The sequence below is a fragment of the Leptodactylus fuscus genome, chromosome 2 (genome assembly GCF_031893055.1).
Source record: "Leptodactylus fuscus isolate aLepFus1 chromosome 2, aLepFus1.hap2, whole genome shotgun sequence".
NCBI lineage: Eukaryota > Metazoa > Chordata > Amphibia > Anura > Leptodactylidae > Leptodactylus > Leptodactylus fuscus.
In genome coordinates, this window is record NC_134266.1 from 110,062,581 (window position 1) to 110,134,669 (window position 72,089).

General features: G+C 42.9%; 2 protein-coding genes across 3 annotated transcripts in view; both read left to right on the forward strand.

Moving 5' to 3' along the window:
- The first annotated feature begins 7,948 nt into the window (after nucleotides 1-7,948).
- On the forward strand, nucleotides 7,949-53,119 carry CYB5R1 (cytochrome b5 reductase 1). The gene is made up of 9 exons (XM_075264400.1): nucleotides 7,949-7,963; nucleotides 12,648-12,794; nucleotides 15,164-15,236; nucleotides 21,235-21,338; nucleotides 34,916-35,045; nucleotides 37,491-37,574; nucleotides 38,613-38,698; nucleotides 52,141-52,240; nucleotides 52,947-53,119. The coding sequence occupies exons 1-9, from the start codon at nucleotides 7,949-7,951 to the stop codon at nucleotides 53,117-53,119; spliced, it is 912 nt and encodes a 303-aa protein (XP_075120501.1).
- Nucleotides 53,120-69,103: 15,984 nt separating this feature from the next.
- The window catches only part of ADIPOR1 (adiponectin receptor 1), a 22,828-nt gene continuing 19,842 nt past the window's right edge, over nucleotides 69,104-72,089 (forward strand). Inside the window, exon 1 of one of the 2 annotated variants that reach the window (XM_075264395.1) lies at nucleotides 69,104-69,193. The gene's annotated coding sequence lies outside the window, so the exon portion shown is untranslated. The remainder of the gene's footprint in view (nucleotides 69,194-72,089) is intronic. The other variant, XM_075264396.1, reaches the window with a different exon arrangement.

Genomic DNA, 72,089 nt, shown 5'->3' on the forward strand with positions numbered 1-72,089 from the left:
TGAAAAAATGGCACTTTTGACTATTTTTCCTGCTACGGCGTTCACCGAACAGGAAAAATATTTTTATAGATTTGTAGAGCGGGCGATTTCAGATGCGGGGATACCTAACATGTATATGTTTCACAGTTTTTAACTACTTTTATATGTGTTCTAGGGAAAGGGGGGTGATTTGAACTTTTAATTCTTTTTATATTTTTTTAACTTTTTTTTTATTTATTTTTTTGCATTTATTAGACCCCCTAGGGGTGTTGAACCCCAGGGGGTCTGATCACTAATGCAATGCATTACAATGCTAATGCATTGCAATGCATTGCAAAAAAGCATCCTTTCTTTTGCAGGCTGCATAGACCAGCCTGCAAAAGAGAGGATTTGCAGACAAGCCTGGGAGCCTGTACAAGGCTCCCGGCTGTCATGGCAACGGGACGTCAGCCCTGGAGCATGCTCCAGGAGCCGGCGATCCCGGCCAAAATGGCGGCGGCCTTTGACCGCGGCGCCGGAGGGGTTAATGCCTCCGATCGGTCCGGGGACCGATCGGAGGCATTAGAGCCGGTTGTCTACTGCTTAAAGCAGTAGACACCTGGCGGCTATGGCGGCCGCCCGGCTCCCGGGCGGTCGCCATAGTTACAGACCCGGCATGCGCCGTACTATTACGGCGCATGTCGGGAAGGAGTTAATTCCATGGTGCTTTATCATATGTCAAAGGATTAGATACGCGCATCTTCTTCACACAATACCACACACCAGAGGATTAGATACGAGCTACTGCACACAATACCACATGCCGGAGGATTGAATATGCGCCACTGCACACAATAACAAACGCTGGAGGATTAGATATGCGCCACTGCACACAATACCACATGCTGGAGAATTAGATATGCACATCTGCACACAGATCCACACGCCACAGGATTAGATATGCGCTACTCACACAATTACACACGCCGGAAGATTGGATACGCGCCAATGCACACAATTCCACATGCCGGGGGATTAGATACGCGAGTCTGCACACAGTTTCACACGCCAGAGGATTAGATATGCACCTCAACACATTGTACCACATGCCAGAGGACACACAGTTTTACACACCGGAGGATAATATACGTACGTCTATACACAGTTATACAAGCCGCAGGATTAGTTATGCACGTATTTACACAATACCACATGCTGCAGGATTTGATACACATGTCTGCATACAGTTCCACATGCCGTAGGATTAGATACGCCCGTCTGCGCACAGTTCCACACGCTGGAGGATTAGATACGCACATCTTTACACAGTACTACTCACTGGAGGATTAGATATGCCCTACTGTAAACAATACCACATGGTGGAGGATTAGATACGAACTACTGCACACAATACAACACAGGGAGGGTTAGATACGCATGTCAGCACACAGCACCACACGCCGGAGGTTTAGATACGTACGTCTATACACAATTACACATGCCGCAGGATTAGATACGCACATCTGTGCACACTTCCACACGCCGGAGGATTAGATACATACGTCTTTACACAATACCACATGATGAAAGATTAGATATGCGCCACTGCACACAATACCATACGCCAAAGGATTAGATACAAGCTATTGTGCACAATGCCACACAGGGAAGGTTAGATACATGTGTCTGCACACAGTACCACATGCCAAAGGATTAGATATGCGTGTCTGCACACAGTACTACTCACTGGAGGATTAGATACGCGTGTCTGCACACAATAACACACGCTGGAGGATTAGAAACACAAGTCAGCACACAGTATCACACGCCAGAGGATTAGATACACACATATGCAAACAATACCTCACACTGGAGGATTAGATACACAAGTCAGCACACAGTACCACAAGCCAGAGGATTAGATACGTGCGTATGCACAAAGTACCAAGCGCCAGAGGATTAGATACATGCGTCTTCACACAATTCCACATGCTAGAGGATTAGATACGTACCACTGCACACAATACCACACACCGGAAGATTAGATACATGGCTCTGCACAGAGTACCACATATTAGAGTTTTACTCCAGGTTTCCATAGCAATCCAGCCATTTTTCTTCACTGTTTTATGTCAGTATTAAAGGGGCAGGGCGCTGTGGATGACACTGTTACTAAAGGTCAAATACACACAGCTTTACTCCAGGTCTCAATAACAACTGATCGCAGGTTTTTCACTGATATCCGAAATAAGATGCTTATGGACACACACACAAACGATATGCAAAATACACAGTGCAAAACTGGACAATTCTTATGGGGCCACTACACAAACAAAAAATGTAATATACCCGTGCAAAGCCGGGTCCTCCTGCTAGTAATATTATATAATCAGAAATAAAGACATGACAACAGTTTCTTTGTGGAAATAATAAGCCGCAATGTTTTATTAAGGGTTAACAAAAATATAAGTAAATAAATTCAATAAATAACCAATTAAATATTAAAACCATTGGATATATAAACTTTTTAAAACTCCAGTCCTCCCAGCAATAGCTGGGAGACTAACACCCCACTAATAAACATTGCGACAAGTTCATAACTTTAAAAAATTAGGGAGGGAGGGCAGAACGTCCACTCGTCCAACTGATATAGGGAACTGCAACGGACTTCCTCAGCTGATGCTCTTATATATTCAAATTTTACGCCGTTTGAATCAGCTGGCCAATCAGTTGGCCACTCTTGCTGCTGGGCAGATTAGAGGAAACATCTGGAAGCTGCTCGTGCTGGGCACAGCTGACCTGAGCTTGACCTCCACCAGGTAATCGAAAGCAGGAGGAGGGACTTACATACAAGAAACAAGAGAGGAAGGCGTGAACAGAATATGACATGAAGGGTGCATGGGAACGCCCACAGTGCACGGAGTGCTCATTTACATATACGTTTAAAAGGTAATTCATTAACAAACAATTAGGACTTGAATAGCCTTTTTAAAGGCTATTCAGACATATGTTTATCTAAAATAGCGAAAATCCAGTGATAGAGCCCCTTTAAACCCCGGCACCAGGTTAGGTGAATGTTTAAAGCAATTAATATAAAAACATACCTTTTATTGCTTAATCTAAAATGTCATTGTGGCTAATAGACGCTGCACAATTCTGAGATTTTAGAATTATTCCATCAGTTATGTTGCCCAAAAATACAGCTTAAAAATAAAATGAATAATACAATTTAAATGCTTTATACAACGTGGGGAAAAAGAAATTATGAAAATACTGAATATTTGCCAAATGCTGAATCGCTAATTGCATCAAATGCAATCTGGTGATGATCATTATGTTGTTTCTCCATCTATCAATAAAATCAGGGTAATAAATTTGTTATACACTAAATATTGTAAAATATTTAACCCCCTTCCCGCTGGTGGCATTTTTTTATTTTGAATTTTAGTTTTTGACTGCCCACTTCCAAAAATCCTTTAACTTTTTTATTTTTCTGTTCACAAGGCCATATGATGGCTTAATGTTTGCAGAACAAATTGTTCTTCATCATGGTACCATGATCTTTACAATGTACTGGGAAGCTCAAAAAAAATTCAGAATGGGGCAGAATTGGAGAAAAAAATGTGCATGTCTGCGACTTTTTTACGGGCTATTTTTTATGGCAGCCAAAATGACATGTCACCTGTATTCCATTTTTTGTAAGATTCCAGGGATATAGTTATATTTATACTTAAACCCTTGAACAAAAGTCCAAAACTTTAAAAATATGTTTTTTTCTTAATCTAAACAAAATATTTTAAATCTTTCTCTGTGCAAGTGTTAAAATAGAGTCTCCATTTTTTCAGTGTTTTTTTTCTCTGTTCACCCAATATACAGTCTAGTCTATGCTAATCTGAAAAAAACCTACACTAATCTGAAACAAACATTGATATTTAATACAAGCTGATTTACACAGTTCTAGAGATAAAGTCTAATACCTACTGGTCAGAAGGTGACTTTTAGTAATTATTCTTAAAATATTTTTTTCATTACAAAAGTAACACAAAAAGAAAAATACCCAGTGTCAGAACTGTTGCCAAATCACTAAATAATGACTGAAAAATTAGGGCAGAGGACAAGCAAAAGGAGGGGGAGGAAGAAACACTTATTCAAGTACTACTAACCATAAGAATGTGGATGACAACAGCAACACTACTTCTAGTCTTGACAGCCCCACCGGTAGCTGTAATCTGTAAGCTTGTATTGTGATTTGCAGTTTCATTAATTTCATTGTGTTTAATAATTTTTGTATAAAAATATCTCATGTTCGATATTCTCCTCTCTATTTAACCCCTTCCTGATATCCCTCATAATAGTATGGTATATGTTGGGTATTTAATGTTAGGATTGTTGGGTGCTCAGGAGCTAAGTGTCCACTATAGCTGCTGGATCTTTGCTGTAGTGTTGCTGTTGTACCACCCCCAAATAGCAGGAATAATGGATGTTATTTTGTCTTAGAATATTTAAAAGTTATAGCTCACAAAATCAGAGACTCTATTTCTCCAATTTTTTGGTGCTGTCAATAGACACAAAACCATTAAAGCAGTGCAGTGCTTAGAAAGGCCACTTTATCCTCCATCCCCTTTTGATTTATTGCATACTAAATCTCATGGGTATGCTAAATGAGAAAAAACAGGAAATAAAATTTGCTTACTAAAATTTTCTTTTTGTGGAGTCTGAAGGTAGCTCAACTTCCCTCCCTTAATAAAGATATTTTTTTGTTATTGCTGCATACATTAGAGATGAGCGAACACTAAAATGTCCAAGGTTCGAAATCCGATTCGAACAGCCGCACACTGTGCGACTGTTCGAACGGATTTCGAACCTCATTATAGTCTATGGGGGGAAATGCTCGTTACAGGGGTAGGCAAAATTCGATAAAATTATACTTACCAAGTCCACGAGTGACGGTCGGGCAGGATTCTCCTTGAAGTCTTCTCCCGGCGCAGCGTTCCCACGTTTTCACTCTGCCTAGGCAACAGGGCCTAGGCAGAGCCGACTGCGCATGCGCAGTCGGCTCTGCCCGGCCCGACGCCTGAGCAGAGCCGACTGCGCATGCGAGGGCATGCCCGCGCATGCGCAGTCGGCTCTGCCTAGGCAGAGTGAATTCCAGCCGGAAGACACCGCGGGGACGCTGCACGGAGAAGACTTCTAAAGGTAAGAGAAGAACCAGCATTGATTGGCAGAATGTATAGCATTCTGCCAATCAACGCTGGTTCTGCATCGAACCTTAAACTTTGAACAGCTAGTAGTGTTCGATCGAGTACGAGTATTTCGAATACCGTAGTATTCGATCGAACACCTACTCGATCGAACACTACTCGCTCATCTCTAACATACATACAGTATATGGTGTAATATCTTTCACCATCATACCTAATTATTTAATCATTTATTGTATTGCTTATTGACCTGCCTCTTTTTGTTGTACCTTAGGAGTTTAACCTACTGGTGTGCATCTTGAGGACAACCAGGAAGTGAAAATTGCTGTTGCCACATAGAACTCATTGAAAGGAACCAAAGGATGGGAGTAGTGATAATAGTGTTGTCAACAGTAGACCAAAAACAATCAACTGTCTCCTCCAGACCTCCGACCCTGGAGCAATATTGAGGCGGGCAGGCAGTGTACCTGATGTTGGTGGCAGTTCTCCAGGGTACTTCCAGTTGTGAGGAGTCCTCTCTTGAGCTTGGTGATCATGATCAGAAGGGTCTTGTGAGTAAGCGCAGGAATGACTCAAAAGGCAGTAGTGCAGTTGAAACAAATGAGGAAACTTTACTGAGGCAAAAGTAACTAATGCAGTTTCTGGGAAGGGAGTAAGAGTAGGAGTTCTACTATGGGTGACAGTACTGAAGCTGGTAATGGTTTTTCACAGCAAGGAGATGCCCAATTATGGATGTTAAGTCCAGTGCTAGATAACTACTTTTTAAAGGAATTCTACCATTAAAATCAAATTTTTTTCTCATTGACACGTAGGAATAACCTTAAGAAAGGCTATTCTTCTCTTACCTTTAGATCTCTTCTCCGCGCCACCGTTCGGTATAAATCTCGGTATTCGTCAGTATGTAAATGAGTTCTCACGCAGCAATGAGGACGTCCCCAATGCTGCGAGAGAACTCTCCAGCACCGCCTCTATCTTCTTCAGGAACGGCCTCTTCACGTGTCTTCTTCCCGCGTGGGTGGTCAAACTTCTAGGCCTCAGGCAAAGCCAAAAGCCACAAGAAAAATGGCCGCTTACACAGCCCACGCCGGAAGAATACGTGTGAAGAGGCCGTTCCTGAAGAAGATGGAGGTGGCGCTGGAGAGTTCTCTCGTAACATTGAAGATGCCCCCAGTGCTGTTTCAGCGCTGGGGCCCACCCCCAGTCAACGAGAAAAAATTCGATTTTAATGGTAGAATCCCTTTAATATAACTATATTTTTGCCTTTTCCACTATAAGTCTGGGGCTGTTAATTTAAAAAAAAAAAATGCAACCAGTACTTTTAGGCTAAGCCCCAACATTGCAGAAATGCAGCTTTTTTCGCTGCAATTTTTTTTTTAGCCACAGACAAGAATGGTTATAAAAGAAATGGTATACTAATACCTTCTTCTCAATCCACTGCTGGCTTTGGTTTCAGAAAACCTCAGCAAAATCGGCAACAAAAAAAAGCTGCATTTCAACAACGTGGCCTAGTTCACATGGGGGCAAAGAGGCTGATTTTGATGGCGGATTTCACCTCAAAATCAGCCTCCATACAATGTTAGTCTATGTAGACTGCTAGCTTTTTTTTTCTGCTAGCAGAAAAAAAGAAGCGACATGACCTTTCTTCAGGCTTTTTCCGCCTGAAGAAAGCAATAGAAGTGAAAGGGAGGCGAAAAACACACGTTTTTTCCGCGAGGGTGTTTGCAAAAAAAGCGCCGCTTTTTTTCTGTGCGGAAAAAAATGTGACGCGTCCATTCACTTTACGGGAGGGGAAAAACCCCTGGCATTTTTTTAAGCGGTTATTACAAAAAAAAAGCTCCAAAAAAAGCTCCAAAAAGCGGGGCAAGGTCCGATAAACGCTTCCTAGGAAGCGTTTTTTTTCAGGACCAAAATAAGCCACACGTAATTTACGTGTGAACTAGCCCTGAAGATAGGTCATGTCGCTTCTTTTTCTGCTAGCAGAAAAAACCTGCTAGCAGAAAAAAAAAAAGCTAGCAGTCTCCATAGACCACCATTGTATGAAGGCAGATTTTGAGGCGAAATCTGCTGTCAATATCTGCCTCATTGCCCCGTGTGAACTAGCTGGCAGAAGCCACGTTGCAGAAATGCAGCTTTTTTGTTGCAGATTTTGTTGTGGCTTTTTAAGCCAAAGCCAAGAATGGCTTCTAAATTAATGAGCAATATATAGGAGGCTTTTATACTTCTATCTTTTGCTCAATCCACTCCTGGGTTTGGCTCAAAAAACTGCAACAAAAAAAGCTGCGTTTATGGGGGGGCCTAAGGCTAAAGATTTTGAAATCGCCGCATTTCCACTTCAGCAAAGATGCAGTATTTTTACAACAGGGGTCCGGTTTAAGACACAGAATTACACTTGTTCGTGTGCATAAAAAGCAAAATTATTACATTAAGTTATTGTGCATTGGCAACTCATAACCACAGACATTCTGCTACTTCTGATATCATTATACATTTTATAGTAATAAACATAAAAAGAATACTTGACTTAATATGTCATAGAGCTATTAAACATATTCCCAATATAGGCATAATATGAGATAGTAAAAGGAGGGGCATTGGCTGTGCCAAGCTGCCTCCCATAATGATAGACAATCGTTTTATGCTACCATTAAATCGCATCTCCTTCCTGAGAGCACAAGCTGTACCTTGTACACTGCCTAGCTAGATCTGGCACTTGCAAGAACATAATGCACTTTCTTTCATAGCTTCTTCAAAACTCAGTTCACTGCTGATTTATTCTTTCATGTCATAATATGGGATTTCTCCAGGTAAGTGAATCTGATTATAAACTATTTTGCATGTACTTGTGTAATGTACTTCACTTTTACAATTCTAAATGGATATTTGAAATAGATTTCTTTAGAGTATATTCAGACTAGGTTATTTTGTGCTCAAAAATTTCACTGCAAAACTAAACTGCTAAACTGCAGGCTGAAAGCGCTAAAGGTTTAAGTTTTAAAACATCTAAGTGGTTTAGTATATATTAACATGCGGCTTTGGTTTTTGTTATTTTTTTCTAAGAATAATTTCATTCTTCATTTTATTTAAAAAAAAAAAAAAAAAAAAAAAAACTTAAAATTACACCCTAATAAGGGAATAATGGAAGATTTGTTACAGAAATTGCTGTGACTGAGCCATTGATTGAAACAGAGCTTACAAGTTGCATATGCTGCAAGAATAACCCTATTCGGTTGTATGGAACATATTTTCATTCACACAGAAATTTCTGCAATATGTATGTCATTCCTATATATTCTTATGTCTCCCAAGCATATCAATTGGTTTGCTGTCAACACATCGAAGCATACACCAATGTTCACCCCTCCAAGTGCCTTATTCATTTTTAAAACATTCCACATGGATCTATGTTTGCTGATCTTTTTTACCACCAGATAGAAAACCCCTTGTATTTAAGGAAATTCTATGTACAATAGAGATATCTGTCAAATAAATAATTACAAAATATATTTCATATATTTAATAAAGGCAGAATAATGATGATATTAACATATTCAAAAGGGCTTCAAAGTTGGTCTACAATGTGTAAAAAGGGTCAGCAAAATGTCTAGAAACTTCTGTTCGGCTAAGGCCTCGGGTAGCAAAGCACAGGTAGAAAACATAGCTGACAGTATCAGGTGGAGGGGCAACTCTCCTCCTTCCCGCTGAGAGTGCTCATCTCTCCTGATTCATAGTCTCAGTGCTGTGCAAGCGGTGACCATCTTTCCTCTGTTAGAGAAGTTAGTTGTTAGGGTTTTAGGGCGTTAAGCTGTGAAGCCAGAAGTAAATTTACTGCAGACTTGCACCCAGGCAGCAGAGAACACTAGAATTGTGTCCCCCAGTTGCCTTTTCCACGGCAGATGACTGGACCAAGTTTCATCCCAGTGACAGGGAATAGCAGAGTCATCTCAGGCGTGTGTGCTCCTTACACCCCGGCCAGTAAAGCAGCTACCAAAATCTCACCCTGCTGACAATGTACCCCGAAACAGTTATCACTCAACAATACTGGAGAAAGAGAACACCCCATCAGAGACAGTTAACCCTGCCAAGACCTCACTGTTTTGCCACTGTACCCCAACACCCTCACTGTTCTTGAAGTGTACGAAATACAAACCTTTAAAGGGGCTCTATGAGCAAAATCATGCTGCTAGAGCCCCACATATGCGTGCATAGCCCATTTTAAAATAATAACCTAAAAAAGAATGTGCTCTACTTACCGAACGTGCACCCTGGGCGGGCATTCAGGGTGTGTCTTCATCTTCATCCCCGCCTCTTCTTCCACCGATGTCCTCCGGTCCCGTCTTCCTCCAGCGCTCACGAACGGACAGTGATAGCTGGAGCGCATGCGCAGTAGCCGTAGTAGAAGCCGCATGCTACTGCGCATGCGCCCAGGCCGTGTTTTCATATCATCGGAGGAAGAAGAGGCATGGAAAAAGATGAAGACACACCCTGAATGCCCGCCCAGCGTGCACGATCCGTAAGTAGAGAACATTCTTTTTTAGGTTATTTTTTTAAAACGGGGGGGGGTAGTTTAATATAACATTTACGGTGCCTGAATAGCCTTTTTAAAGGCTATGCACGCATATGTGGGGCTCTAGCAGCATGATTTTGCTCATAGAGCCCCTTTAAACGGGCTCTATCACTGGGAAAAGTCATTTTTAACTAATCACATGCTTGCATAGGCTTTAGAAAGTCTATTCCACACCTACCTATAGTATGTAGATTGCCTCAGTGGTCTCTGAATAAGTCAGTTTTTATTCATATGCTAATGAGCTTCCAGCCAGCTCAGGAAGTTTCCAGCAACACTCGTCTCTGCTATTATCTTCTATGTGTGTGAAGCAACCAGGAAGCTGAGTCAGCAGCAGCAGTTTCCCATAGAAAACAATAGGAGAGGTGTGCACGATCTATCGTGCACCAGTCTAATTAGCATATGAATAAAAACAGACTTATTCAGAAACCACTGAGGCAATCTACATACTATAGGTAAGTGTGAAATAGACTTTCTAAAGGCTATGCAAAGGTGTGATTAGTTAAAAATGACTTTTCCTAGTGATAGAGCCCCTTTAATTGAAGATTTAGCAAATTAAATTCTATAAATTTCTCTGTAACACCTAATTTCTCAGTGGAAGTTATTTATAAATGATCCTGTGTCTAGAAATTGCAGTAAAATACTTGTTATGGTGTTCTTTTTTTTCTTTTCACAGGGTTCAAGTTAATGGTTACAAATAGTACGTAACTGCAGAATTTAGACAAAGAAGAATTTTTTAAGTTCTAAATTTAAAGAGGACCTTTCACCACTTTTGGGCACATGCAGTGTTATATACTGCCAGAAAGCCGACAGTGCGCTGATTTCAGCGCACTGTCGGCTTTCCCGATCTGTGCCGGGTGTAAAGAGCTTACGGTGCTGGTACCGTAGTGCTCTATGGTCAGAAGGGCGTTTCTGACCATTAGCCAGACACATCCTTCTGCCTCGCGGCGCCTATCGCGCAGTGCTGTGGAGCCGGGAGGAACGCCCCCTCCCTCCCTGATAATACTCGTCTATGGACGAGCGCTGTGAGCAGAGGGAGGGGGCGTTCCTCCCCGCTCCACAGCACAGCATGATTGGCGCCGCGAGGCAGAAGGACGTCTCTGGCTAATGGTCAGAAACGCCATTCTGACCATAGAGCACTACGGTACCGGCACCGTAAGCTCTTTACACCGGGCACAGATCGGGAAAGCCGACAGTGCGCTGAAATCAGCGCACTGTCGGCTTTCTGGCAGTATATAACACTGCATGTGCCCAAAAGTGGTGAAAGGTCCTCTTTAAAAAGTTCTATATATTCTAATGTTTGTTCTAAAGCTTTTAACATTTTAAAAAAGTTTTACAAATATAAAGAAATTAAAAAAAAAAAAAAATCAAATCCCCCTATTTTCCATAAAATAAAGGTAAATAATTAAACAAAAGTAAAAAAAAAAAAAAAACAACAACAAAAAACACATTAGCTATCTGATCTAAAATTTCCTAGACTATAAAAATATTAAATTATTTATCCCATATGGTGGACACCGTTGTTTTTCACCCTTATTCTCTCAAAGAAGTGATTTAACCTTAACACACTGCCCAAAATGGTATCATAAAAGCTATACCTTGTCCCATAAAAAAGATGCCTTACACAGCTGTGTGTAGAAATACCGGTATATTAGCGGTATGAATGCCAGAATATCACAACGCAAAGGAATTTATTTTTCATGGCTTTAGATTTTTGGAAAACTATCAAAAAACATGAACATAAAAATAGTTTGGTATCACCATGATCATGTTAATCCACAGAATACAGATAATGTCTCATTTTCTTCTACTCAGTGATTGCCATAAAAATGAGAACTCCTGAAATTTTCCAACATTTTGTGTCTATGGTTCCAATGCTTACTATGCATCCTGGTATGCACATGGTATTACCTTTAGCTCCTTAGGGTGCTTTCACATGGAGAAAGTTGGCACTGATTCTGGCACAGACCCTGCGTCAAAATCAGCACTAAAAACAAAGTCTCCTATTGACTTCAATGGGTTCCATTTTCCGCGTGGAACCCACTGAAATCAATGGGAGGCTTTTTTCCCTTTGATTTTGCTGCGTTTTTTAAGCCAAAGCCAAAAATGGCTACAAAAGGAATTGGAAATACATTGGAAGCTCTTATACTTCTACCTTCTGCACAATCCATTTCTGGCTTTGGCTCCACAAAAAACACAGTAAAATAGGCAAAAAAAGCTATATTTCTGCAATGTGGGGCCTCTGCACTGACCTATTCTTTTCTATGGGCCGGTACACACGATCGTGAATTTCACGGTCCCGTGTATGGGCCGACATTCCATATAGAAAAGGTTCTATTCCAGTCCTATTTTGCAGCCCCTGCTGTTGTGGCTCCTATTCATTTAACCCCTTCCCGACATGCGCCATAATAGTACGGCGCATGTCGGGTCTGTAACTATGGCAACCGCCCGGGAGCCAGGCGGCCGCCATAGCCGCCGGGTGTCTACTGCTTTAAGCGGTAGACAACCGGATCTAATGCCTCCGATCAGTCCCCGGACCGAGCATGCTCCAGGGCCGACGTCACGTTGCCATGACAGCCAGGAGCCTTGTTAAGGGCTCCCAGGCTTGTCTGAAAATTCTCTCTTTTGTTTTTTTTTAAACCGGACACAAAGTACTGCATGTCCGGCTTTGTGTCCGGTTAAAAAAAAAAAAAACGGTTTCGCTGCATAGAGCAAAAAACGCTCACCGGCGCTCATGGCCGGACACTTTTCAAACTCATTCAATTAAATGGGTTTGAAAAATGCCTGCAGGTTTCCGTCTCCTGCCCAGTTTCGGGCAGGAAGCGGAAACCTGAAAGCGGAGACTCCGGGCGCAGATAAGAACGAGCCCTTACATGACATATCACAGTATGAGTAGATTTATGTATCTATCTGGATTTCTTTTACAGATAAAAGGGGCGTTTTTTGCCATTGGCATGGTCTTATTAACTATGTTTGGTGTGGCTGCTGGGAATTACATGATGAATAAGAAAAGGAACTGTGTGACCCTTCGGGATCCAAACAAAAAATACAGGCTACGGCTCATTCACAAGAAAGTAAGTATTCTTAGTCACTGTTTTTTTTTTTCAAGCAGATCCAATATATTTGCATAAAAAGGGATACTATGCTCCTGGTGGTTTATTTAAATGGTTAACTGCAAAGTTTCCCAAAAGTGCTTGCAATGTTTTGTGAAATTTGCAGTCAACAATTCATTGCCATACAGAGATGGGCAAACCGATTCATCACAAACCAGGTTTGACACAATTATTCCAAATTGTTTGGTTTATAATAAAATTGAACAAATACCGATTTGTCTCAGATGAACAAAAGTTGCCATCTATTGAGCAGCCCTGCTAGTGAAAAATCTTTTGTTAATTTTTTTTAGTTTAAATTTTTTTAATCCTACTAATATTATATTTGTGAGTTTTGATGTTTATTCCTCAATCCCGCAAAAACGGCTGAATGGATTTGCATGAAATTTGCCACATACATAGATAGGAACCACAATTAATACATAGGCTACTTAGTATGCGGCTAAATGCCCGTACTTCGCTACCGGAGCCGCCAAATTCATGACCATGCTGAGCTAAAGGACCTAAGATGACATCATCTTAGGCCCTTCAGCCATTCGCCCATAGGATCGCACAACTGGGTGGGAGGCGCTATATAGCCGCCGCCATGCAGCCTTGGTGTGGGACTCCGTGGTGTGTGTCTGCTGTGCCGCCTGTGTGCGCACGGCGTGCCTCCTCACTATTCAGCCTCTGCCGGCGGTGACTGACAGTAGCGGAAATGCAGGCAGCATGTCTCCACTCCACATACTGAGTGAGTACGGCCGGGGGGCAATCGGCTCTGCAACCGACAGCACGGGAGTGGGGAGGGGGCCAGGAGCCTGCTAAGGGAGCAGGGGATTATGGCCGGGACACTGCTGGAGGGAGGGGTTGATGCCGGGAGACTCCTGGAGGGGAGGGGGGGGTTGGTGCTGGGAGCTGGCTGTAGATGGGAGGGGGGAAGGGGTCCAGGAGCCTGCTGGAGAGGGGGTCAGGAGCCTGCTGGCGGCGGAAGCAGCGCCTCGGCCAGTGGGTTGTTGCGCGCTGGAGAGCGGGGGACGCAGTAGGGTGGTTGTGGGGTCCCTGAAAGGGCCGGGGGCCACCTACAACGTGCAAGAGGTGGGTGCTCGCAAATACGGCGCATATACATACATGTCGCAAAACCAAGACGCCAACCCAGGCGGATTATTGCCAGCGCCTATTGCATACGTATCCGCGGGTCAGCGCCAACAAACAACCCGCGGACAAAGTCGCGGGCAGATGCTAGTTAAATATATACAAACTTCTGATCTAACAGCAAAGCGCTAATTCCACCAGTGCAAATCTTAACAAATATGTTATTTAAGATTTTTATTTGTCTAACAGCCTGCACAAATCTGCACTAGTCTGCACCCAGATCATACAGTATATGCACTTATCCTCAATGGACACCACCTCTCAACATGATTCTGGTATCTGAATGTTTACTTTACTAAAAGGCTCAGTCTTTTTATGGTATTTCATTAAGTGTGTATGGTCTTGTAGATCAGAAAATTTACAAATTTATTGCTTTGCAGGAACTCCTTTACCGGCTGTTTTTGGTGCACTGATAGTGATAGTAAACTACAGTATATTTACAAGAGGTATTGCGGCTGTCAATGATTCTCTGTCTTTCCTGGGCTTGATCTGGTTAATATAGTAAATCTGAAAAGGCTTCCTCTCTTCACTGGTATGATTCACTTCATCCACCTTTTCCACAATCTCATAAGGACCCAGCCATTTGGAACAATCAGTGGACAAAATCATTGACCAAACACTGATTGTGTGAAAGCAGCCTGAGGGTAAGTTCAGACAGGGTTTTGTGGACCAGATTTTGAGGCAGATGCTGCCTCAGAATTTGGTCCAAAAAACAGCTAGCCACGACTGGATGCCGATGCAGTACATAAAGTGCACCGGCATCCAGTTGCGGAACAAACTGCTCATGGAAAAAGGAACCCATTGAATTCAATGGGATGCGGATTTTTGAGCTGGATTTTGACACGGATTCCGCGTCAAAATCCGGTCCGAAAAAGCCCGTCTGAACTTACCCTTAGGTCTGCGCGTCATCTAGCCCCATGAAGGTGGATGTGATGATGTCATTGTGTCGTCTGTATGTATCTTCACTAGAACAGTAATTTAAATGATCTCTTTTCCCTAAGTAAACTGGGCAGGGGAAAGCATTCAAAACCAGGTCAGGGAGCTTCATCCCAGTCCTGCAAACTTTTGACAAGATCAATAGAATCAGGGAGATCCAACTGCATCTCATCCATATATAAATGTAATAATCTAATTATAATATCCTATTTATTATCTGAGCAGCTTCTGTTCTCCTTCTCATACTGAGTTCATTTAATTTGCAGGTTATAAATCATAATACACGTAAATTTCGATTTGCTCTTCCATCCTCAAGTCAAACATTGGGACTTCCACCAGGTAAGTTACACATTCAATATCTGGATCAGAAGGGGTAAAGTGTCATTAGAGAGACGGTACAGTGACTTATTAGACCATGCATACCCTTCTAAGAAGAGAAGGTTCCTTTTTTCCACTAATATTCCTTGTCCATTAAATTTGTGAGGATTTTTTTGTTGCTAAGTTATAGATGAGTTTATCAATAAAACTGCAGATTGAAATGCAAAGTGTAACCTTACTTATTAATACCTTTTATAGTTCCAATATGGATATATTATGAATATATATGTTTAAGTAAAATGAGGCATGTTAAAGGGATTGATAAATAACCATGGACAGGATCAGGATTCACCTGGAATCTTCCCAAGGACCATGCTTTCACAGAGTTAGTTAAAGGAAGGTCTTTATTGAAGACACAAAAACACGACGTACATTTCGGGGTCATACCCCTTTTTCAAGTGTAATAGGACTGACACTTACAGACATATACAACTCCAGAGTATGAGTAAAAGTGTCCCTTTGGGAACTCCCAGCTAGGTCCCAGGGAGGGAGTGGCCAAAGTAAAAGGGTATAGTAACTTGGTATGGTACATATTTATTAGGGTACAAATCAAAATGCCTGGCCCGCTGGAACAGATGTGATTACAGGCCAAAAAAAGAAACATAAAGAACATTATAATGAATAGAATTTGTTGGGAATTGATCCCGCGTCGAGCAGCACTTCTGCGCATGCCCATAAACTTTCCTGAGCATGTGGCTAATCTTATGGTGGGTTTTAACTTTAGTGCATATGCGTCGGGTGGCCGTAATCAGAGAGAGCACCATCTCTATCTCTGTCAGGAGCCCGCGCATGCAAAGTAGTTCTGGCTTCTTAGATTAGAAGCTCGGCGCTTAGAGACTGCCTAGAGCGTTCGGTTGGCTGGGAGCAGTGGTGCTCCTCATCAGTGTCACGGCGCATGTGTGGGATCGCTCATATCTATGTGCTAGAGGTCTAGTAGTTGCATCCATTTGGCAATAAAGATTTTTGACAGCAATTTGCAAGACTCATATTTGCCACACTGTAAGGTCATGGTTATATAAAGGATCAATTATTAGAAAAAAAAATCAGTTAATAAATACAAGTTGTAGAAACAATTCATAAATAAATAAATTATGGGTAACAAATAATAAAATGCCCCCACACAGTATAATGCTCCTACAGTCACCCTAACATTATATGCCCCCACCTTATAATGTATATAAACAGTGGGGGTAGTTGGAGGGGTACAATAAATTGATGGCAGCTGGAGTGGGACATTAAACTGGGGGCAACTAGAGTGGGACATTAAACTGGGGAAGCTTGAGGGGGACATTGAATCGTAGGGGTAGCTGGTGGGTGACATTAAGCTGGGGGCAACTAGAGGCGGACATGTTGTCCCCAGTTTAATGTCTCTTTCCAATTGTCCCCAGCTTAGTGTCTTTGTCCAGTGACCCCCATTTTTTTAATGTCCCCAGTTTATTGTCCCTCTTAATCACCCCCTACTTAATGTCCCCACCCCATTCCTTTTACCACCAGTTTAATACCCCCTTCATCTGCCACCAGTTTAATGTCCCTTCCTTCATCTGCCCCCAGATTAATACCCCCTTCATCTGTCCCCAGTTTAATAACCCCCTTCATCTGCCACTAGTTTAATGTTTTCCCTCCATCATTGCAACTAGTTTCATGCCTCCTACATCAGTCGCTAGTTTCATGTCCACTACCTCTGTCGCTAGTTTCATGTCCACTACCTCTGTCCCTAGTTTCATGCCCCCCTTCATCAGCCTCTAGTTTAATGTGCTCAGATAACCTCTATACCAGGGGATGTAAAATAGCCTAGGCCAGACTATATCCATCCAGGCCACAATGTTATCACTTCACTGGTTTTCTCACCCGGTCTCTAATTGGTTAAAAAGTGTGCAGATCTCAAATAAAATAAGATTTAAAAAAAAAAAAAAAGTGTGCAGATCTTTTGTTATCATACTCAGTTACACAGCTGCTTCCTCTTGTTGGAAAATGCAGTCCAGTGCTTACATTGAACTGACAGTAGATGGTGCTGTAACATCAGTGCATAGATATGAAACCAAAGGCGATGGGAACTGCTACCTCCAGGCCATCAGCTACAGCCTGACAGGAACAGAAGACAACCACTCCTTTCTCAGGGACAAAATCATCCACCACGTAAAACTGACTTAGGGCTCGTTCACATCTGCGCCCAGGTGTCCGTACTTCAGGTTTCCGTTTCCTGCATAAAACAGAGGCAGGAGACGGAAACCTGCAGGAGTCTCTCTCACCCATTCATTTGAATGGGTGAGAAAGCTGTCCGGCCGTGAGCGGCGGTGAGCGTTTTATGCTCTCCACCGCGAAACCGGGTTTTATAATCCAGACACAGAGTCGGACATGCAGTACTCTGTGTCCGGATTTTAAAAAACGGTTTCGCGGCGGAGAGCATAAAACGCTCACCGCCGCTCACAGCCGGACCCGGTCTGTGGTTTCAGTCTTCTGGCATGCAGAAGACGGAAACCACAGAACGGACAGCTGAACGCAGGTGTGAACCTAGCGTTAAAGAAACTACAGGACTAATTAAACCAAAATGTGAAAGAATATGTAAACATCTCTGCAATGTGTTGCGATGGAGTATGTGCAACTGATGCAGAGATTATGGTCACAGCAAATCTGTTGAGTTGCGATATCATGATCTACACAAAGGTTGGAGACTGCATTGATTAGTTGGCATATCCTGCAAGCTTCATTCTGTAGTCAGCAACAGAACATACACTTGATCTTTAAAATAAGCATCATCATAGTAATGATATCAGTGTTTACCTCTAGACGTTTATATTGTAGCAAGGACTTGCTAATGTACAGGTACCAACACATTGGATGACTATTGGGTGATTTGTTGTCTCAGATAGTTGTCCCTTGTATTCAGTGATAGATGAATTGTCACTTATGAGAAATCTCTGAGTAAAAAATACTACATTTCCTGGCCCTGCTCCATGTCTCCACCAGATGCCATTTTTCGCATCTCTGGCTGCAGCTTTTGATTCTTTTGTTTGAGTTTCAAGACGTTATAACTTTTCTCATATTATATTGCACTGTCTTAAACTACGAATCCCATTTGTAGTTTTAGACACATTTATGAATCTGTCATACAGACCTTCATAAGTATGGAGTGGTTATAGAAGCTCCAAAATTCTGTCTCACCATCAGACAAATATTTGGAGCAAAAATGGAGACAAATTTATTGTAAAAAAAAAAAAAAAAAAAAAAAAGTTACATGGTACTTGTGACCTTCCACCATACAAGTTTGTATTTTCTAGAGCTGTAGTGTTGCAGTAGCATTAGGTCGCATGTTACAATGTGACACAATGGAGATACATTGAAATTGTCAGCTGACACCTACTCAAGGCCTTTTTTTTTTTTTTTTAAATGTAGATTGTGAGCCCCACATAGAGCTCACAATGTACATTTTTCCCTATCAGTATGTTTTTTGAAATATGGGATGGAAATCCATGCAGACACGGGGAGAACATACAAACTCCTTGCAGATGGTTTTATGCCCTTGGCGGGATTTGAACACCAGGACTCCAGCGCTGCAAGGCTGCAGTGCTAACCACTGAGCCACCGTGTGGCTCCTTTACTCAAGGCCTTTTTTAACACATTGGTGGGCCCAGTGCAAAGGTCTCATTGGTGAAAAATATGTTCTGACTGATGGAACTTTTGCCCGTCAGAAATATTTTATATGTTCATCTCTAGTGATAATAGTTATTGCTATCATTGTAGACTGTAAAGGATATTGCAAGAGAGGTGATCGGCGTATTTTACTCTATAAAGATCAGTTATGGACAGTACAGGGACAGTGAAAAATGTAAAATGTATTGATTACTTTGTGTATGTGTTCTGTAAGTGTTTGGTGCAACTCTTGACGCTGCAACCTGGATGATGGTAAACATCTGGGTCACAGCATCAATAAACTTCCTAGTTATGTTCAGAGGGGTATTACATAAAAATACCCCTTTAATAAGTCTCAGAAGGGTATTATATTATCCCTCTATGTTACAATCAAAGCGCAATAGTATAGTATGCTCTCTGATTGATAGGAGAGGGGATAACATGAACAGAAGTCCTCTCTACCCTACCCTCCCGGAGTCACATACAGCTTATTTACAGATAATGATGATGTATCATTGTCTCTGCAGCTCTGCTCATACTCCTCCTTCCTCCTTCACACAGCTCTAAGGCCCGGTTCACACGGAGTTACGTGCCGCGAGATTTGGCACGTAGACGCCGCGTGACCCTTTGCGTGCCGTACACGCTCCCATTCATTTCAATGGGAGCGGGGAGCGTATGCGCCGCGCTAGTTTGCGGCCGTGAATAAATGCACGGCCGCAAACTAGCGCGGCGCATACGCTCCCCGCTCCCATTGAAATGAATGGGAGCGTGTACGGCACGCAAAGGGTCACGCGGCGTCTACGTGCCAAATCTCGCGGCACGTAACTCCGTGTGAACCCGGCCTAAGATGCTACCTGAGGCTGGAGAGAGGAATAGACGTTTGAGCTGCATATCTCAGGATCTGTTAGGGCTATGAACATGATACCAAGATCATTATGATAGCCCTTACAGATTCAGAGCAATTCACTGTTAAAAATACTGTCAGAAATTGAGATCTGTATTGGGATCTCAATGCTGAACATGGTTTTCACCAGTGAATCACTCTAGATCTGTAAGGGTCTAGATGATGATCCTGGGATGAGAATCTCATCTTTAAAATGATTCCAAGGCCATCTTCATAGCCCTGCAGTTGTCTCCACAGTTTAATATTCCTCTCCTACCACACCAAAAAATACTCACCTCTCCTAGCAACCCTGCTGTCTCGGCCTGTGATCTTCAGTAAGTTGTAGGCACGATGTAAGTAACATCATCGCATCGCACCTGCAGCTCCCAGAGAGAAGTGCAAAGCAGGAAACAGAAGTTTCCCTGCTTCATCATTGTATGCAACTGGGGCAGACCGTAACGTCGGTACAGCATGTGCAGGACTATCCAACTGTCCCAACAGGACCCTGTTGACTCTATGGTTAAAGAGGCCCTGCTCCAACCATTAATGAAGTAAATTGCTAACCTGCTGCAAGTTCATTCCAGTTGACCACAACTTAAGGCTTACTCACAGTGTTTTGGTCAGTAATTTGCATCAGTGATTGTTTGCCAAAATCTGCAGTGGGTTAAAAACATTGATCAGGTGCAAACTTTTTCAATCAGTGGATTACTACCTTAACACAATATATGTTTTGATCATATTGTCGTTTTTTTCTGAATTTGATTAGGGGTTATACTATCAAGGACATTTATCCCATATGCACAAGATAGGGAATAGTTTCAGATTGCTGGGGGAACAGGGGACAGAAAGTCACGCTAAAGTCTCCTTGTAAATGAAGTACCAGTGCACTTGAATGACTGCCACTCCATTCACCACTAAAGTGGGAATAAGTGTCCTTAAAGGAATTCTATCATTAAAATCACATTTTTTCTCGATCACACCTAGGGATAGCGCATCTTCTTCCGGAGCTGGGTTCAAACTTCTACGCATGTGCAGTCGGCTCTGTTATCGGGACTCGTGCAAAGCCGACTGCACATGCACGCGTCCATTTTTTTGTGACCGCTTACCCAAGCTTACTGTGTAAGCGTTCACAAGAAAATGGCTGCTTACACTAGGCGGGCATCCGCAGTCGGCTCTGCCCAAGGCCTGACAGCAGTGCTGACTGCGCATGCGTAGAAGTTTGAACCCTGCTTCGGAAGAAGATGCGCATAGAAGCCGTTTCTGAAGAAGATGGAGGCGGCACTGGAGAGTTCTCTCGCAGCATTGGGGATTCCCCCCCAGTGCTTTTTGAGCGCTGGGGACCACCCCCAGTGCTGTGAAAGAACTCATTTGCATACAGACGAGAACCCCTTTAATAGCACAACCCATGTAACTTTTATATATCTGTGTTCTCTGTGTTTTTCATAGGTAAATTTGTCTACCTATCATCTAGAATCAATGGCAATCTTGTGGTGAGACCTTATACTCCAGTATGCTGTAATGATAAAGGATATGTTGATCTTATAATAAAGGTAAAGTCATATAAGTGTATAGTAATGCTTATAGATGTCTTTTTTGTTTATAGTTGAGTCACTTACAACTGCCAATTGATATAAAATAAATACAGACTTGCAAGTCCTGCAGACATGGAATACTTACATATTCTTGTAAACCACTGAGTCTCATTTTTTTTTTAAATTATATCTTTATTAAAGATTTTACATAGTACAAGGAAATGTAAAAACAAGATACTAGTAAACAAAGTCTTGATGCAGCAGGAACAGTAGATTTCAAGAAACATACAACAGTAGTGAGACTATATGAACAGAGGTAATTGAGACTAGTATACGGGGGGAGGCAGAGAGAGTAAAGTGGGATGGGTGGAAGGAGGTAGTTGAGGGAGTCGAGGATGAGTTTACCTGCTAAGGTGTCATGTCACCAGGAGCAGGTGTGGTCAGGGAAGAAACAGTGGCTGGACCTCATAGAAAAACATTAAAGGCTGTGAAGTATTGGAATACATTCCATTAGTTTCCAAGTCTGTTGAGGGCGCATGGAATCTGGCTTAAGTTCAGACAGCATGAGTTCCATGCATCAGATACTGAGGATCCCTTAAATCCAGTCACGTAATATGAGAGCTGAGGTGCTTTTCCACAATCTAGGAATGACGGTGTGGGCCACAATTAGTATTAAACGAATCAGGGAGCTGTTTGTTGAGCTTATTGGGAAAGATGTAGAGCAATAAAATAGAAGTCACAGGAGTGAAGCTGACAACACGTTTGGAACTACCAAAGCCACCCTGAATTTTAGCTCTAAAAAGGGTTAGCTAGGCTATCTTAGGTGTTTTAGAGATCCATATGAATTTGGTGAAAATATCCTTAAGTGTCTTAAAGAATGATCTGGGGAGTTGAGTGGAAAAGGTCAGGAAAAGGTGAAGAAGACAGGGGAGGATAGTAATTCTTAAGGTATATACATGTTTGAACCATGAGAATCCTTTAGGGTCCCAGTGGTCTAAAACAGTTTGTATACTGTTGATTAGGGGGAGAAAGTTACGAGCGTACGACTTTGAAGGCTTCGCCAAGAAATGGATACCGAGGTAATTTTATAGATTTGGTGGACCTAGTGAATGGGTAGGCAGCAGGATAGTTCGTTGGTGCCAGTGTTCAGCGCTATATTCAGAGCTACACTCTTTGAGATGTTGAGTTTGTAGTTTCTAAAATGAGTACATCTTCTGCAAATAGTTTAAGGTAGATCTTACCTGAGTGGAATCCATGGATGCTGGGATTGTGCCACTGACAGGAGCGGTTCCAGCACTAGGGGATATAGGATAGCATTAATGAGCATCCCTGATGCATGCCATTACCTGTGGTGAGGGGAAGGGACAGTAAACAGTTTTCCTTGATCTGGGCTTGCAGAGAGTTATAAAGAGAGCGAATACGGTTCATCACATTTTGGCCTAGGCCAACATTGGAAAGGGTGACCTCCATGAAACCCCAAACCACCTTATCAAAGAGTCACTGACGGGTAATTTACTCAAGGTACTAAACTAGATCACTGTAGGAGTAAATACTAAAACATAACTTTTACTAATATTTGTTTAAAATTGGCCTAAATAAAATGATAACACAATTGCAGTATGACTTCACTATTATCAGGCAACAATTAGTATTTTTATTGCCTTTCCTATACAGTCATCTACAAATTAACTTTTTCCCATATGTAGCTCTCAGATAGTTTGTTGAGAACCACACAGTTTACCCCTTGATATCTGGGTACTAACAAATGCAGAGACCAGAGACCCAGTTGATCAGGTAGCAATCAACATCTCCCACCAGGTGAATGAAAGCTCTGTGGTCTATATACTACATATGCAAGGCTGGCTGTGGCACAACAGGTCCCAGCCAGACCTTAAATAGCTCCATTCATCACAACGTTTTGCAGTGATGTTCACATATGCTGCTAGGTATTTCTATATTGTGGAGCCTGTATTTAGCATTGCATCCACAGTATACCAATAATAAGGTCTGGAGCACTTCCTAGCACTGCAGCCTAGCCACAAGCCGTAATTTCATCTCTCCCTGTGTAGTGTTAGTCAAACTGTCTACCTTACAGCCTCATAGGAGCCCAGATGCGGCACGGCCCCAGAGTTATTTAGTCTCCAATTACTCTGCTATACTAAGTTACCAGGTCCTCCCCATTTGCTTTAGAGGTCCCTGGTTTCCCCTCTACACAGCGTTTCGCTAGGGTAACTAGCTCATCAGGAGGATATTGATATGGGAAACGATGTCTCTGCAGTTAAAACTGCAATTCCCGTGCCCCTGATGGTGGGACACGGTACCTCTGTACTGCCAGCGTGCGCGCCGACTAGCTCAAGGATTTAAGGCAAAGGCCCCACCTCCCGGTCCGCCCACCAAAGACGTGGCGTGTTCCTATTGGGCACGCCTTCTGTAACGTCTGGCTGCCTCCCAGGAGTGTCAATCATGTATTGAGTGCTCATAGGATCCATTGCAAGGCTGGCTGTGGCACAACAGGTCCCAGCCAGACCTTAAATAGCTCCATTCATCACAACGTTCTGCAGTGATGTTCACATGTATTGAGTGCTCATAGGATCCATTGCAAGGCTGGCTGTGGCACAACAGGTCCCAGCCAGACCTTAAATAGCTCCATTCATCACAACGTTCTGCAGTGATGTTCACATATGCTGCTTGGTATTTCTATATTGTGGAGCCTGTATTTATCATTGCATCCACAGTATACCAGGCTGCTAAAATGGTTTTCAACTTAACCTCAGACAGTAGTTAAAGGGGGGATATGTATATACATAACATTGTGTTAGATGCATGATAACTTATGACAACAGTATCATGCATCATGCAGGCATTATTTTAATATTGCCTATTACAGTCAACAATATATATAATATACAGATATCAACAGTCATTATGTATTCTATGCACGACCTATCATTAACCAAATGTCATGCATCATAAATGACATTTGCTCGGACTCGTCCATGTCTGACCCCTCATACATAATCTGCCATAGCCAGCCTTGCATATGTAGTATATAGACCACAGAGCTTTCATTCACCTGGTGGGAGATGTTGATTGCTACCTGATCAACTGGGTCTCTGGTCTCTGCATTCGTTAGTACCCAGATATCAAGGGGTAAACTGTGTGGTTCTCAACAAACTATCTGAGAGCTACATATGGGAAAAAGTTATTTTGTAGATGACTGTATAGGAAAGGCAATAAAAATACTAATTGTTGCCTGATAATAGTGAAGTCATACTGCAATTGTGTTATTTTATTTAGGCCAATTTTAAACAAATATTAGTAAAAGTTATGTTTTAGTATTTACTCCTACAGTGATCCACCTTATCAAAGGCCTTCTTAGCGTCCAGATAGGGAAGAAGGGTCTACTGACGTCTCGCTTGATGGAGAATGTTTTGAGAGTGTTATACCTTCTCTCCCTAGACAGAATGAATCCCACCTGATCTGGGTGAATCATGGCTCCTACGTGGGTATACAGTCGGTTCACAAGTAATTTCAAGAATAGTTTCATGGCAGTGTTAATCAGGGAGATGGGCCTATAGCTTGGGCACAATTTAGGGTATTTGCACTCTTTTGGAAGGACAGTGACATGGGTATAGCAGAAGGAGGAAGCGAAGGGTGTTCCTAACGAAGAATCGTTAAAGGCAAAGAGGAGAAAAATACCTCTGTGTGAAACACTGTGAAGCCATCTGGGCCCTGACTTTTGCCTGAAGGGAGGTAATGGCATGATCTAGTTCCTCTGCTGTGAAAGGCTCCTCCAATTGAGAGACAATTTCCTGAGGCAATGCTGAGAGTGCAGTGTCCTGTATGTATTGAGTGAGAGACCTGGAACAGGTTGGTGTGGGATTTGTGGAATGTGGGTGTGGAAGGTTGTAAAGATAGTTGTAGTAGTCGTGGAAGGTTTTGGCTATTTTGTTAGTTAGATGTGTTACTGTCCTATTTGAACACTTGATGGAAATTATGTAAAATTGCACTTTGCATTCATGTAGTGCCCGAGCAGGATAGCAACTTGATTTGTTGCCCCATTCATACAACATTCTAGCTTCAATTTGATGCAGTTTTTGTTGTTTATGTTCCAATAGTGTGCGAATTTCATTGCCAATAATGGTGAGATCTGAGAGGGTGGACAGATGCAGTTTGTGTTTATGTTGCATTTCAAGTATATCAAGTTTAGAGAGGAGTTCTTTTAGTTTAGCACTTGCTTCCCTTTTCCTATGTGAGCCGTGTTTAATCAGAGTCCCCTGAAGGCCACATTTTAGAGCACTGGTTTAATGGGGACATTGTGTTTTGTGAGTGGTCCTGGTGAAAGTGAGTGAAAGTCTGTTTATGGTCTGATATGCATAGCCCATCCAGCAGAAGAGACACATTGAGTCTCCAGCAGAATTGTTTGGGGAACATTGGTTGTGTTCGGAGTGAACAGGATACCGGTGATCCTGTGGAAAGTGGTTGTGATGGACAAGGACGTAGTCTATTCTGCTGAAAGATTGGCACGCATGTGAAAAATATAAATAGTCTAAGGTCAGTTTGTAGGATGGACCACACAGATGCATGGTGTATAATCGTTCACGGACTTTGTTTAGTTTATTGTAGGCAACATATGACCTCCCCATAGAGAAGTCAATGACAGGATTTAGTGTGAGACTGAAATCACCTCATAAAAGTCTTGTAACTTACCAAGGGTGTGAAGTAAGAAGGATGTTTGATCTGTGTTGGGTGCATAGGTATTGGCTATGGTGTATATAGTCTTGAATTTCACACTTCAGGAACAGGAAAAATATGGATACTTCCTTGGCCTTCCCCTCTGGATTATTGCTATGGGCCCAGAAAGGGAAACAGTGATTTTTGAAGGAAGGAATGCGAGGGGCATGGTGTGTTTCCTATACACACAGGATTTGAGTTCGCATTTTGGGCGATGTGCAGAAGACTTGGGATCACTTCTCCAGAATGTTCTGACCCTTGACATTGAAGGAGATGATTTTCAGATCCAATATGTTGGTAATGCGGTAGGTGCGCAATTGCAGGCAGTAAATGTGAGTATGAGTAGCAGGAAGGGGAGATGAAGGGAAAAAAAAAGGGTGGAGGGTGTAGTTGGAAAATACTTGGATAAGTTTAGGCACCTATGACGGTCATCCTAAGAGAAAGGGAGTGAGCTTGTGTCTCAGAGATTGACAGTGGAAGTATTTTACGTGGGGTGCTATTGGGGGGTCATGGAAGACACACCAATACTGCAGGAAATGATACAGTAACATAGTGCATGGTAAAGGCAACAGTAGGCCATGAAAATATATTAAAAAAAATATATAGTGTGCAAATAGATAAATGCAATAGTGGTGTACGAATTCGATAACACTTGTGATAATCATGGAGAAAAGCTTATGACTAACATCACAGAAATAAAACCTTGTAAGCGAAGTATGGAGAGGGAGTTACTTGCCATCTAGCAGTCCCAGAATATTTAGGGGATTCTGGAGCTCCTCAGGGTATTCCTCAGATGATGATGTTGTCGATGTGTTTGAGGAGAGACGGGGCGCTCATCAGAGGAGTGATTGGCAGTGAAACCTTGTGGGGTTTGAGTAGGAGATGAGGAGCAGAAAAGAGATTTCTTAGAAGAGGGACTATTGCCCTAATCTGAGTCCCCAGATAGGTGTGGCATTCCAGCGCCCAGTCCAAAGGGATGATGCAGTGTTGAGGGAGGTACAGGAGTAGTATTCAAGGTTGTCGAGAGAGAAGTTGGTGCTGCAAGCTGAAAAATTTCTGGTTCATCATTCCAGATACTGTACTGGCTGCTGAAGTTTTTACTACTAATGCTTGTAGCTGTGGCACTGGTAGAGGAGGTGAAACGCTGGCTGAGTGAGGTGGACCTGGGAGTGGACAGAGGTGACTTGGGTACCTTTGGGACTGGCTGTTGCAGTGGTCTCCCTTAACACTGCCGTAAGCTAGGTATACAGCCTATCATTCTCAGGAAGTATAACAATCCTGCAGTCCTGCAATCAAGAATAGAGATGAGCGAACAGTAAAATATTCAATGTTCGTTATTTGTTTCGAATAGCCTCTCAATATTCGACTATTTGAACGAATATCGAACCCCACTATAGTCTATGGGAGAAAATGCTTCGTTTCAGGGGATCCCACCATTCGACTCAGGAGGGTCACCAAGTCCACTTTTAAACCTCAGCAAATTATGCCAACACCTCTAAAATGCAACTGGGACAGCAGGGGAAGCATGCCTGGGGGCATCTAACACACCACACGCCTAACAACTACACACTTTCCACATTCAAAAAAACCTCTATCAAAGTGGGAAAATACCTGGAAACCTTATTTACTCCCCAAATGGATGGACACAAACCCAAATTTAAGCTCAAAAAACATTATCAAGCACCCCTTTAAATCACGTTGCCCATGACATACCACAGATGGAATTTGAGTGTGTGTGTGTGTGTGTGTGTGTGTGTGTGTGTGAGAGAGAGATGTGGTAAGACCTTCCAAAATTCACTTTTCTAGCCCTTAACAGGAGTCCTTCCAAATTAAGTTATAGGCCCTTAAGCTGAGCTACCAGCAGAGAGTGAGGCCCTTTAGGTGACTTCAGCCTTTTACCTGCAGCGTTTTAGGCCCTTTAACTTAGTTCAGCCTTGCACCAGCAGAGATTTGTTGGTTCTTTGGGTGAGTTGAGCCTTTAAACAGCAGAGATTCAGTTTTTGGCACTTGGCGTGAGTACAGCCTTTAAAACACACTGCTTTTGGCCCTTGGAGTGAGTACAGCCTTTAAAAAGCAGTGTTTTGGGCCCTAGGAGTGAGTACAGCCTCGCACCAACAGTGCTTTTGGCCCTTGGAGTGAGTACAGCCTTAAAAAAAAAAAGTGTTTTGGGCCCTTGGAGTGAGTAGAGCCTATAAAATACAGTAAAAAAAGGTTCAGCTCACCCACAGGTTGATTTCAGACATCGGCCTTTCAATGGTTAAATTCTTCGGGGTGCACAGCAACACACTCTATTCCTTGAGTGTAATATCTCCACGGCAAAAACAAATTTCTCCGGCAACTTTCCGATGATAAAATATAACTTTTAATCATCATAAAATGACAAAAAATTTGATGTCGATACCAAAATAAAGAAAAGAAATGTAAACCATCTAAAAACTGCAGACATGTTGCGGAAACATCGTTCCTTCCTCCAGAGTGCATGCTCTGAATAGAATGACCTGGGTTAATATAGGTTTCTCACCCATCTCAATTTCCGGTGTTAGGGAACCACCCTAGTCATCTTTGCAAATTATTTGTCACCTGGACCTGAAGCTCCACTAGTTGTAACATGTGCATATATACCTAAATATACAGTATCTATTTTACTCCTGAACCCTAATTGAACCTTTTTGTACCTTTTTTTGCTATATATATATATATATATATATATATATATATATATATATATATATATATATATATATATATTCCTGTTCAAGCTCCCAGGGAATCCACCCAGGTGAAATTTATTGAATTGAGCATTGATGTAAACCTGTCGGCTTTTTTGATTACTATTTATTGAGTTTATACAGTGGGGCAAAAAAGTATTTAGTCAGTCACCAATAGTGCAAGTTCCACCACTTAAAAAGATGAGAGGCGTCTGTAATTTACATCATAGGTAGACCTCAACTATGAGAGACAAAATGAGAAAACAAATCCAGAAAATCACATTGTCTGATTTTGTAAGAATGTTTTTTTCAAATTATGGTGGAAAATAAGTATTTGGTCAGTAACAAAATTTCATCTCAATACTTTGTTATATATCCTTTGTTGGCAATGACAGAGGTAAAACGTTTTCTGTAAGTCTTCACAAGGTTGGCACACACTGTTGTTGGTATGTTTGCCCATTCCTCCATGCAGATCTCCTCTAGAGCAGTGATGTTTTGGGGCTGTCGCTTGACAACACGGACTTTCAACTCCCTCCAAAGGTTTTCTATAGGGTTGAGATCTGGAGACTGGCTAGGCCACTCCAGGACCTTGAAATGCTTCTTACAAAGCCACTCCTTCGTTGCCCTGGCGGTGTGCTTTGGATCATTGTCATGTTGAAAGACCCAGCCACATTTCATCTTCAATGCCCTTGCTGATGGAAGGAGGTTTGCACTCAAAATCTCACGATACATGGCCCCATTCATTCTTTCATGTACCCGGATCAGTCGTCCTGGCCCCTTTGCAGAGAAACAACCCCAAAGCATGATGTTTCCACCCCCATGCTTTACAGTAGGTATGGTGTTTGATGGATGCAACTCAGTATTCTTTTTCCTCCAAACACGAAAAGTTGTGTTTCTACCAAACAGTTCCAGTTTGGTTTCATCAAACCATAGGACATTCTCCCAATACTCTTCTGGATCATCCAAATGCTCTCTAGCAAACTTCAGACGGGCCCGGACATGTACTGGCTTAAGCAGTGGGACACGTCTGGCACTGCAGGATCTGAGTCCCTGGCGGCATAGTGTGTTACTGATGGTAGGCTTTGTTACATTGGTCCCAACTCTCTGCAGTTCATTCACTAGGTCCCCCCGCGTGGTTCTGGGATTTTTGCTCATCGTTCTTGTGATCATTTTGACCCCACGGGGTGAGATTTTGCGTGGAGCCCCAGATCGAGGGAGATTATCAGTGGTCTTGTATGTCTTCAATTTTCTAATTATTGCTCCCACAGTTGATTTCTTCAATCCAAGCTGGATGCCTATTGCAGATTCAGTCTTCCCAGCCTGGTGCAGGGCTACAATTTTGTTTCTGGTGTCCTTTGACTGCTCTTTGGTCTTCACCATAGTGGAGTTTGGAGTCTGACTGTTTGAGGGTGTGCACAGGTGTCTTTTTATACTGATAACAAGTTTAAACAGGTGCCATTACTACAGGTAATGAGGGGAGGAAAGAGGAGACTCTTAAAGAAGAAGTTACAGGTCTGTGAGAGCCAGAAATCTTGATTGTTTGTAGGTGACCAAATACTTATTTTCCACCATAATTTGAAAAAAAATTCTTACAAAATCAGACAATGTGATTTTCTGGATTTGTTTTCTCATTTTGTCTCTCATAGTTGAGGTCTACCTATGATGTAAATTACAGACGCCTCTCATCTTTTTAAGTGGTGGAACTTGCACTATTGGTGACTGACTAAATACTTTTTTGCCCCACTGTATATAAAATGACAACCATGGACAATTCACGCTCCAGTAAAATAGCATCAATTTTTGGAGAAGAGGTTCTAATTAACAGTGAAACGGAGATCTCCGTGAAAGATTTATTATATAAAAAGGAGAAATTGTTATCTCAGGAGCTGAGTTTTTTGGGACCATGTTACTCTTGAAAAATACATTAACAAACATATGATCCCAAGAGGATTAAGGATAAAAAAGGTCCCCACTACAGTCTATGATAATGAGTTTTTGACTAAGTGGAATGAGATCTTATCCCACTGTTCACACCAATTGATGCAACTTATTACTCCATATGAGGAGAAAAAACTGGTGACTATTAAAGAAGAATTGAATGTTCTAACTACTAAAATTAATTACTCCACTCTACCCAAACATCTAGAGGAATTAGACAAAAAAATTATGGACAGACTTAATTTATTAGAAGAAAACATTATGTCTATAAAAAGAAGAAAGTTCATCAGAGATTCCTAAGATTATGCCACTGGTGATATTTACAATTTTGGCAAACAAGAAAACCGACATCAGTCTAGATCCATCCTAAAAAATCGTAACAACACGGGTGCACGGCCGAAACAAAGAAGAAACGTGTCCTTTAATTCTACGGACACAGATTTGGACTCCTCAGTCTTCCAGGATAGCCGCTCGGAGGCCTCTTCAGACTCCTCAGATGCGTCATCCAATTATTCTGCCAGAAGGTCTTCTTTTGTATCCTTATAATAAATTAGGGTTCAGGAGTAAAATAGATATATTTAGGTATATATGCACATGTTATAACTAGTGGAGCATCAGGTCCAGGTGACGAATAATTTGCAAAGATGACTAGGGTGGTTCCCTAACACCGGAAATTGAGATGGGTGAGAAACCTATATTAACCCAGGTCATTCTATTCAGAGCATGCACTGAGGAAGGAACGATGGTTCTGCAACGCGTCTGCGTTTTTTAGGGGGTTTACATTTCTTTTCTTTATTTTGGTATCGACATCAAATTTTTTGTCATTTTATGATGTTTTCTGATTAAAAGTTATATTTTATCATTGGAGAGTTGCCGGAGAAATTTGTTTTTGCCTTTAAAATACAGTGTTTTGGGCCCTTGGAGTGAGTAGAGGCTTTAAAAAAGTGCTTTTGGCCCTTGGCGTGAGTAGAGCCTTTAAAATACAGTGTTTTTGTCCCTTGGAGTGAGTAGAGCCTTTAAAATACAGTGCTTTTGGCCCTAGGAGTGAGTAGATACTTTAAAAAGCAGTGTTTTGGGCCCTTAGAGTGAGTACAGCCTTGCAGCAGCAGTGTTTTATGCCCTTTTGGTGACTAGAGCCATGCAGCAGCAGTGTATCATTTTTTGGCCCTTTGGAGTGACCCCTAAAACATTAATTTTCAGGCCCTTGGGGTGAGCCCTAAAACATTAATTTTCAGGCCTATATATATATATATATATATATATATATATATATATATATATATACATATATATATATAAAATTCACATTCAGAAGTAGGGGCTGGGGTTGTAGGAGGAGGAGGAAGAGTAAATTGGGTGCTGGCAGCTTCTCTCCAGTACCTGGTCTGGACTGGACTATGGAGTGGATTCCCAGCTGGATATCCACGTCCTCACCCATGTCCCCTGCTGCTGCTGGCAGCCCCTCTCCAGTACCTGGACTGTTGAGTGGATATAAAGCTGGGTATCCACATCCTAGCCCACGTCCCCTGCTCATAGTGATGAAGGACATTGCTGGCAGCCCCTCTCCAGTACCTGGACTGTGGACTAGACACCCACCTGGATATCCACGTCCACGTCCTTGCCCATGTCCCCTGCTGCTACTGATGAGGGACACTGCTGGCAGCCCCTCTCCAGTACCTGGACTGTGGAGTGGATATACAGCTGGGTATCCACATCCTCACCCATGTCCCCTGCTGCTGCTGGCAGCCACTCTCCAGTACCTGGACTGTGGAGTGGATATACAGCTGGGTATCCACATCCTCACCCATGTCCCCTGCTGCTGCTGGCAGCCCCTCTCCAGTACCTGGACTGTGGAGTGAATATACAGCTGGGTATCCACATCCTCACCCATGTCCACTGCTGCTGCTGGCAGCCCCTCTCCAGTACCTGGACTGTGGAGTGGATATACAGCTGGGTATCCACATCCTAGCCCACGTCCTCTGCTCATAGTGATGAAGGACACTGCTGGCAGCCCCTCTCCAGTACCTGGACTGTGGACTAGACACCAGCTGGATATCCTCGTCCTTGCCCACATCCCCTGCTGCTACTGACAAGAGGAAATGCTGGCAGCCCCTCTCCAGTACCTGGACTGTGGACTGGATACCCAGCGGAATATCCACGTTCACGTCCTTGCCCACGTCCCCTGCTGCTACGCTGCATGATTTATTAAGCTCTGAAAAGAGCTTTTATTTCCTGCCTAACCAAAGCTATGAAAGCACTTTATCGCCCTCAGAACAAGCTCTCCCTATCACTCCAAAACTGAAATGACACGAATATGGCGGGGGCATTCTTATGAATGGGAGGTCGCATGTTTTCGGCAGCCAATGGGTTTTTTCAATTTTTATCACTGCCTCCGTTGTCGTAGTTCCTGTCCCACCTGCCCTGCACAGTTATTGGTGCAAAAAACGCGCCAGGGAAGGTGGGATACGAATTTTTACTGTGTATGCGGCCTTGTATTCGATTGTGAATGAATACATCGAACGCCATGATATTCGATCAAATACCTATTCAATCGAATGGCGTTTGCTCATCTCTAATCAAGAAATGAGTGAGCAGAGCAGAAAAAACCCTTAAATAACAAAGTTGTTTTCTTTAGAATAGTGCAAAATAATAAGACATTTTTTTTTTCAGATTAGCACAGTCCATCACACTGTGTAATAGTGCAAAGCTCATAAAAACCTTAACGGGGGGGGGGGGTTTGAACCCCTTTTAATAGTGAAAGTCATTTCCGCCAGTTCTTGCTTTTATAAATCAACTAGCTGGTACCCGCGACTTAATCTGCGGTGATTGTAGAAGTGGGTATATACAGGCGCGGGTAAGGTTTTAGTAGTGTGTATAAGGTATGGGATATAAAATGTAACTTTGTATCTTGTTTTTGCTGTAATTCTGAGAATACGTGAGACTTTTATGTTGAAGTTAATTTGTATTTCAGCTGCTATACGGTGTTGGTATAAACTGTACATAGTGTCTTTGGGACAGAGCTATTTCAGGTTAATATACTTCGATATACGACATTGTATGATTTGTTATTTTCCGCCAGTACATGTAAGTTTTGGGCACAGGATACTCTCGAGCAAGCCACATAAAGTCCGGCCCTGTGCATGACAGTTTAGTAACTCCATGTGCCTCTTATTAATAGCAATTAACCCCATAATGTCCCTCACATTAACCCCTGTTTAAGAGTTACTGATAGAGATGAGCGAGTACTGTTCGGATCAGTCAATCAGAACAGCACGCTCGCATAGCAATGAACAGACGTAGCCGGCACGCGGGGGGGTTAAGCGCGCCGGCTACGTCCAAGCGGAAGTACCAGGTGCATCCATTCATTTCTATGGAGCGTGCTGTTCGGATCGGCTGATCCGAACAGTACTCGCTCATCTCTAGTTACTGATATGTGAGAGACTTGGAGGTAATAATTAAGTATCTTCATTATTGAGGTCTTTTATTAGTCTCTCCATATGTCTCACATATTAGTAACCTTTATATGGGGCACACAGGGGTTAATATGAGGGACATGATGGGGTTTATTCCTATTAATGTGAGGCACATGGAGTTACTAACACTAAACTAATAACCCCAAATGCCTGACATTAATGAGAATAGGAACTAAAGGAAGGGAGCTGTGTGTTTCTTACTTTCAGTTTGCTAGCAGCTTCCTGTTCTCCTCGGGGAACGTTTGCAGGGTGCAGGTGGCAGGAGCTATCACTATAGCAGGCAGGCAGAGACTTGAGCGATTAAGCTCCACCCCCTGGGTTTCCTGCACCCCTCTCAAAGGGGAGTGTCCTTATGCCTCAGCTCTAGCAGGGCACTGAAGAGACTCGGACTTCATTTAACTCTTGCAGGTCCTGTGCTGCTGGCATGCCAGTGAAATATGGCAGGAGTGCCACTCTTGGCATGTGTGCCAGGGGTTGCTGACCTCTGCTGTAGAGGCTAATATGAATTTTGTGGCTTGCTATGGTCCAAAGTGTGTGAGATTGCAGAGATAGTGATGTGAGTTTATAATATTAATAGGATAGTGCTGACAATTCCCAACAATTATGCAAAATGTTCTATTACCCAACATATGTAATGATCATGGTATGTGTATAGAAAGGAAAAGGAAATAAAAGAAAAATACGCACAAATAAAGAATACTGAAGAAAACATATTTCTTATTATAGCCTTGTTTTACTAAAGGTCTACTTTAAAGATCAAAATCCAGACTTTCCAGAAGGAGGCAAGATGTCCCAGTACCTAGACAATCTTTCCATAGGTGAAGCAATTGAATTCCAAGGACCAAAAGGACTTTTTCTATATCAAGGACAAGGTATTGTACATCTGTACTTGCATTTAAAAGAGAAATTACACAGAACAGTCATTTTGAGACTCATACTTTGCCACATTCAAAACACTTGCAACACTTCCCAAATTTTCTGAAAGCAGGACCCCCCTATCACTCGAGACTTTTGTTTGGGACCTCTCCACTACTGTACTTAGGAGTAACTGAGTAGTAGTAGAAAAAAAAATTCAAATAGAACATAACCTTTAATAGTACTATGTAATAAAAACAGTATGCAGCGGCGTAACTACCGGGGTAGCAGCTGCCACAGGTCCCGGACATTAGGGGCCCGGCGACAGCCGCTACCCCTGCGTTTTTTTTTTTTTCGTTTTTTTTCTTAATAGGCCGTTACGGGCCTTATTTACGGGCCGGGATCGGTAAGTGATGCCACGGGCCCCACAAACACTATTACAGGTTATAATATGGTGTGCAGGGGCCACTATGGGTTATAATACGGTGTACAGGGGCCACTATGTGGAATAATAGAGAGCGCAGGAATGTGGGGGGGGGGGATCTTCGGCGGGCGTCGGTCAGGGGGCGGGCCCATGTCAAAAGTTTGCCACGGGGCCCCGCCGTTCCTTGTTACGGCACTGCGTAGGGTCATTGATACAGTTTAGATAAGGTGTAGTTCTGTTCCCTTTATGTTGTTCCAGTGTGCTTTGTTGGGCAATTGAACCTGTTGGTGTGGCACCAGGTCAGTGCCATCAAGTTTCTGTGCCGCTGTTCATCAATTTTACCAGCTGGATGCTGCTGTATAGTTTGCATTGTGGGAACATCATTATCCCTGTTATTTTATCATTATGAGAGAGGACAAGAAGTGTAGGGAGAGGAGAATCTGTGATAAATCTGATACAAAACCACTTGAGTGCTGTCTACACTATTTTTTTTGTCTCTTTTTGTAGTTCGCACACTGTTTTTATTACATAGTACTATTAAAGGTTATGTTTTGATATGTATTTTTTTTCTAATATTCCTCCGTTCCTTCTTGTTTAAGTAGGAATACCAATATCATTCTTTCAGCTGTGAACTTTCACTTTTGTAAAATCTTTTCTGTTCAAAAGAAAAGTCACCTTTATTCTGCTTGTATTATGCTTTTCAGCTGCAAACTGCCTCTGTCCTACCTTGTCTTCCTTTCTCACATGCCTGTTATACACACACAGCTCTATACTTTTACATTCTCCCTCACACAAAGCTATGCTACCTCTATGTTCCCTACACACACACAGTGTCGGACTGGGGTGTCTAGGGCCCACCAGTGGAATTATTTCTAGAGGCCCACTGCCAGAACCCTGGAGATCAGCGGTACCGAGACACGGCAGCTTAAGGTAATACCATGTCGGGAGCCATGCTGCTCACCCGCCATACGATGTGCACTACTGCACTACCTAAACCCACTGCTACATCCTGTATGGCAAATGAGCAGCGTGGCTCCTAGAAATGTTACCATTAACAGTAGCCTGGGGCCCCCGAGGTTACCGATCCAGGACCTGACACTATTAGCCCTCATTATGTCAATGCAAATGCATTGGTTAGGTGCCCGATTGGGGCCCCTGACAATCCTGATCGGGCCCCTAACCAATGTATCTGTATTAACAAAATGAGTACCAACAGTCAGGGCTCAGGGCCCACCGAGGGATTCCCCGGTGGGCCAGTTCGACCCTGCACAAAGCTCTGCTGTCTCGATTTTCTCCAAACGCACACCAAGCTGTGCTGCCTCCATGATTTCCCCCTTCAAAGACACACAATGCTGCTGCTTCATGTTTTCCTTCCTACACACACAGCTGTGCTATCACCATGCTCCTCCTGCACCCACAATTTTGCTTCTTTCATGTTTCTGCTGTGTATACAGCTACTCCCTCCACACATTCAGCAGCCTTCATGCCCCCTACATTCAGCATTGCTACCTCTACATTTCCACCACACACTCAGCCCTACTATATCTACATTCCCCTCCAAATAGTTCTGATACTTACACATTTCCCACACGCAGCTCTGTTACACATATGTTTCCTCTACACCTTAAGATCTGCTACATCAGAATTTCCTTCCACACACTCAACTTTGCTAAACTCCCTTTCCCCTATACACTTAGCTCTGCTCCCTTCACATTTAGGATTACTACTCTACAAGTTATGCCCCTGCATGCTACTGATCACATGACTGCCACGTAATCAAATGTCTTTTGATCAGCCATTAGTATTACTAGCAGTTTAGGCAACAAATCTGTCTTGGCTCACGATTCTACTCCATTATAGTCTATGGGGTCCGTGTGCTTAACTGCACAGCGCTTGCAGTTGCGTTGGTATTCCTTCGGGGGTCTCCAGATGGAAGCCAAATGCTAATGTGAACCGACCCTAAGAGAAAAAATAGAAACACACAAACATTTCCATTCAACATTAACATATGAAAATGTGGTGTTCTTTGTTTTATGAGGGTACTTTGCTATTCAACCAAACAAGAGATGCTCAGCTGAGAAAAAGTTTGCCCGTCAGGTGGGAATGATAGCAGGTGGAACAGGTATGTAACCAGATTTACTAATCCTGTCTATGAATCCATTCACACTCAGGAAAATGCTAGCAGAAAAAGGAACCCATTGAAGTCAATGGGAGGCTTTTTTTTCAGCGCTGAAATTCCACACCCAATTCCTCACCATTTTCCTCCGTATGAATGGACCCTAAAGTAGGCATTACTAAATTCTACTTTAATCCATGGAAGATTCTGATGAGGATTTGGTCAAGTGGAAAAATTCCTGAAGCTGAGTTTTTCAACTTCTACAAATTGCATTGTGTGAACCTACCCCTAGGCCTCCTTACATACTTTTTTGTGACAGTTTCTTGGGTCTGTAAAAATGCCATGCAATTGCTGTGCTGTGAATGAGGTACCACATATGATTGCTACAACAAGCAAACAGAGACTAGCAGGGATCACAGAGGTAAATAAAGATTCAATGTGCAAATGCTCATATTTATGGAAACCATTTTAGGGCTGTAATTAATGGGAGGTTTTAAGTAGGGGTGCCAACTAAATGACTTATGCTCTAATAAAGTATTCAGTCAGATTTGAATCTAGGTAGATGGATAAACACAGAGATATAGATAGACAGATAAATAGATAGATTCCTTTACCTGAAACATAGGGCCACAGCTAACCAACATTGATATCTTCCTTTCAATCACTGTCCCTATACTATGTAAAGAAGGGGGTGCAAGGGAGTCAGGAACAGCACTGTAGGTCCTTTCAGCAGGTCCTTTCAACCGGTCCTTTCAACCACTCCCCAAAGAGCTGTCAGCAACTATTTACCAACAGCTGTGAGCTGTTCAAATGGACTAAATAAAGAGATTGCTGTTAGGTAAGAGCTGCTGACTTCTCCTTGAAAATTAAAAAGGAAGGAATGGATGGATCCCGGGGTTAAAGATAAGTTAGCAGGGCGGCTACAGGGAAAGTTGATGTGGCACCTGTTTTACAAGGGCAGGGTGGGGCAGGTGCCCAATAAGTATACAATTAATTAAATTAAGTAAACACTAGCATCTAAATGATTTTTATATTTTCTTTCAGGTCTTACCCCAATGCTTCAAATAATCCAAGCTATACTAAATGACCCAGAAGATGAAACCAAATGCTTTTTACTGTATGCTAATAAGGTAAGTGACAAAGTCATTCTTTTAATTGTAGTATGTAGTGCAAAAACAGAATAAGGATGCCTTCTGTGTATCTCTGTTAAAGCAGTTTATGGTAGAGGGTGCTTAGGGGTAATATATGATGTTGATATACACACGACTCACATACCAGACATTAGAGGATTCAAATATTACTCATTGAGCAAACTACCTTAAAACATATCATAGGAAAATGAGCAAAAACTATTTGTTTTCTGATTCTTACCACATTTTGCTTTAAAAAAAAAAAAATTACAAAAGATGCAATTTTGCTCTGGAAAATAACAATGTTGAGTAATTCTTAGTGTAAGCAGTCTTGAAGCAAGGCACACTACCATTGCATTGGATGTAGATTAATTTTAAAAAAATTACAGTATATATATATATATATATATAACCCCACGGGACGTTCGCAGCAAGAAAGCGCTGCAGGAAAAACCACTGCGGCAACGTATCGCGGTTCTTCCTGCATCGCTTTAGACAGAAAGTTTGCAGAGGTTAATTATACCTATGGGGAAACTGCTGGCGTTCCCATAATATATAATTGACATGCTGCAATTTCCAAAACCGCGCCAGTTTGGGAAATCGTGGTGTGTCGCTAGAATCCCATCTTCTTTGCCCTGACTGTAAAATGCTGCAATTTTTCCCATAGCGTTTACGACCTGTGGGGCCCCAGCCTTAGACATATTTATGAATCTGTCATACAGACCTTCATAAATAAGGAGTGGTTCTAGCTCCAAAATTCTGGCTCACCATGAGCGCAAAAATGGAGACAAATATTTGACACAAAATGTAGACGAAATCTGTAGACAAAAATCTTAACTCGCAGGCTATAAGGAACAAATATTTGTTGTACACATCAAAGACCCTACAATTCTTGGCATAACATAAGCAGACACAAATCATCTGTCTCTTACTGAGGAGACAAATATGTGGTGCACAACAGAAATTTTTGGCGCACAAAGTAAATTGTCATACATTCTTTACACTATCCTAAACTTGGTCTACTTTGCAGAGAAAAGCTGCACCATATTCATTCTTTTCTGTTCACAAACGTGTCGTAAAATGAAACACTTCTGAACCTCACCATTCTGGCGCACATTTTTCAAATGTATCTATTCTGTCGTGTTTTTAATTTCTTTTTGATACACACTGTTAATAAATATTTCGTAAATGCTGTGCACTATGAATTTTGGCGAAAATGTAGACCAAAAAGTTTCAGACTTGGATTGATAAATGTGCCCAGCTGAGTGGCTGAGATGATATCTAGGGGTAAAAAGTATCCTTCCTTGCAACGTATTGCTGATGTCTGAGGCCTGCTGCTATGTGGGGAAATATCCCTGATTCTCAAAGGGCTCTAGTCCAAGGAAAGAGTCAGACAGGGTGTTAGAATAGAAACAATGAGAGGTAAAGACTCAGCAGCAGGCTATCACTGAAAAATGAATTTATGATTGATACATTTTAGGAATTTTCACACTAGTGTCACAAAATAGTGAACCCACAGAATGAATTGCACTGGTGGGCCCAGGGCCGGCTCCAGGTTTTTATGGGCCCTTGGGCGACAGAGCCTCAGTGGGCCCCCTTGTAAAGGAGGTGGGGGAGTCGAGACACTGTGCGTTGCAGATGAAGCGAGTGACGTCATGCAGGAGTGTGGCGTCACCAACGCCATACCTCCCAATCTTTTAAAGAGTAGAAAGAGGGGCAAAATGTGCGGCGCGCTCTGCGCGCCGCGGCAAATTTAGCTCCACCCACTTTTATGTTGATTCCACCCATTCTCATTCATTTATTATGTGCTCCCACACAGTATAATCCTCCTACAGTCAGCCATAAATTATATGCCCCCCTCCATCTCTCCCCCAGTTTCATATACACCCTTCCTCTGCCCCCAGTTTCATGTCCCCCCTCCATCTCTGTCCCCAGTTTCATCACGTTCTCCCCCTTCATCTGCCCACAGTTTAATGTCCCCCGTCTCTGCCCCAGTGTCATGCCGTTCCCCCCCCTCCCCTTCAGTTTCATTGGACCCCCTCCATCTCTGTCCCCAGTTTCATGCCGTTCCCCCCCCCTTCATTTGCCCCCTCAGTTTCATTGGGCCCCCTCCATCTCTGTCCCCAGTTCCATGCTGTTCTCCCCCCCTCCATCTGCCCCAGTGTCATGCTGTTCTCCCCCCCTCCATCTGCCCCAGTGTCATGCTGTTCCCCCCTCCCCTTCATTTGCCCCCCAGTTTCTTTGGGCCCCCTCCATCTCTGTCCCCAGTTTCATGCCGTTCTCTCCCCACCCCCTTCATCTTCTCCAGTGTCATGCCGTTCCCCCCCCCTCCCCTTCATTTGCCCCCCAGTTTCATGGGCCCCCTTCATTATGTTTCACCTTAATATGTAATACTAAACAAACACTTACATCACTCACCTTCTATCACTCACCTTCCCTCGTTCCCCCGACGCTCCTCTCTCCAGTCACATACGCGCGATGCAGGAGCTGTGAGATCAGCTCCTGCTTAGCTCCGGCCCGGCTTGCGTGTGTAGGCGTGATGCGATGACGTCATCACGCCTACACACGCAAGCCGGGGCCGGAGCTTTAAAGCAGGAGCTGATCTCACAGCTCCTGCATCGCGTATGTATTTCAGCTCATCGGCGGACGGACGCCGATGAGCTGAAATTGTGACAGGCAAGTGCCGGGGGGCCCCCAGAGGCTCTGTGGGCCCCGGCACTTGCCCGACTATGCCGTGCGCTGACGCCGGCCCTGGGTGGGCCCTAGGCAATCCTGTCCAACACTGGTTTTTAGGGGATTAGGGATGTCCCAAAACAAAATATTCAACCAAAAATCATTCCTTCACCTATACAATCCCGAACAGTTAACACTGGACATGAAGGGTTCATTGATTCTAACCCTTCCATCACTAAGGTGCAACAGAAATCTGGCTTTATTTGATCAGACATTGTATTTCAACCGATCAGTGACCCAATGCTTGCTTTCTTTTATCAATGGAATCTTACCTTTCTGTTTCTCTTAGGCAGCAATTGCACTCAAACTTGTCCTCAAACAATGGTCCATCTATTCTAACAATGAGTTGTGTGTTCAACGGTCATTTGGAGTACCAGTGTTGTATTTCCTTGACTGTGCACTACCTGTTCATCAGAACCATTGTTGACATCCTGAATATAACAAAGATTTGCATGATATACTGTAGCTTATCCATTGGTATGTTTGCAGAATTATATGCAAAATGCTGCTCTACGAAATTTAGAAGAAATCCTAAAGGGGTTGTCTACTTTCAGACAAATTTTGAGAGAAAAATGCTATTGTTTGTATAATAAAAAGCTGTAAAATTTTACAATATACTGCATATATTCGAATATAAGCCGGATTTTTCAGCACAGTTTTTGTGCTGAAAAAGCCCCCCTCGGCTTATACTCGAGTCAAGAAAAAAAAAAAAAAAAAAATTTTTGGGAGGGGGGACCAGCCACAATAGTAATGTATAGAAGCTTTTAAAAAAATATCATAAAAAATAAAGTAAATAAAAGTTCTAAATCACTCCTTTCCCTAGAATACATATAAAAGTAAAAAATGACTGTGAAACTCATTATACAAATTAGGTATCCCTTTGTCTGACAATGCCCAGTCTACTGAATATAGGGTATCTGGAGTGCTCCTGTTCCGTCGGGAAGGAGTTAATAGGAGCACTGCAGATACCCTACATTCAGCCAGGCTGAATTCCAAGTGGGGGAAAAAAAAACTCAGTCCTCAAGTTCAGGGAAGGAGGAGACAGACAACCAAAACACCCCCTCCCCTTTCCCAGCACCCAGCATCTACTGCACCCAAAAACTCTGACCATTTTAATTTTTGAAATTTTCCAGTAGCTGCTGCATAACCACCCCCCCCCCCAGGCTTATACGCGAGTCAATAAGTTTTCCCGTTTTTTTGTGGTAAAATTAGGAGCCTCGGCTTATATTCAGGTCGGCTTATACTCGAGTATATATGGTACTTTCTAAACGCAAAAAAAAAAAAGAAGTATTAGTATTGGTATCTTCGGAATCATACTGAAACATATAATACAGATGACATGTCATTTTGGCTGCACAGTGAACGCCATAAAAAAACGAAGCCCATAGGAAAGTCGCACAAATGCACTTTTTCTTCAAATCCACCCCATTCTGAATTTTCTTTCCAGCTTCCCAGTACATTGTACAGAATAATTAGTGCAGGTTCACATCTGCACCCTGGTCTCCACTTTCAGGTTTCCGTATTCTGCCCGAGAAACTGGACAGGAGATGGAAACCAGCAGTGACTTTTCAAACCCATTCACCGTGTCCGCCCATGAGCACCTGTGAGCGTTTTGTGGTCTCCGCGGCGAAACCGTTTTTTTTTAACCGGACAGAAAGTCGGACATACAGGATTTTGTGTCCAGTTAAGAAGAAAAAAAACTGTTTCGCCGCGGAGACCACAAAACACTCACAGGCGCTCACGGGCCGACACAGTCTGCCGGGTTTCAGTCTCCTATTGACAGAAGACAGAAACCTGAAAGAGGAGACCGGGGCGCAGATGTGAACCCACCCTTAATAGTACTATCATGAAGTACAATTTGTGCCGCAAACATGAAGACCTTATATGGCTCTGAGAGCGGAAAAATAAAAAAGTTATGGGCTTTGGAAAGGGGGAAGTGAAAAACGGAAAACTAAAAAATGCCCACGGCGGGAACGGGTTAAATTTAGTGCTGTTTTTCTGATTTATTTACAGGTCAATGACCTCCGAGTGATATTTCTTTGCTCACTGCCCCTCCCTGTGAGCAGTTCAGTTCAGGCAGCAAATGAGACATTACAGCATCACATAACCTTGGATGTGGGAGTAACTTATTACCTGTGATTTCATTGCAAGGAAGAGTGGAGAAGGAAGGGTTACATAGAAAGTGTGATCTGGCAGATGAGTCATGGGAAATGTAGTTTGTCAATAGATTCACTACATGTAGAGCAGCAAGTAAAATAAAGCCAAGCAAATGGTGCACAAGAGAACAGTGAGTACTTAGCACTGCTGGGGATGTATTTGCAGATAATTTTTGGAAGCTGAACAACCCCTTTAATAAAAATAAGTATTGATTTGGAGCCTTCATTAACCATTCTGTTATGGCCCCCAAACTGCCTCCACATGTAACATCCCCATGGTCAATGATGTTTAAGGAGCGAGTGGCAAGCTACATTTATTACTTACACTGATGAGCAAAAGGGTTGAACTTTTGACTTTCCGGCTCCATATCTCACATCCACTACAGCTTCAAACTGGAGACTACCATCATTTTATAGACAATCATCTTGGCTATCTCATACATACATTTGATTAACAATTATTAATCATATGATTAGTTATGCAGATTCTTGTCATGTAACTGAATTGTTACTGTTTTGTTCCTATAAATCAAAATGTAAATTTTTATTATTTTGTAAATCTACCTTTGGTTTCAACACTGTCTGGACCCTTCTGAGCATTCTCTCAATCAGATTCAAGCATGCCTCAACCAAAATTTGATGCCAGGTCTCTTCTACACATTCCCAATGTTGTCGCATACTGAACTCACTTGGGCACGAATTCTTCCATTCTAGCTTCAAGTGTTCGATTGGGTTGAGCTCTGGGGATTGTGGGGTCCATCCAGCACTTCTACTTCATTGTCATTAAACCATTTCTTTGCTAATTAATTTTCTTGTCCAAGAGACTGCTATCAATGAGCTGGATGATGCTGTTTCTCTTTTCTTGGGAAATCTTCATTGCTAATCCTTGATTTGAACCAATGACCTTTCGCTTAGGAATCAACCCACTAACACACTGAGCTATTAGGGTATGTAAGAACATGTAATTTGTAGTATACGAGAAGAGAAATATTTTATTAACCATCAGGTTCAAAAGAGTAACAATGCAATTACATGACAACAATCTGTATAACTAATCATATGCTAAATAGTTGCAAGTGAAATTTATGAGATTGACAAGATAATTGACCTTAAAATGATGGTAGTCTCACTTACATTCAAAGCTGTATTGAATGGTGAGATATGGAGGCTGAAAGTCAAACGTTTACAACATTGCTACTCTTTTCCTCGTCTGTGCACAACCAAGGCTGATTACTGTGGGTCTTGGACTGTTAAAGTGTGCCTACCCCCATTCATGCCAAGGATCCCTGTAACAGAACAATGTCCCACAGCATCCCTTCACATAGTATAATGTTTCATAGTGGCCCTCCACGTAGTATAATATCCCATAGCAGCCCTCCATGCAGTATAAGGTCTCATAGTAGTTCCCAAATAGTATAATGTCCTATAGAGATCCCTCCTCATAGAATAATTTTCCATAGTGTACCTCCACACAGTGTAATTTCCCATAGTGGCCAACATACAGTATAAGGTCCCATGGAGGTCCCTCCATGCATAGGGCCGATAATGGGTGTTCCATACAGCATATTGTCCCACTGTTGCCCCCTTCATACAGTATATTGTCCCATATTAGCCCCAATACAGTAAAATGTCCCATTGTGGTTCTCCACCCAGTATAATGTCTTGAGTATCACACAAACATAGGGTTTTGCTAACAATTTTCAGATTCAGCCAAATGTGCTTTTTCTGGGGTTCATCTAACCCAAAATTTTGTTGGTTAATCACCCATGAAATACAATTATACTCTGAGATCTCTTCAGACCCTAGTATAGTTATTGTAAGCCCAGGAAGTTCAATAAACAAAACTAACAGTGTTACTTACCAACCAATGTTGGAAGAGCACAGAGAGCAGCGTTGGAGTCCAGGGGAGGTGAGTAACACTGTTTGCTATGTTTATTTAACTCTCATGGGCATCTGCTTATCATACTCTGAGGGCCTGAAAAAAAAAAGAGTATAATAGCAGTTTGTGGGTGGCAAACCCAACAAACTACCATTAGGGGCAGTGGGCTCTCACCGTGGCACGTACCCCTGGGAATAGCTAGACATAACTCCAGAGAGCGGGTAAAGGTATCACGCCTGGAGCAGCACTGGTCTACAGCTTCTGTTACTCATTGAACAGATACAGTTAAATTAAGACCAAATGATCAAAAACACATTGCCCGATAAAAAAAAATCACTAAAAAGGTAACACGTTTAATAAAAATGCTTTTGACTTTTGAATCTTGTGAATCTTTAACTTTATTCACCAATAGTATTGGTGACATTAATTCACCCAATGTTTCCTAGTAGTTGTCAAGTGAATCAATTCAATGATTTCTTGTCAACTGCCATAACCCATAGCAAACATATCCTTTATTAAGTTAATTTCTGTTGATTCCCTCCTGCTAAAGTTATACAAAGAATTAATCAATGTAATAGCAGCACCTAAATTATTGGGTGGTGACATGAACTAGTCCTTCTGCTCGCTGACCCCAAGAATTATTCGACTATGTACAGTGGAGCTTCCTATGTGCATTTCTGGAACAAATCGATCTTGGCCCAAGGGAAGATTATGTTAGGAGTCTTTTCCCATACAAAATTGTACCAGTCAGGGTTGACCACTGTCCCCACTTTTATATGTAAGGTGTCATTGAAGACCTTGGCCGTGGCCCCAGTGTGTGGAGTCTTTGTTTGAGCCCACACCAATACAAGACATCTCTTTACAGTAACAACTTCTTCATGCACAGTCCCTCTCCCAGTCCTGGATTTCCCTTTCACACATTTTGAAAGCGATTAATACCTAGTCCATAGTTTTTTGTTCAAGTGGTGAACACAATCTAGTAAATACCTCTGGGCTGAAGTCCCTTCCAACTTGACCAAATTGTACTGTGTACATTACCAGCCCCTGATGGAGCATGCACACAGATTTGGGGAAGATATAGGCAGAAGTCAATCTCCTGGTTCAGCAGGATTAATACCCTATGGGCATGGTCTCTACATTTCTATATTTATCCCGAACTATTCTGATTCAATCACCTGTAGTATTCTTTTGATCCATGCGCTCAGGCAGTTCATTTGGGGGTTGGTAGAAGCAGGATGCATTATAGGACCTTGACTCATTTCAAGTACTTAGATGGCAGCGCCGCAACTTCCATGAGGCGACCTGAAGCAACCGCTTCAGGCGGCGCTATGCCAGGACCCCAGGGAGGGTGGCATTTTTGCTTACCTAAGCCAGTCCAGGACAAGCTTCCTGGACTGGCTTAGCGTCACCGTCACCGTCACCGAGCGGTGGATTGGGGAGGCCCTGTGGACACATCACTGCTCCAGCGGCCTCCCCTCATGCTCAGGCAGAGAGCAGGTCCTCTCCCTGCCTGCTCTCTGCCTGATAACGCCACCCCACCCCCTTCGCTCCACTACGCTTTCTGTCGTCCGCCTCGGGCGGCGAAAAAAGTAGGTTCACCCCTGTTAGATGGGGCTAACTTCTGTGTGTGAAATTGTATTAGACTAGTAATTGTAGTAGACAGCCCCTTTTGATAGACTTAACAAAACATCCCATATTTTCTTCTGCTTAAATGGGTTGTCCCATTTCAAGGATCCTATCTATACTGCTAGCTTATGTAGATTTAAGACTTTTCCTAAATACATTGCTTAAGCAAAACTGCTTTGCTTGGCTGCTATCTGAGATTCTTCACTTTATTGTTTACACTTTGTTTCCATAACCATGGACCTGAGGAAAGTCTTATCTCCCCGCACAGGACAAGTGACGTAGCTCAGTGCTCTCAGGAGGGGAGGGGGAGCTGAGTGCTCCGTGCTTGCATTTCTGAGCTCTTTATCTCTCTGCCCAGGACAAATGACAAAGCTCCCTGCTCTCAGGGAAGGGAGGGGAGATGAGTGCTCCGTGCTTGTATTTCTGAGCTGTTTATCTCCGGCTCTTCCAGTTATCAGTCTGCTAATTGATTTTTACTGATAAGGGAGTCTGTTACCTCTGTATGTAACACATACCTAAAACTAAGTTTATTGCAAGCTGATTTGTGGTCATGTAGCATGTAAGTTTGGGATTCTCATCACCTAACAAATCCAGCTCTGCTACATCAGCTTTATATTGTGCATCTTCCAGTGATACTGTGCTAATTTATTTACAACCATCCCTCATTACTGACTGCAAACATGGACTGCTATGAAGAGGATTAGCAGAGCTGGCTTTGTCTGGGATATAGCAAGTGAAACTCAAACTCCGCCCACCAATTTACTGAGAAAACCAGGAAGTGAACAGAGTATACAAACTGCAAGGTGGTGAACAAGCGAGTTGGGAATACCCCTTTAAGCACTTGGATAGAGTTTTGTCCAAGGGTGCTCTTTGTTCCACATTCTAGCTTTTCCAGCAGGTCTGACAGTTTTCTGTTAGAGGGCATGGGAGGCCATTCGAGTCTACACTTTCTTGGGGGGTACCCCTTCCTTTACTTGAGGCCTTTCATACAGCTCACCCAAATATACATTCACCTCACATATCCCCACACAACCATTCTTTTATTTATTTTATTTCTCTTCTTGCCTTTTTCCTTCTTTTCCTCCTTTCTCACTGCCGTCCTCTCTTTTCTAATTGCACTTCCTGCTCTCTCTTGTATGCTTAGTTACCTCATCCATTAGGGGTTCTAAAATGACACCTTGTTAGGGCGGGTTCACATCTGTGCCCCGTCTCCGCTTTCAGGTTTCCGTCTTCTGCCCGAGAAACTAGACAGGAGATGGAAACCAGCAGTCACTTTTCAAACCCATTCATTTGAATGGGTTTGCAAAGTGTCCGCCCGTGAGCGTCTTATGGTCTCTGCGGACATGCAGGACTTTGTGTTCAGTTAAAAAAAACGGTTTTGCCGCGGAGACCACAAAACGCTCACAAGCGCTCATGGGCGGACACTGTCTTCCGGGTTTCCGTCTTCTGTTGACAGGAGACCGTGAAGCGGAGACCGGGACGCAGGTGTGAACCCGCCCTTAGCTGGTTTGCATTCCCTATTATTATTATTATTATTATTATTTACTTATAGAACACCATTAAATACATGGTGCTGTACATTTGAGGATTTATATACAGTACACAAAACATATAAAACAAGTACAATACAAACAATACCATACAAACAGTGACCAACTGGTACCGTGTGATTGAGTGCCCTGCCTGCAAGGGCTTACAATCTTGGGAGAAGAGGGATAGAGACAGTAGGTGAGTGTAGAAACTGTTGAGTTTGGTGGTGTGGTGACAGTAGGTTGTAGGCCATCCTGAATAGGTGAGTCTTCAGGGTCTTTTTGAAGTTTGTTATTGAGAGGGACAGTCTTGTGTCGTGGTAGTGGGCTCCAGAGTATAGGGGATGCATAGTCTTGGAGACGGTTGTGTGAAGAGCAGATGAGAGCGAAGTAGGAGGTCTTGGGAGGATTGGAGATTATGTGTGGGCATGTAGTGGGAAATTAGAGATATATGGAGGGGGACAGGTTATGAATTTCTTTGTATGTCAGTGTTAATGCAACACTCAGGAAGGCCAGGGCTGGTATCACGGGTAATATCTGATGTGGTCGGCTTTCAGGGGAGTCCCTGGGTCCCAAATGTGCACAAAATCTCCTTTTTGATGTCCCCGATTACCCGCCCCCACGTGATATCTGACAATGACAACAGACAACCAGGCTTCGGGGGTAATCGTTGCTTTTCTTTTTACTAGCAGGACAAAGTAATACAAATGTACATATGGGGGAATTCTTCACATACAATACAGCAATCTTTGTAGGCAGTGTCCAATTAAGCAGGTGATGGAGCAGGAATTTTTTGGATAATTTAATTAATAGTTGCTTGAGTAGTAAACTTGTATATATTTGTAAAGATGGCCTGTATCCAGGGGGTTAGACCTCAACAACTGGGTACACGTATGTAGAATAGCAAATACAATTTTTCTTAGCAGCGGGAGATTCTCGATTTCTGCTAGACTAGCTATGGGCTTCTTAAATATAGATTTGTCCCAAAGACTTACTTGGATAGCGAGATACTTGTAGACGTCCCAGATGTGCGGATACAACGAGTCCATCAACTTCAGCGCTTGTAAGATTAGAGCTTCAGAGGAAAACACTCTCTGAGAAGGGCCTTGAGGACAGAGAAGACATCCCTGCTTGGTGTACCCTGATAGTGGGAAGCCATTATCCGTGCTCCATAAAAGTCCAGAAAGTCCCCCACCCCCCTTGAGGGGGGGGGCTGTAACTCGACTCCTCCTCCAGGCCAAATCAAGGGAGCTTGATTGGTCCTGAAGGTCACCTGATTATAATGGACTCACACTGACAACTCAAATTACAATGGCAAAGTATAGGCAGGTGTAGTTCACAAAAACATCCACAAGATGGCGCATGCTCTGGAAAAATAGAAATGAAGGAATGACGGGGGAGGAAACGCTTTACCTTATATGAAAATGTCCATACCATCTCGGTCTGCACGGATTATTAAAGGGAATGAGACTAGCAGTACCGGGACATTACATTAACATTTTGAACTCTTTTCACTGGGTGACTGGTACCCAGTGAAGGGATTAACAGAGGAGAGCAGCTAATGAGGAATGGGGGAAGAGGTGTTTTAAGCGAGCGGCACAGTTTAAGGTGGACTGGAGGGGGCAAGAATATTTGCTGATAGGCAGTAGAGAAGGGTGTTACAGTAGTCTAAGTGGGAGATTATGAGGGTGTGGTCTAGCATTTTTGTAGTTTCAGGGCTGAGGAATGATTTGATGGATGTTCTTTATTTGGAGGCGGCAGGTGGTTTGAGGATTAAGATGGCTTGAAAGATAGGTCAGAGTCAAAAGTCATCCCAAGGCAGTGGGCCCATGGGACTGGCAAAAATATGGTCCTGTTAACTATGCTAGATGAGTCAGGATTGGAGCTGTGCAAGGTGGGGCAAAAATGATGAACTCAGTTTTATCCATGTTCAATTAGAGAAAGCGGGAGGAGAGAAAGGAGGCTACAGCTGCTAGACACTCTGGAACTCTGGAGTATAGAGTGGTAATGCCTGGTCCAGAGAGATATATTTGAGTGTCGTCGGCATAGCAATAGTATTGAAAACTATGAGATTCTATGAGTTCAAGGTTGAGGGTGTAGATGGAGAACAGGAGGGGTCCTCGGACAGTGCTTTTGGGGACACTAATAGAAAGACAGCATGGAAACAAGGTGGTATGTAAGTGGAGATGCTGAATGTGTGGTTGGTAAGTCTGTAACACCAAGAGATGAGAGTTTCTAACAAGGGGGAATCATCAACTGGTCAAAGGTCAAAAATGGTCAAAGGCAGAGGCAAAAGCAAATTCAGATGGGTAGAGTGGTTGTTGAGGGTGGAGGTTGAGACAGTCTCCAATGGTGTCAATTTTGTTTTTGAAATAAAAGGCGAAGTCTTCAGTTGAGATAAGTGAAGTCGGAGGAGGCAAAGGAGGAAGAAGAATGGAGTTGAAAGGATAGGAAAGATATGAGTGTGGTGACCTTTATCGTAGCAGAGAGTGCATTCTTGAAGTTGAGAACTGCCTCTGTATACCTGGTGAAGTCCTCCTGGAGGTGGCTTTTCTTCCAGAGGTGTTCTGCAACCCATTAAGTACATCTCAGTTTTTTAGTCAGGAGCATGTGCTAGGGTTGCCTGTTGATCGGTCGGGCTCTAGTGCGTGTGAAGGGGGCCACAGAGTCAAGAGCTGAAGTAATGGAATAACATTTAGATAGAATCAAAGACAGGGAAAGGATCAGGTGAGAAAAGTGGGGTGTACAAAGCAGGGAATAGAAACAGTGTCTTCAAAACTCATATCATTACAACAAAGTAGGAGTGCAGTTATGATGTAAGCAGGAGTGTCTTGGTTTGTTATTTCCATCTGCACTCATAAACTAACAGATGATTAATTCTCATTTATTACGAAGTTATATTTAGCATACCCATGTGCTATATGCATGTCAATGCGGGACAAAACTGGTCTCATTCAGTTTCAGTGTGATTTGTTCTCAGTCTGTGACTAGAAGCCTAAATATGCTGTTAATGTGCCAACATTTTTCCTGTTTTCTTTTCCTTTTCTACTGTTGATACATTGTTGAAAACTTTCACTAAAACAGATTAAGCCTAATTTGTCTTTGTGCTCGTTTATTGTAAACAAAGTCATGGAAAACATACTATAGGTGAAAGTGTGCCATTTGGTTCTTTCTATATTTCTGGTAAAGATTATTATGGACACTTACTTTAAGCTCCACATTGTACGTTTGTCAATACCCATTCAATATAAAGTGTAGCAAACTGTGTGCTGTAAAATTTCACGTACAAAGTAGCAAAATTGAGATTTATTAATTGAAAAGAGTAGAATATCAATAACAATACCTTTGATTCCGACTGTAGATATGCTTGTACTTTTACATGTATATTCATGCTTGATTTCCAAGCCTTAATTTCAGTGTTTTGAGATATTATTACTGTTAAGTAAAAAGTTGAAATACAAAAGAATGGCAGATTCATAGTGTCTGAATTGAGAAAATTTAACAAGTGTCCCCTTTCAGACAGAAGATGATATACTCCTCCGTAAGGACCTTGAGAAGTTAAAAGATGAGTATTCAGAACGTTTTAAGCTGTGGTTCACTGTGGATAGTGCTCCAGAAGGTAAAGATATGGGGGGGTGGATTTACTAAGCCATGATGTTTGACTAATGTACGCTGAAAAGCCCCCATATATGACTTGCACCACATTTAATATAGGTTGAAGACACATTACCTAAGCCTTCCTTTAGAAACATCCAGCATCAATATAGTTTTAAAAAATATAAGGAGAAATTGGATATGCCAGTCCTCCAATTTTCCCTTTGCACTAGCTGTGCTTGTAGTTCTTTAATATGGTTAAGGCTATATTTACATCTATGTCAAAGGGAGCTTTAAAGATTCTGTCAAAAATCTATGAATGGCCAAATGGATTTATCAGCGCTTTTGGGGTCTATCTTGAAACTGATCTAGCTATATTTCCATTTTCCTGTTCCTAATCATCCTAAAAGCATTTAAAACTGTTGTGGTACACAACAGGAAAAGGTACTTATCCAATTGTAAAGGTGGGAAGGAGGCAATGTAAGATTATATATCTTAAGGTTCTACACAAGTGCAGCTCTGTTGTGTATTTTTTCTTTTAGCATCTGTGATTGATTGTATTAACTTTATCTCTTCAATATAGATTGATAGGTCGGTTTGTAGATTGGTGTTAAAGCAAACACTTGTGACTATAAATTCGCAAAACACACCCTAAACATGCTTTTACACAACCTGCTATTGCTTACTTAATAACATTCCTTCTTTCCTTCTGTTTCTATGCTGGTGATAAGACTGGGACTACAGCATTGGTTTAATTGATGCAAAGATGATCCAAGAGCATCTCCCTCCACCAGCTGATGATGTCTTCATATTACTATGTGGTCCCCCTGCCATGATAAAACTGTCTTGCAGGCCAAGTCTAAACAAATTGGGATATCATCGAAAAATGTTTTATGTTTTTTAATTTTTTTTTTAAATTGTATAGTGTAACAATTCTCTGCAAAAGGAGGAAAAGGTTGTGAAAACCTTACTATCAACATAATTACGTTATCTTAATAAACCTTTCTATATTCTTTTTTTCATTTTACTGTGATATTAAAATGTATGTATTTTCAATTATAGTGCAAACTGTTATTATAGCAAAACTGTTATACAAAATAGATCCTTATCTGTAACTAATATCAAGTAGAATAGGACAACAGAAAAACATTTTGTAAGACAAAATTGTTTATTACATCAAAGAGAAATAAAATGTAAATCTAAAAAGTCATTTTGTGTTGATCAACTTATGTCTTTCAAACCATATTGTTTTTCTTACGTTCTGTACTTTGTGAATAAGACTAGATTTTCCATAGACTTCTTCACATTCTGCCTGTTACTTCCCTTCAAGGGTAATCCTAGATGTTCTTTGGTCTTTTGCTCAGGTCTCTTTGCAGCCTATAGCATCTTTTGCTGAACGCTTGAGCAACATCCTTTCAAGAGCTTCGTCCTTTTATGCTTTGGCTTATTGCTGGGCATAAGAAACCTCATGTTTGAGCCAAATCACATATTTGTAAAGTTTTAATCCAAATCTCTTACTGACATTGTACTGTACCCCAATCAATATTTCAAGTTTTTTTAAATTTTTTTGAGTAATGACTTTTTGGTAGCTATTTTTTCATTGAGACAACATGGGGCACCTTACTTGTTTCTTCATTTTAGCTAACTTTATTTTTTTATTGTAAACCTAATGATGAAATTATACAGTTTCTTGCACCAAAACCTAGGACACCTCTTACCCAGTAGCCTGTGAATAGATCTGTGTGTCTTAACACATGAAGGAAAAAAACAATAACAAAATTATGAAAAGTTTTATGGTGAACCTTAATTTCCATGAAAAAAGGAAGATGCTGCAAAAGCATAGATTAAGATGTTAATCTGTTTTCCCTTAGTCCCAACAGCATCAAAATACTGGGGTATTTCTGCCCCTGTGTGCTGGTAGGACAGAATGGAATTTTTAAAGTACAAATAAATGGTTAAAGGGGTTGTCCCATCACAAGGATCCTATCTATACTGCTAGCTTATGTGGATTTAAGACTTTTCCTAAATACGTTGCTTAAGCAAAACTGATTTGTTTGGCTGTTAACTTAATTTATCCACTTCATTGTTTACACTGTGTTTCCATAACCACAGCCTTGGGGGATGGTCTCCTCTCTCTGCCCAGGACAAGTGATGTAGATCCCTGCTCTCAGGTGGGCAGGGGGAGCTGAGTGCTTGGGAGCTTGTATTTCTGAGCTGTTTATCTCCGACATGCAGTTTTATCTCCGGCATGGTAGTGAACAAACAAGTGATCAGTCTGCTTCAAAGCAGCAACAATATTTAAATACCCAACATCTACTGTACTAAAAAAGCTAAAATGTTTTTTTTAAAAATAAATAAGTAAAAATTTCAGTTTCCAAAAATATTATAAGGACAGTGGTGTATCTACCTCGGTAGCAGGGGTAGCGGCTGCCACAGGGCCCGGGACATTAGGGGCCCGTCAACAGCCGCTACCTCTGCATTTTTTCTTTTCTTAATAGGCCGTTACTGGCTGGAGTTGCTTCCAGTCAGTAATGGGCCCTATTTACTTACCAATCCTAGCAGTGGCCGAGATCGGTAAGTGACGCGACGGGCCCCAAAGTCATCATTATTATACTCGAGGGTCTTTTCACACCCCCGAGTATAATAATCGGAGGTCCAGGGGAGGTAAGGTAGCATAAAAAACCGTGTGACTTACGTCTCCAGGCAGGCTTCAGGCTTACTTCTGTGACTCTCCCTGACATCACATGACCGGGGCCTGTGTCCCGCGTCATGTGACGTCCCGGACATTGAAGATGGCCAACACCACCGAGGACTGCAGCAGAGCCGGGGATAGGTAAGTAACGTTGTTTATTATGTTTGTATCCTCCCCTTCGGTCTCTGATTATTATATTCTGGGGTCTGAAAAGACCCCAGAGTATAATAATTGTTCATGGGTGTCCACAGTGGGGTATAATACTGTGTGCAGGGGTCACTATAGGACATAATACTGTGTGCAGGGGCCACTATGGGACATAATACTATGTACAGGGGCTACTATGGGGCATACTAGTGTGTGCAGGGGCCACTATTGGGGATAATACTGTGTGCAGGGGCCACTATGGGGCATAATACTGTGTGCAAGGGCCACTATGGGGCATAATAGTGTGTGCAGGGGCCACTATGGGGAATAATAGAGAGTGCAGAAATGTCGGGGGGGGGGGTGATCGGGGGCTTCGGCGGGAGTTGTGGGGGGGGGGTCATGTCAAAATTTCACCACGGGGCCCCACCATTCCTAGTTACGCCACTGTATAAGGACTCTGTCAGCAGGAAATTTGGTATCAAGCTGAAGACAGTACTTTATAGAGCTGCTTGTACACTTGTACAAAAAAAAATGCATCTTTTTTTAGTCCCTGCAAGTCTAGCAAATCCCATCCACACATTGCATAAAAATATCAGTGGCTTTAGCAAGGTCCAGGACATCACAGTCATTAAACCATTATTTGAACCAGTACATTTATTGGGTTCATCCCTGTCCACTTTAAAGAGGCGTCTTTACCACCTCCATCAACTTTAACTTAACTTCATCCTTCAATATGTGCTGGTCCACTAATTGCTGCACAGTTGGAATTCTCTAGTCCTAAATTTTCATATTATATTGGGATTATGCTAATTAGGCAATCTACAGTCAGGATCCACCCATCTGACAATAGAAGTCTAATTAGCATATCCTGCGCTGAAATTAACAGAAATTATTGCTCTGGAACAGTGCTGGCTAGAGAAAAAATTCTGAAAGCACTGGAATTAGTGGAAGACATTAAAGAATGCAAAGAGTTGGTGAAGGTGGTGAAAGGACCGCTTTAATAAAAGTGGAAATTGTGAGAAATGTGGTAAAAGTCCACATTTTATGGCCATGCAACAAAAATTGCTCATTATGATGGGTCCTGTATGAATCAGCACCTATATTTTTTAATGTATTTACAATTGATATTATACATTGATAAATATTCTTTATACCATTTACTCAGTTTAGGGGGAGCCCAATACATAGGAATTAATATAGCTGGAACTGAATTTAAAGGAAGCTGTAAAAATCTCCTTACACTGTGACTCCCTTCCTCAATGTAGACTGAAGGAAAATGTGGTGAATTGGTATCAGGGAGCTGGAGAAAAACATCAGCCCTCACCCCACATAAACCCCATAGCAGCTCCATGGTCTTCGTAGATGGTAGATATCCCACTGACTACCTCTCAATTCACTACTCAAAAGTCACAAATTAGATTACTTACAGGCAGGAACGGTGGGCCCTGTGCCATCAGTGTGCCCTACCAGACCCCACTGCTTTTTTTAATAGCCAGTAAAGGTCTGGTAAAGCACAGCAATCAGAGTGGTATAGCCGGGACCCTGCAGGACCATAATAGCAATCGGGAAAGCTATGACTAAGGGATCGTTCTGTTAATGCCCGAAACACGTAAGCTGTTTTTTACTTTTTTCCATGTCTGGATCCATATTCATGTAACATTTTTAACCTCACCTAGTAAAAGTTAATTTTTAATTTATCCTTTGGCATGCTGGAGTAATCTCTTTCTTTACAAACGTATATATCACCCTGTGTGACAGTCCGGGGTTAATGCTCTGTGCAGGTAGGATTTTCTGCTCATAAAGATTTATTATTAAGAGGTCGCCCCTGAGTGGTTTTGAGCATCACAACTTTGTTTTTTTTAATTCATTCCATCAATGGAAAAATAAAACGTTTTATGGCTTTTTGAAGATGGTGAAGGAAAGACAAATGATTTGGAGAGCATGCACACTACACACCATTCACATGAGGCACTGATGGACACTTGTATGCTACCGTTTTCATGAACGCTGGAGGTGTGAACACTGGTCAGACCCCCATCACTCATGGGAATAGGTGGCTGGAAGCGCCTGTGAGTGTCCCATTTGAATTAAATAGCACTATGCATCCTTGACCACCACTCCATTCCCTTATAAGGAAATTCTGCAGCTAGCTGTCCATAACAATGCTTTATTTGCACAGAGAACATGTAGGCCCCCCCACTCTTGTGATTTCTGGGGGTCTTATCTGTCAAAAGTCCAGGCACTATTCCCAAAATGTTTATTGTGGGAAAACCTCTTTACCTTACCCTAATTGTTGCAGTGCCCCTGTAAAAAAAAATGATGTGGAGGCTTTTAAGTCTTACCCACATGGGACCTATAGAGTATATTAGGATGACTCAAAATTCTTATTAAAAAACTGGAATTTTTATGGAAGTCTAAAAGTAAATGCAGAAAAGATACAAAATAATGGTATCAGCAGTCTTGTATTGTTGCAGTTGCATGTTAGACGTCAGGGACTCAATATGTGCATTGGCCAGAAGTGTGAACCACCACTTGTATTTCTGCCAATCATTTGTACCAATAGTGCAAATGTGTCTTAGGACTTAGACATTCCTGTCATTATATATAAATACCCTTTTGTTTATTAAGATAGAGGTGAATGTCAATATTTGAATATATATCCCATTCACATGAATATTGTGACCCTTGATATTTAATAACTTCCTTTAGGAAATATAACAACATAATGTGTAAAATAGTATATTACCAGAATGAAGACTTGACTTTAAAGCACAGAAATCAAATTGTAATTGGTTATCCTCCTAGAGCAGCGGTTCTCAACCTGTGGGTCGCGACCCCGGCGGGGGTCGAACGACCAAAACACAGGGGTCGCCACATACCTCCCAACCGCTGTCATAGCCAGCTCCTGCTTTATTGCTGTGCTGCGGCTTCTGTATGTGTAGCCGCGATGTGATGACGTCACATCGCAGCTACAACTATATGAGTGAGCGAGACTGAGCGGGCAGCAGGTGAGCGTTGGAAGGTGAGTATAAGTGGTTTTTTTTGTTTTAAACATTAAGGTGGAACATAGTGAAGGGGCAGATGAAGGGGGGGGGGGACGGCATGACACTGGGGGCAGAGATGGAGGGACATGAAACTGTGGGCAGATGAAGGGGGACGGCATGACACTGGGGGCAGAGATGTAGGGACATGAAGCTCTGGGCAAGAGATGGGGGAACATGAAACTGGGGAACAGATGGGGACATGAAACTGGGGGAAGATATGGGGGGACTTGAAACTGTGGGCAGATGAAGGGGGGGTACAGCATGACACTGGGGACAGAGATGGAGGGACATGAAACTGTGGGCAGATGGAGTGGGGGACGGCATGACACTGGGGGCAGAGATGGAGGGACATGAAGCTCTGGGCAGAGATGGGGGAACATGAAACTGGGGAACAGATGGGGACATGAAACTGGTGGAAGAGATGGGGGACATGAAACTGTGGGCAGATGAAGGGGGGTACGGCTTGACACTGGAGGCAGAGATGGGGGGACATGAAACTGGGGAAGAGATGGTGGACATGAAACTGGGGGAAGAGATGGGGGACATGAAACCGGGGGCAGAGATGGAGGGGGGGACATGAAACTGGGGGCAGATGAAAGGGTTATATGAAACTGGGGGAGAGATGGAGGAGGGGACATATAATGTACGGGTGACTGTAGGAGGATTATACTGTGTGGGAGCACATGAAAAATGAATGAGAATGGGCGGAGTCAACATAAAAGTGGGCAGAGCTAAATTCACCGCGGCACGCTGCGCGCGCCGCTTATTTTGTCCCTCTTTCTAATTTTCAAAAGTTGGGAGGTATGCCTAAAGTCATCACAAAATACATATTTCTGATGGTTTTAGCCACTGAGAAGCCGCGCTACTGTCTGCAGTAGCGCTATTCAGCTGGAACGCACGCCGTTATGGATGCGTGTTCCAAACTGAATGGGGTCACCGCAACATGAGGAACTGTATTGCGGGGTCACGGCATTAGAAAGGTTGAGAACCACTGTTCTAGAGAATGTGTTCCTAGAAAATTACTTATTTTTTTAAATTAAATTTTATGTTAAACATTATTAAGTTGGTGAGGTTTTTAAACATTTTTCATGTTATTATCTATTTATTTAAAAGAAAATCCTAAAATTCTGCAGTTCTGATTCTAATCACTAAGGTCAGTTAATATGATGATACTGTTTTCTGTAGCAGAATTCATTGTAGCAACAGATTCACTTATCAGTATATTGTGGGGTAGAAGCAGTGGTGCAGACCCAAACAATCAATACAGGGACACAAAATGTGCAGCAAACTGGTTTATTTAGAAAAAAAAACAAAAAACTGGAAAATAAATAAACCTTGCCTTCAGGCATAAAATTAGCAAAATAAAATACAGCCTTAACTTCAGGCAAAAACAAAATAAAAATCTGCTCATCTGAGCAACTAACTAAACAGAACTGATAATCTAACTATACATGTGGTTTACTTCCAGTCACACGAACAAAAGAGGAGAAGTATTGTCTCACCAGACTCAGGGTTACAGGTGCAGAACCATCCACCTCCTTTCACCCAATGGAACTGCACTGGAATGCAAGAGCTGCAGCCTTTTCTGGCCCAGTAATAAACCAAGGACCTACACTTGGACTGAGGCCTATTCCAGATCCGCCCTGGACCACACATATGTCAGAAGCCTGGGGCAGATATATCTGGACTCCAGCACTCTGCCTGTCATCTTCTCACCATCCTATTAATATTATAAATGTGAAAGTTTGTGAGTTTGTGGGTTTGTGTGTTTGGATGTTTGCATGTTCGGATGTTTGTTCCTCAATCACGGAAAAACCGCTCCACCGATTTGGCTTAAATTTTCCAAAAACATAGTTAATACACCCGATTGCATAATAGGCTACTTTTCGTCACAATAACGCACATACGTTTTTCCCAGGACCCACGCAAAAAGCCAACTCACATCACTATCTCTGCAATCTCACACACTTTAAACCATAGGAAGCCCTAAAACTTCACATTCCCCTCTACAGCCTCGCCCCTAACCCCACACAATCTCATTTACATATACTTTACCACTTTGCCCCTCCCCTTAACGATACTCCAGGAGGCTCTCTTTAACGCTCCGGAGCAGCCATGTTTGCCGACCCCCACCGTTCTGACAATCCACGACACCGCCCACCCATGTCAATACCCCTAGGCAGTCTAATAAATGCAAAAAAAAAAGTTTAAAAAAAGTAAAAAAAAAATAAAAAAAGGATTAAAAATTCAAATCACCCCTCTTTCCCTAGAACACATATAAAAGTAGTTAAATACTGTGAAACACATACATGGTAGGTATCCCTGCGTTCGAAATCGCCCGCTCTACAAAGCTATACAAATATTTTTCCTGTTCGGTAAATGCCGTAGCGGGAAAAATGGTCAAAAGTGCCAAACCGCCGTTTTTTTACTGTTTTGATTCTGATAAAAATTTGAATAAAAAGTGATAAAAGCAATAACATTTCCCGAAAATGGTAGAACTACAAAGTGCACCCGGTCCCGCAAAAAAAGACGCCCTATACATCCCCATACACACACATATAAAAAAGTTACGGCTGTCGGAATATGACGACTTTTCCAAAAAAAATAAAAAATTTTAACACAGTTTTGGATTTTTTTTTAAGGGGTCAAAATGTAAATAAACCCATATAAATTTGGTATCCCCGGAATCGTAACGAAACACAGAATACAGGGGACATGTCATTTTGGTTGCACAGTGAACGCCATAAAACCAAAGCCCGTAAGAAAGTCGCAGAAATGCATTTTTTCTTCAAATCCACCCCATTCTGAATTTTTTCCCTGCTTCCCAGTACATTATATAGAATAAATAATGGTGGCATCATGAAGAAAAATTTGTCCCAGGAAAAATTAAGACCTCATATGGCTCTGAGAGCGGAGAAATAAAAAAGTTATGGGGTTTAGAAGGAGGGGAGTCAAAAACGAAAATCAAAAAATGCCATCGGCGGGAAAGGGTTAACTTCAAATACTTCTGTCCCAAAGTCACTATGTAAAGTTTCTCAGAACACCGTATAGCAGCTCAAATACAAATTAACTTCAACATAAAAGTCTCACGTATTCTCTGAATTACAGCAAAAACAAGATACAAAGTTACCGTATTTTTCAGACTATAAGACGCACTTTTTTTCCCCAAAATTTGGGGGGAAAAGAAGGGTGTGTCTTATAGGCCGAATGTGGCGCCTGGCATCCGCTGTAATAGAGAGGCGGAAGCCGGCAAGTGATAGACGCCATTACAGGTGCCGGGGCCTGCGACATCGCTGCGATCCTCTGCCCTGCATGAAGCCAGCAGGGGCGATGCTATTCCGCTCCTCCGTCCCCCCGCCGCTGGCTTCATGCAGGGCAGGGCAGCGATGTCTCAGGCCCCGGCGTCTATACCTCCCCGACATCCGCCTCTCTAGTACAGCGGATGCCGGGTCTGCAGTCTGTATCAGCGGCCTCTTCTCCCCCGGGGCCAGTCCCCACCGGCCCCGTACCTGTAAAGTTGCAGGCCGGCTCCTGCGCGGCGATATCGCAGGAGCCGACCTGTTCGGGTGACAGCCGGGAGCCTAATGAGGCTCCCGGGCCTGTCACTGCTATATATTAGTATTGCGGCTGGGTCTACGACCAGCCGTAATACTAATACACAGAATGTACCATAGACGGCAATACAGTTGTATTGCCGTCTATGGGACTTGCAATCAAGTGACCGCAGGTTCAAGCCCCGGGGGGGGGGGGAATAAAATAGTAAAAAAAAAAAAAGCTTTAAAAATATATAATAAAAATATGAAATAAATAAAAGTTCTAAATCACCTCCTGTCCCTAGAATATATATAAAAGTAGAAAATCATATATCATAAACCACCAGTTGTTTTTTTTTCAATAAAAGGTGATCTAAGCAATAGATATTCCCCAAAATGGTATAACTAAAACGTACTTCTAGCCCCGCAAAAAAAACCACTCTATGCATCCCCGTACAGCTGCAGGGTCACCTGTCAATGTGGCCTTGCAGCTGTTGCAAAACTACAACTCCCATATATTAAATATTTTACCAGATCCCTCCGCACTTTCGTCCTAAATCCCCTGGCCTCTACGTTCTCCCTTCGCATTTTCTGAAAGTATGGGATCTGGTCTGTTCTTCTGGCCGCTTGGCCCGTGTCCCGGGCCCTTTGACTCCCCTCTTCGACAACCCTATGTTCCCTCCTGGTTGCTCGGTTGACCGATTCCTCTGCTGGGACCGAGCGGATTCTACTTGTCTTCAGGAGGTGGCGGGTGATTCTCCGCTCCTTCCGTTCGCCCAGCTGTGTAGTTCTCACCCTGACCTGCGCCTCTCGTGGTTGGAGTACGCTCAACTCCAGTCCTTTCTGAAGCAGTTTTCGCTCACTCCTCGCCTCTCTTCTCCTCCATTAGCCCTTGAATCCTATGTCGGGCGTCAGACCTCCCCCTCTCGTGCCCTTTCGCTTCTGTATGATGTTCTCCTCTCGGATGTCACTGCGGAACTCCCTCCCTACGTCGCCGCTTGGAACGCCGACCTTCCTGTGGGTTTGTCATCTGCGGATTGGGACCGGTCCTTTTTGCTCTCTCACAAGCTGGCCCTCCCGTGTAGTGCTCAGGAGAGGAATTATAAGATTCTGTCCCGGTGGTATAGGTGTCCAGTGCTTCTCCATAGGATTTTTCCCGCTGTTCCGGACTTCTGTTGGCGCTGTGGCTCCGCTAGGGGTACTATGTTGCACATATGGTGGGACTGTGACGTTCTGCGCCCCTTTTGGGACGCGGTGTTTTCTTTGTATTCCAGGGTCAGTGGGCGCTCGGTGACTGTCTCTCCCCAGCTGGCACTTCTGTCGGTTATCCCTGGTAAGCTGTCGGAGATTAAGAAGGACCTCCTGGGGCATTTTCTCGTGGCCGCCAGGACCGTCATCCCCAGACACTGGCGCAGCCCTACCCCTCCCTCCTTGATTGAGTTCCTCCAGGAGTTCCTTCTTATTCAGCGGATGGAGACCTTGGTGGCGGAAGATTCCCCTGACTATTCCAAGTTTGAACTTCGTTGGCGTCCCTGGGTTATGTTCCAGGAGTCGTCTGCCTTCTCTTCTGCCTTTGCTTGAGTGTGACATGGCCGTCTGTTTTCTTCTCCTTTTCTTCTTTTGCTTCCGTTGTGGTTCTTTTAGTCTTCGTCTTGTGTTTGTTTGTTTGTTTCTTGTCTATTCCTTTTCCCTTTTTCCCTTTCTCATTGGGCTATATTTGTTTTGTGCGGAGGGGGGTCTTTTTGGCCTCCCTGTCCGCGGACTGTTATGTTTTTTCATTATTGCTCGACTTTATGTTTGTTGTTCGTTCTGTATTATTTTGAAAAATCTTTAATAAAACCCGTTTAAGCATAAATATTTTACCAGTTTTTGCTTCAAAATTTTTTTTCCCTATTTTCCTCCTCTAAAACCTAGGTGCGTCTTATAGTCCAGTGCGTCTTATTTCATATCCCATACCTTATACACAGTATGAAAACCTTACCCACGCCTGTATATACCCACTTCTACAATCACCGCAGACGAAGTCGCGGGTACCAGCTAGTAAGTAAATAAGAAAGAGAATCCACCCATCAAAATAGATGATATTGCAGCATATCTACTGCCCTACTCTGGGCAATGACCTCTTCAGAGGTCACAGAGCATGCCTAGAAAACTCTCCAACGAAAGTCAATAGGGTCTGCTTTAGAAACCCTGTGCTTCTTTATTTTTTCCTATTTTTGTATTGAGAGCTGAAACATGTGCACTGCTTTTCACAAGGTATACAGTTTAGCGAGCTTTTGTATAAGGCAGAGAAACTGGGGCTGGGGGGCACTTTAGTTATATCTTGAGCATTTTAAAAGCTAGAATACATATGACATATGAAAAATGAGATGTATTATTTGCAGAGATATCATCAGTGGAAAACACAGTCAGGGCTAGAAGCAGATGCAGTGGTATACAAATATGCCAGCTTCAACCGTGATTTCTGGTGAGATATCACAGAGGAGATTCTCAGCTTATGGCACCAAAATAGCGGCTCTACCGGTATTATTTACAGAAGAATCATAAGATGTAGACACATTTGGGACTGGTATATTTATATGTAGCTGTATCCTAATTAACCTAATAAACCTTATTAAAATTAACCTGAACTAGTCACAGGGAGTGGGGAGCAGCTAAATTTAGTCATGCAGTCATTGCATTAAAGGGAATATGTCAGCAGGAAAATCGTTATCAAGATAATGACAGTAGCTTGTAGAGCTGTTTCTACGGTACATTTTCCAAAGATGTTTGTCTTATTCTGACGCACATTCATAATATTCAGTGTGTTATTCTTATGCACATTAGCTGAGAAGGGCTTTAGGGGCATTTCTTCTCCTCCAAGGGTTTAGCTTTCCAGCCTATCCACCCCTAACTGCAGTCAAAGTGTGACAAATTGGAAGATGTCATTCAAGTAGTGAGGGCTTGAGCTGCGTAGCAATGGGGACCCCCGAACGGACTACCAAACGTATTTGCAAGCAGTGTGCAGTGAAAGCACACGGACCCCATAGACTTTAATGGGGTCCGTGTGCTTGCCGCCAGATCTCTGCACAAATCATGCGGACAGAAAAGTAGATTGAGAAGTACCCCGCAGAGATCTCACAGCAAGCACACAGACCCCATTATAGTCTATGGGGATCTGTGTGCTTTCACTGTACACCGCTTGCAATTGAGTTTGGTATTCGGGGGGGAAGGTGTCCCGACGCTGGCTCCCCCGAACGGAATACCAATGCAGATGTGAACGAGGGGTGACTTACATAAAAATAAAAGAGCAACTGAGAAGTTGAACTGGCCAATAACAAACGTGTATTTGGAACATATGTAAAGAACACTACAAGGTACTTTTATTCTAAGTTTCTTACTGACAGACTCCCTTTAAAAACAGCCTAAATTCTCAGACTGGAGAAAGCAGGTTTTTCCTGTCATGACAGCTATTGGCTAACTGAAAACCTTGCTGCACATTCCATTCTGAGAGAAAAACAGACTACAATAACTTGTGGCTTCATAAAGGGGTCTGAGTTTGTAAAAAAAAAGGTGTGACCACCCCAAATATTTGCACAATGCTCTTCACAAAGTCCAAGCTCAGATGTTGGCAAGTATGGGGTGATTTGCTGTTCTTTGGGGGATACACTCACAATATTCTCATAATGCTTGATGGTTCATTTAATTGAAATAGGTCACCTTACCTTTAGGTTTATCTGTCAGCTATCATTACTATTGTTTATTAGTATTCATGAGTTATATGACTGCTGCATACTCTATAGTATATGACTGCTGAACATCAGAGGTGCCAGTATAGAATAGCTATGCTAGCCTTTTTTCATTATTACCTTTTACCGTCTACCCTTCGACATACAGTATATTACTGAGCAAACAGATTTGCTACAACTGGTATAATCTGTGTTGCTCTATTATTCATGATTAGGGATGAGCGAGTAGTGTTCGATCAAGTAGGTGTTCAATCGAATACTACAGTATTCGAAATACTCGTACTCGATCGAACACTACCAGCTGTTCGAAGTTTAAGGTTCGATGCAGAACCAGCGTTGATTGGCATAATGCTATACATTCTGCCAATCAACGCTGGTTCTTCTCTTACCTTTAGAAGTCTTCTCCGTGCAGTGTCCCCGCAGTGTCTTCCGGCTGGAATTCACTCTGCCAGGCATCCGGCCTAGGCAGAGCTGACTGCGCATGCACGGGCATGCCCTCGCATGTGCAGTCGGCTCTGCTCAGGCGTCAGGCCGGGCAGAGCCGACCGCGCATGTGCAGTTGGCTCTGCCTAGGCCCCGATGCCTAGGCAGAGTAAATTCCAGCCGGAAGATGCCGCGGGGACGCTGCGCCGGGAGAAGACTTCAAGGAGAATCCAGCCCGACCGTCACTCGTGGACTTAGTAAGTATAATTTTATCGAATGTTGCCTACCCCTGAAACGAGTATTTTCCCCCATAGATTATAATGGGGTTCGAAATCCGTTCGAACAGTCGAACAGTGTGCGGCTGTTCAAATCAGATTTCGAACCTCAGACATTTTAGTGTTCGCTCATTTCTATTCATGATCTGTAGTGTGGTGTTCCCCTTATTTCCCTTCTTGTGTTTCCATGGGCTGTGTGTGTGTGTGGGGGGGATCATTGATGTACAGTGCCTTGCAAAAGTATTCGGCCCCCTTGGACTTTTCAACCTTTTGCCACATTTCAGGCTTCAAACATAAAGATATCAAATTTTTATTTTTTGGGGGGAAGAATCAACAAGTGGGACACAATTGTGAAGTGGAACGAAATTTATTGGATATTTTAAACAATAAAAACAAATAAAAAACTGAAACGTGGGGCGTGCAAAATTATTTGGCCCCTTTACTTTCAGTGCAGCAAACTCACTCTGTTCAGTTCAGTGCCGATCTCTGAATGATCCAATGTTGTCCTAAATGACTGATGATGATGATAAATAGAATCCACCTGTGTGTAACCAAGTCTCCGAATATGCACCTGCTCTATGATAGTCTCAGGGTTTTGTTTAAAACGCAAAGAGCATCATGAAGACGAAGGAACACACCAGGCAGGACCGAGATACTGTTGTGGAGAAGTTTAAAGCCGGATTTGGATACAAAAAAGATTTCCCAAGCTTTAAACATTCCAGGGAGCACTGTGCAAGCAATCATATTGAAACCACTGCAAATCTACCAAGTCCCGGCCGTCCCTCTAAACTTTCATCTCAAACTAGGAGTTGACTGATCAGAGATGCAGCCAAGAGGCCTATGATCATTCTGGATGAACTGCAGAGATCTACAGCTGAAGTGGGAGAGTCTGGGGAGGTGTGGGGTGCAGTGTGTACTGTGGGGGGGGGGATGTGGGGTGCATAGGCGTACTGTGGAATGTAGGATGTACTGTGGGAGGATTTGGGGTGCAAGGTTGGCTGTGTGTGGGGGAGAGATGTGGGGATGCAGGATGGACTGTGTGTGAGGGAAAGATGTGGGGTTCAGGGTGTACTGTGGGGTGCAGGGTGTACTGTGGGGGGATGTGGGGTGCAAGGTTGACTGTGGGTGGGGGAGAGATGTGGGGTGCAGGGTGGACTGTGTGTGAGGGGAAGATGTCGGGTTCAGGGTGTACTGTGTGCACCAGGGTGCATCAGGGTGTACTGAGCTGCACCACTTCTCTGGAATGCTCTACCCCGGACAATCAGATTAACTCCCAATTTCTACAGTTTCAAACGCAAACTAAAGACACATCTTTTCAGACAGGCCTATCACAATTTCTAACATAAACCCTTCTGTAGTATAATAAATCCCCAAAATGTAACCCTCCTCTGTCCCCGCTCCCACATTTCCCCACATAATATGATGCCATCTCAGGCTAACTTTATAGGTTCAAGCTCCATCCACATGTTAAAGGACACCACTAGTGATGGCTCATAAAGTTTCAAGTTGTGTAATGACAGTCACCTCTATTACAAAAGTGTCTGACCTCTGCATACGTAATGCCGCCCCTGCTACCTCTTGTGTCACCCCCTCTACCTCATAGATTGTAAGCTCTTGTGAGCAGGGCCCTTTGTGTGAAATGACTTTCTTTGTAATGCATCTTTCTGTCTGTATTTGAATCCTACAAATTGTACAGCGCTGCGGAATATGTTGGCGCTATATAAATAAAATGTATTATTATTATTACTGTGGGGTGCAGGGTGTACTGTGGGGGGATGTGGGGTGCAAGGTTGACTGTGGGTGGGGGAGAGATGTGGGGTGCATGTGTCTACTGTGGGGGGAGAGATGTGGGGTGCAATGTGTACTGTGTGGGGGGAGATGAGGGGTACATGGGTGTACTGTGAGGTGCTTAGGTGTACTGTAAGGGGAGAGATGTGGGGTGCATGGGTGTACTGTGGGGTGCAAGGTTGACTGTGGGTGGGGAGAGATGTGGGGTGCAATGCGTACTGTGTGGGGGGAGATGAGGGGTACATGGGTGTACTGTGAGGTGCTTAGGTGTACTGTAAGGGGAGAGATGTGGGGTGCATGGGTGTACTGTGGGGTGCAAGGTTGACTGTGGGTGGGGAGAGATGTGGGGTGCAATGCGTACTGTGTGGGGGGAGATGAGGGGTACATGGGTGTACTGTGAGGTGCTTAGGTGTACTGTAAGGGGAGAGATGTGGGGTGCATGGGTGTACTGTGGGGTGCAAGGTTGACTGTGGGTGGGGAGAGATGTGGGGTGCAATGCGTACTGTGTGGGGAGGAGATGTTGGGTGCATGGGTGTACTGTGAGGGGAGAGATGTGTGGTGTACCAAATGAGAAATGGATGGGAATGGGTGGAGTCAATTTAGGAGTGGGTAGAGCTAAATTTGCCACAGCCTGCCTGCATTTTGTCCCTCTTCCTGTCCTTTAAAAGTTGGAAGCTATGTACAAGCATACTACATCAGATTATTTTCTGCAGTAGTTGCATTGAGTATACAGAACAGTACAGAGCAACAAACAGCAGCAGACAAATTCCTTCTCCAGTCCCTGGTATAGTCCCACACCAGACACGAACATTCCCTATTTGCTGTGATTTTTTTCAAAGAATGTTGGACAGTTCATCAAACTGGGGAGAGCTGCCAATGATAACTACCTTATCTAGCCAATTACTGCTAAATACCCCGCCCTAATCTATCGAGGAAAGATTTCTCCCAAAAATGTGCAATAACATACAATTCACACAGAGAAAAAACTGAAAATCTCCCCAGCTATGCTAAAGCTATAAATAGAGGAAATAATCCGTGTCCTGTCTTTAGAACAGCAGCCATTTCAACTCTGGTAAGAAACTGGTCTACAAAAATATGGCCGCCGCTAGACAGAACGCATTGAATTATCTGCTGTACTGCTGCTTGAGAACATGGAGGCTAATGAAGTCTATTCAGAACAGCACGTATTGCCACACTGACGTACATTAATGTACGCCGACATCTGTAAAGCTGGAAGCTGCCTTCGCCCTCCTCTCCCCCCTCGCTCTGCTGACACCGGAAGTTGCTCTTGCTGTGTTGTCATTTCCTAGGCTGTGGTTGTTCCGGAGACATTAGGTGGAAGCCTGAGGTAAACATGTCTTGCTGCCTGCTAATAGCTATGGGGGTGACAGGCGCTGGTGTTGGGGCGCTGCTGTTGAGCGTTTGGTTGGTTACTTGCAGAGGTTCACTGACCAACCTTCTATGAGCGCAGACATATTGTGTTAGCCTGAATAGGCAGCGGGTCTTCTCTGTGTCCCTGCACTCTGCTGGCTGTGCGCCTCGTCTTGTCTATGGCGATGTGTTGTCTGTATGTGTCAGTGTTCTTGGAGGTTGTCCCTATGGGAGCTAGAGCCTTCCACATATAGCGCTGTATTTCGTGTCATAACTATCAATGCCATCGACGAGCTAGTGGTAAAGTCTGTGATCTGGACCCCACTCATTTCTCTATTAAAGGGGATATAGAGGGCAGTGCCCCTTGGCCTACTCTATGGAAACTATAAGGCTGGCTCTCTAACATGACTTACTGTCTTACAATGTGACATTTCAGAAAGTTTGGCAGTGTAAAATCCTGATTGCGTGTTTGTTATATTGCATGAAATCAGATCTGCATGGGAATTTATTAGAATCCTATTGGTAGAAAATGGCATATAATATGGACTAAATGGAAACATCCATAGCGTTGTAGAATTTGTTTGCAACCCCTTAATACGTTACCTGTTATATATTCACATTACTGCAAGAACCAACACGTGAACTAAAACTATGGATTATTATAAGGTGTCAGCTCAATGAGTAGTGAGTGCGGAAAGGTGGCAGATCCCTCTATTGTGCTCTGTTATACCGGATAGCAGTAGTGGTCTGAGGTCTCTGCCTTCACTGATCGGAGTGACAGGTAAACTATCAGAAGCACATGTTGTCTGCATCTCCTTTTATCTGGACCTATGCCTTATGTACACATTTCAGTCATTGTAGTCCCCTACAAATCTACCTGAACTATTTGCAGAAGATTTGGGAGCATCTTCCATAAACTTTCATGCTGATATATGTTCCCTGGTTATATGGAGCCTAGTCAGATGAATAGGTGATCATGTAATGTTGTTATCCTCAGCAGCTGAAGTCTGTTTTTTTTTGGCAGGTGTACACTGTGGCTGCATAGAAAAAAAAAAAAATCATTCTAAAATAGTTGTAAATGTAGAAAATTGTAGCACAAGTTATATTAGAAGGTGATACGCGTGTATCACATTGAAAGCAATAGGTAAAAAAGCCTCCCATTGAGTTGAATGGGTAGCGCACGTAAGACCGAACCCATTGAAGTCAACGGGATACTGTTTTACTGCGCTCACTCTTCTGTAATAAATCATTGCACCTTTTTCATGCAAGTGTGTGCAGCAGAATTTTCTTGCAATTGATGTGGGGTTGAAGGACCCTATATCTGCTAAGCACCACATCAGAACGAACTTTGAGTGTGTGGTACCATTGTTTTCTCTTTACTGCGCTCACTCTGAAACGTGTTTACGTGTCAGAATAAGCGGCGCGTTACTCCATGTGAATGCAGCCTTAGACTCAGTTCGGAATGAGATTTATGTGCAACATTTCTTGTTACACACACATCTGTAAACACCCCAGTAAATAAATGTATCATGTTTGATGCATTTGACTATTAGAATACCATATATACTCGAGTAAGCCAAATTTTTCAGCACAGTTTTTGTGCCCCACTCGGCTTATACTCGAGTCAGCAAAAAATAAATATTTTTTTTTTTTAGGAGGTGGGGGGGGGTCTAAAAAGAGAAAGATTTAAAAAAAAAAAAAGTTCTAACTCCCTCCTTTCCCTAGAATACATACAAAAGTAGAAAATTACTGCGAAACACAAACACATTAGGGTGCATTCACACTGAGTAAACGCTAGCTTATTTTGTAGAGTAAAATTACACTTGTAAATTTTGCTATCCCATTGACTTCAATGATATTTTTTTACAAGTGTAAAAATACGCCTGTAAAATGTCATTGAAGTCAATGGGATAGCAAAATTTACAAGTGTAATTTTACTCTACAAAATAAGCTAGCGTTTACTCAGTGTGAATGCACCCTTAGGTATCCCTGTGTCTGAAGGTACCCAATCTACTGAATATAGGGTATCTGCAGTGCTCCTGTTCCGTTGGGAAGGGGTTAATAGGAGTACTGCAGATACCCTATATTCAGCAAGACTGAATTCCAAGTGAGGGAAGAAAAAAAAACAGTCCTCAGGGAAGGGGCAGACAGACAATCAAAACTCCCCCGCCCCTTCCCCAGCATCTACTGCACCCAAAAACTCAGACCATTTTAATTTTTGAAATTTTCCAGTAGTTGCTGCATTTCCCCCCTAGGCTTATACTCGAGTCATTAAGTTTCCCAGTTTTTTTTGTGGTAAAATTAGGGGCCTCGGCTTATATTCGGGTCGGCTTATACTCGAGTATATACGGTAAATAGATGAGAACTTTAAATGGTTTTTGTTTATTTTTTCTTGCTGATGTTTCCTAGTGTTTTGTTGAAATACAGGAAATGCCTACATATGGCCTGTCAGCAACCTGCCCCTTTCGCCGCCCGAGGCGAACTACAGAAAGCCCCCCCCGCCGGGAGGAGGGGGCGTGGCGAAGTGCAGGGGGCATGGCGAAGTGCAGGGGGCGGATCTTAGCGCCGTTCGCCGGCAGAGAGCAGGCACGGAGACGACCTGCTCTCTGCCTGAGCGCGAGAGGAGGCTGCTGGAGCAGCGCTGCTCCAGTGGCCTCCCCAAACCACCGCTCGGTGCTAAGCTGGCTTAGGTAACCAAAAATGCCGCCCTCCCTGAGGCCCTGACATAGCGCCGCCTGAAGCGCTCGCTTCAGGTCGCCTCATGGGAGGTGCGGCGCTGCCTGTCAGCCACTAACTTACATCTGGAGTGACTTGCCTCAGCCAGTCTAGGCATTTCCTTTGAATCAAGGTGGGGCCAGTAAGTAGAAATTAAT

What these genes read in the sequence shown, in the direction of transcription:
- CYB5R1 (XM_075264400.1), top strand. An exon ending in AACATTGGGACTTCCACCAG is followed by an intron (nt 15,237 to 21,234) that starts GTAAGTTACACA and finishes TGTTTTTCATAG; the next exon opens with GTAAATTTGTCTACCTATCA. An exon ending in TGTGGATAGTGCTCCAGAAG is followed by an intron (nt 52,241 to 52,946) that starts GTAAAGATATGG and finishes GCTGGTGATAAG; the next exon opens with ACTGGGACTACAGCATTGGT.